This window comes from Ceratotherium simum, chromosome 38 (genome assembly GCF_057802395.1).
Source record: "Ceratotherium simum simum isolate JZ-2026a chromosome 38, ASM5780239v1, whole genome shotgun sequence".
NCBI lineage: Eukaryota > Metazoa > Chordata > Mammalia > Perissodactyla > Rhinocerotidae > Ceratotherium > Ceratotherium simum.
Window position 1 is genome coordinate 8,638,244 of NC_141937.1, and position 72,089 is coordinate 8,710,332.

The 72,089-nt window shown below is 41.4% G+C and overlaps 1 protein-coding gene across 1 annotated transcript; it reads left to right on the top strand.

Annotated features, from left to right (window-relative positions):
- The first annotated feature begins 274 nt into the window (after positions 1 to 274).
- On the top strand, positions 275 to 9,038 carry SOD2 (superoxide dismutase 2). Its single transcript, XM_014795386.2, has 5 exons — positions 275 to 413; positions 776 to 978; positions 4,149 to 4,265; positions 5,822 to 6,001; positions 8,679 to 9,038. Exons 1-5 carry the CDS (start codon positions 391 to 393, stop codon positions 8,822 to 8,824), a joined length of 669 nt encoding a protein of 222 aa, XP_014650872.1. The 5' UTR covers positions 275 to 390; the 3' UTR covers positions 8,825 to 9,038.
- The last annotated feature ends 63,051 nt before the right edge of the window (positions 9,039 to 72,089 follow it).

Consider the following 72,089-nt stretch of genomic DNA (forward strand, 5'->3'; position numbering starts at 1 on the left):
GGGCAGGACCCTCCCCCGGGCCCCGCAGGGCAGCGCTGCCGCGGGGCGGGGCTGCGGACCGTACCATCTCACCGGGGTGGGGGAGCGCGGCCTCCCCTTTGGCCACACGCCTGGATGCACGGCAGGTGGTGTCACGGGTCCCGTAGCCTGCTGGGGAAGGTCCTTAGATCCCCTCTTCTCGCGTCCCCGGGGCCCAGGGCATAGGCCGGGCGACGGGAAGGGCTGACGCCGGGACCCCGCGCCCCCGAGTTGGGAGCGGCGGCCGCAGGGGGCGGAGCCCGCGGGGCCGGTGGTGCCCTTGAAGAGCGGCCGGGACGCGCGTCTACTCCGGGCGGTCTGCGCGGCGCGGCGGCTCGTTCTTGGAGCGGTTCGTGGTCGGTGACGCTCACCATGTTGTGCCGGGCGGCGTGCAGGTGAGGCGCCGGGCCGGCGGAGCGGCGGGGACGCCGTCACGGCCCCAGGGGCGAAGGGGCTTGGGCAGCGGGCGGGCCGGGGCCTCCACCGTCTCCGCACTCCGTCCCCGCTCAGCGGCTCCCGGGCGGGGAACGCCCCGGACAGCCCGGCCTGAGGGCGGCTGTCCGCCGAGCGCGTCCAGGTGCGCCTGGGGCGCAGAAGGGCAGCGTTAATTTAGTGCTTCAAAGAACGTGGAAGAGCCAACGCTACAGAAATGTCCGGCTGAGCGGGTTCTTCCGCAGCCTAGTGTGCGTAAACAGGTGCGCGCGGTCAAGGGAACGGCCCGCGTGAGCGGCTCGGTCTGTGCATGCTCTCTTTCCAGCACGAGCAGGAAGCTGGTGCCAGCTCTGGGGTCTCTGGCTTCCCGGCAGAAGCACACCCTCCCCGACTTGCAGTATGATTATGGCGCCCTGGAGCCCTACATCAACGCCCAAATCATGCAGCTGCACCATAGCAAGCACCACGCGGCCTATGTGAACAACCTGAATGTCACCGAGGAGAAGTATCAGGAGGCGCTGGCCAAGGGTAGGTGCCTGGCTGCCGGGCTTTGAGAAACTGGCTAACGGGGAAACATGACAGGGGGCGTGTCTCCTTAAGGAAATACGTCTCTAGTCAGTAGAACCATTTCACGTGTTCTTGTTGACTTACCGGCTTCTATTTATTTACTTTTATTTAGAAGTCAGTATAATACAATGCGGAGATACTGTTTGTTTCTTTTTTTAAAGGGCTCAGTTGACAAAACCAGTAACTGTGGATTTTTTGTGTTTTGTGTCTGGGGGTGTGTATGGGAGTACCATGTTTTAATGTCTCTATACAAAATAGTATTACACTTTTCAACTATTAGTTAATCAGTGGTTTGCACTAGGAAAATTAATTAACAGTCGTGTTTCCAGACTACATGTATTGCTTTGTAAGCTACACAGTTTAAAAAAATGTATTTCTTAAAAAAATATTTTTATTGAGTTGCAGTCCTATGAAATTTGTTGCATAGATATTAAGACAGTGACATCTTGTTGACTGGGGGCATCTAGTGGAAAAATGTAGAATTTCAGCCTGATTGTGTATAAGGTAATTGGCTCAACAAAGGAAGTGGAAGTTACGACATTCTGGAAGATTTGCTTGTGCAATCAGAGGAACCTTGAGTACGGGAAAAGTTTTGATGATTTAGGAAATAAATCCGAGAAGGATGTGGTAATGAGAGGCTAGGGAATATGCCGGTTGTGAAAGTGTTTCCTACATGACAGCGTCTGACACCCATGAATTGTTGTTGTCAATATTTTAAAGACAGCTTAACTTGAGTCCTCTTGCACAATCGAATCTTTGCTTGTTTAATGAAAACCACTGAAAAAAAAAGCTTTACGTGATATTGTACTAAATTGCCTGTAAATTAATAAGCACCTGCAGAGCTTTCTTTTATTTAAAAAATTATATTTAAAAATTATTAAAGAGTTAAAGTTTCATGTTTGAGAATTTGGGAGAAAAGAGGTATATAAGTAAAATAACATCAGTCTCATCACTGGTAAGTAACATAAATACTTTTCAAACAAAAGTGTTTAACTTTCGTTGTATTTAACAGAGGAAAAAAACTGAAATGAAACCAAATAAAATGTTGAACTTCAGAAAAGTGTCTTCAAAGCAGATATTAAGCCCCCGAAATGTCTATTAAAATTTAAAAATTATTAAGTAAACTTTAAGAGGTTATTAAACTATTTCTCAGTAAGCATGTTTCTTTCCCATCAGAAAAATTTAGTTGCTGTTGATTTATTAGAAAGCAGTATAAAACCTATGTTTATTTTTAGGGTGACTCTCCAGGAAAAATTAATAAGGGAGACACTGATCTGTAACGAAATTATTTTGTAAACATAACAAAGTTGGCATCAGAAAAAACCCTCAAAGATTATCTGTGTATTCAGGTATCACTAGATCTTCTCCTTTCTGAATTGCTGGACAGCTAGAGGTTTGGCCTGGTTGCTTCAGAAAGCAACATTTCTTCCGTGTGTTCTCAGCGTAGGCCCTAAGAACAGAAGTAGAGAACTTTTTCTATCCTGTAAGCTCCGTAAAAGCAGACCTCTCAGTGGTTCTTGCTGTTCTTTACTTTGCCTCTTGTATCTTGTCAATAATAAGCACTCAATATTTATTGAATGAGGGAATTCCCATTTTTCCTAATAGTTCAGTTAATTTGTAGCTTCTTGAAGGCATAGAAAAAAATATTTTGCTTTCCTTGCTTGTTTAGTAAGGTAGAAAAAAATTTTTCAAACATAGCATTTTTTTTTGTTGTTGAGTATAGATACCAGGGAATTAATTTTTTGTGTGTAAAAACTACATTCAATATATTCAATTATCTAGTCAATCAACAGACATTCATTGAATGCCTCCTACGTATGGGGCAATGTATTGGGCCCTGGGGACACAGGAGTGCACAAAAGTCCTTGTCCTCCCTGGAGGTTTCACTGTAGTGGGAGACAGATGAACAAGTAAAAATGTAGTATGCCAGGGGTTGTAAGTCCTATCAAGAATAACAAAGTAGGGGAAGTGGTCTGGAAGGGATGGGGGGAAATTGCCCATTTTATATTGTGGTTAGAGGAGGCTTCACTGATGAGGTTGACATTTCAGTAGAGACTTGAAGGAGAAATGAGGGAATGAACCATGAGGCCAAATCCGGGAAGAATGTTCCAGCACAGGCCACAGTAGTAGTGGGGGCCCTAAGCTGGGAGCATGCTGAGCTTCTCATGTAAGTGCAGGGAGGCCACCATGGCTGGAGCTGGGCCAGTGAGGGGGTGCAGAGGGTCAGATGATGTGCATCTCTGCAGCCCATTGTAAGGACTTGGGGTTCACTCTGAGTGAGAAGAGCAGCCTCTGGAGGGGCTTGACTAGAGGAGGGCCATGATCAGTTTGGGGTCTAGAGGAGCCGTCTGGCCACTGTATTGAGAATAGACTGGGGGGGGCAGGTGTGGAAGCAGGAGACCAGTGAGAGACTGGCGCGATGCTGCTGCACCAGAGGGAGGAAGAGGGGATGTGTTTTCAAGGTCGAGCTGGCTTTGCTGGTGGATATGCTGGTGGGTTGGATGTGGGGTGTGAGAGGAAGGGAGTCAAAAATGACCAACTTATCAAAAATGTCCTGAGAAAAGAGCTGGCGGTTACTGAGATGGGGAAGGCTATAGGAGGAGTAAGTTGGGGGTGAACATCAGGAGTTCAATTCTGAATATATTGAGTTTCTTGTTAATGTAACATTGAAATATTTCCCAATGAGTAGTTGTCTATCTAGAGAATGGGAGTTGAAAATTTTCCATTTAGTCTGTATATGGAACTGTACATTTTAGCATTCTGTTATTTCCTTTGTTCTCTTCCTTATTTCATTTTTTAAATCTTTTCTATGCAAGAAAACTCGGAGTTCTTTGACGCTCAGGAGTGAATTTTCTACCAGCATTGCCACCCAGCTGGGCCTCTCACTAGTTGTTGAGCACATTGTTAATTGAACTGAAAATCCACTGGGACAATTAGTTTTGAGAAGGTCTTTTTTTAATAGAATCCTGAAATTGTGGAATTTTAGGACCAATGGGATGTTACAGATAAGCTGGTCCAATTACAGATAAGCCGGTCCAATTATCTAACATTTTACAAAGAAAAAAAATAGTGTATAAAATGGTTGAAAAAGTAAGAATTTAAAAAAACATGTTTGCATTTTAACATTTCAGGTGATGTTACAGCTCAGATAGCTCTTCAGCCCGCCCTGAAATTCAATGGTGGAGGCCATATCAATCATACCATTTTCTGGACAAACCTGAGCCCTAATGGTGGTGGAGAACCCAAAGGTTGGTATATATTGGTGCAAGCCTAGCTGCATGTTGTGCACGAGAGGAATGACTATTGATTTTCTTAAGTTGCCTTAATTCACCCTGAGGTCTCATAATGGCCTGTTTTTCATAGCAAGGAGTACAGCAAAGTTGTAACTTGCAAAGGGACATAGATAAGAATGGAGAACACATTCAGGGAGTTATGCCATCAGATTTTATACACACGTGCACGTAATATCACATATGGTGTCACCTTTTGGTTGACGTGTACTGTACATTAGAGAAAGCCTGGGAAACTTAGTTTTCAGAAAGGACGAGCTTTCCCTTACCATCTCTCGGGCCTGGGGAGATACTTAACCATTCTGTACCTCACCTTCTTCACCTCTATGATACGGGGGTAATAATAGGGCTGTTTTGAGAGTTAAATAAGTTATTATATGTAAAGTGCTTGGAATAGTGCCGTTTGCTATTATTTTACTACAGTTCCTGATAAAAAGTCAGTTGTCCAGAAAATTAGGTTTTCCAGGACAACTTCGGGTGATGAGGAGGTGTAGAGCCGAAGGTCTTGTTCACCGTCCTTGCTTACTTGACTTGCTGTGTGGTGTGCGGAGGCCCAGGCGGCGTTGATTATCCCCCTCAGCCCGGGGAAGATAGGGGGCATAAGTCTAGCTCGCCTCTCCTGGTTCTGGGCTTCTGGCATGTATGAAGTTTCTGTGTTTTGTTGGTTTTTAATCGAGTTGTAGAAGGCATCTTGTGCACTTGAAATGAGCAGTTTCATTTGGGGGTAAAGATGAACGAGGGAGTCAGTATGGGAAGCTGGGCAGTTTATTTTTTCTGAGTTAGGTCTTCAGACCGTGACTTAATACTTTTGAGGTTTTGTGAGTTATCAGAATCTCAGGATATACCCGTGTTCAGCCAGCAGGTTTTGGTACTCTCTGCCATTTTATGTTAATCTGTCCCACTTTATTCCATTATTTCTGCTTGTAATGGATGATTACTTTAAACCAGTTAGAATCAGAGAAGTAGTATTTTTGGCCTAGTTGGTTTAGTTGATGTGCTAATCTAGAATGATATTCTATATTGCTACAGAATAAAAGGGCTTATCTCTTAAAGTGTACCCTTAGTTCAGTAATAGAAATCACTCTTTTAAAAATGATATAATTGAGGTAGGAAAGATTTAGGCTGCCTTAGAGAAAAACCAAATAACAGCCATAACATTTTACTCCCAAATTGAGACAGAGTAGATAAGGCAGAAGTCAAAGTAAATTTTCGATTGAGGGAAAAAGAAAGCTAATGGAAAATATTATTTCTTTCCTGATAGAAATAGCCCAGTGAGGGAAGAAAACCCTGTTAACACACTTCAGTAACAAACATGTGAATTAAAATTGTGAGACCTTATGACACTATGTAGCACAGTGTTATGTAGGCACACTGGGTTATCTTATGTCTTCTATGTGACATTGTCTCGTATCTTGGGCCATATGACAATATTTTAATATATGTGATAAAATATTTTATTGTATGGTTGCAGTCTGTTCACTTGTGGGTATTCTTTGGATTTTTTTTTTTAATAGGGGAATTGCTGGAAGCCATCAAACGTGACTTTGGTTCCTTCGAAAAGTTCAAGGAGAAGTTGACCGCTGTATCTGCTGGCGTCCAAGGCTCAGGTTGGGGCTGGCTTGGTTTCAATAAGGAACAGGGACGCCTACAGATTGTTGCTTGTCCTAACCAGGATCCCCTGCAAGGAACAACAGGTGAGATTGGAAAATTGTTACACACTCGTTCGGGAGAGATGGTTCACTAGAAAGCATTTAACTTGAAGTGAGAAAAACTAGTGGTGTTTAAACCTATCCTGAGCATGTACTAATTGGAGCAGATCTTACAGATGATACTCAGTCTTGTGAAAGCAAAAAATGCTTTAATAGTCCTTGATATTTTGAAATCTTAAATCTTATCCAAAATAAGCACATGTAATTTTTTTTTTTTTTTTTTTTTTAGTGAGAAAGCTCAGCCCTGAGCTAACATCCATGCTAATCTTCCTCTTTTTGCTGAGGAAGACCGGTGCTGAGCTAACATCTATTGCTGGTCCTCCTCCTTTCCCCCCCACCCCGAAAGCCCCAGTAGATAGCTGTATGTCATAGTTGCACATCCTTCTAGTTCTGTATGTGGGACGCGGCCTCAGCATGGCCAGAGGAGTGGTGCGTCGGTGCACGCCTGGGATCCGAACCTGGGCCGTCAGTAGCGGAGCACAAACACTTAACCGCTAAGCCACGGGGCCGGCCCCTAATTTTAGAGATACATTAACAAAAAATGTTTTAAACAAACTCTGCTTTATCTGACAGAGTTCGTATCAACTTACATAATTATATGCACTAAAATGAGATAAACTGTAAGAGCGAAGAAAAGACATGTAAGCTGAGTCTGACTTCAGACCTTGGTCTCTTGCCCCCTCTGCTGGGCACTTGTGGTCAAATTGGAACTAGAGTTCAGGTTTCCAGACTTCTGCCTTTCCCGGGGTTTTTGGTATATGAAAATACTTGGCATAGAAGCTCCAGGCTGGGTTCACCAAATTCTTTTTTTTGTTGAGGAAGATTGGCCTTGAGCTAACATCTGTTACCAATCTTCCTCTTTTTGCTTGAGGAGGATTGTTGCTGAGCTAACATCTGTGCCAGTCTTCCTCTATTTTGTATGTGGGATGCCACCACAGCATGGCTTGATGAGAGGTGTGCAGGTCCACGCCTAGGATCTGAACCCAAGAACCCCAGGCCACGGAAGTGTAGCGTGTGAACTTAACCACTACACCACCAGGCCAGCCCCCACCAAATCCTTTTTCATGTTGAACCGGATTGAATTAGAAGATCTTTAGGAAATAGAGTCATGAGTCATCCAGTGGTTAGCTGGAACTCTGGTCTTCAATGTCACAAACCTCTAGTGACAACATCAAACAACAGTAGTTCTCAGCCACTTTTTCTGCCTCTACACATGTCAGAAGACTGGGTTACAGACCCACTTCCCTGGATCTGCTCAGATTTTGCCAGAATCTAAACAGCTTTCTTGGGAAAGTGAGATGCCACAGAATTTGTAAAAGCCACAAAAGATTTGTGAGCCCTGCCTGCTGTAGACAGTCAGGTGTGTCGGTGAAGGCACCTACCTGGAAAGGCTGTGATTTCTAGGTGAGGCCTAGCTATACCTCCTCCTCTCCCACTTGAAGAAAGCCCATTGGAATGAAGATAGTGCCAACTTATTTGTGGGAAAAATTGTTTATAAATTTCACTACTTTAGTTATTAATAATAAGTTATTAGTGGCATACCTCACAGCTGATCAAGACATACTGGTTGAGGCTTGTTTTCCTAGAGGAGAGCTATCATTTAGTTGAGAGTTTTTCTAAATGAACGTTTTGTAGATACAACTAATTCTTCATTTACACTGTTTAATTTTTTTTTTTATTGATGTTTTAATGGTTTCTAACATTGTGAAATTTTGGGTTGTACATTTTTGTTTGTCCATCACCACATATATGACTCCCTTCACCCCTTGTGCCCACCCCCCACCCCCACTGCCCTGGTAACCACAGTCCAGTTTTCTCTGTCCATGTGTTGGTTTATATTCCACATATGAGTGAGATCATACATACACTGTTTAATTTTTGAAAACTATTTTTTTCTACAGTCCTATTTAGTTTTCCTTGTTAATTTTTTTTCTTTCTGTTAGTGTTTCATAAGTGCATTGTATTCTCTAAGACTAACATTGGCCTTGGGGAGCAGAGCAGGTTTCTCATAAACCCCTCTGAGTGCTCAGGGCCTGGAAGGTCCTCGACCACCCCCACCAACGTAACACACCCTGTGAGACCCCCAGTGAGGAGGACTGAGAATTGGCTCTTGGATGAATCTGTTGGTGTTTTAAGAACAGCTAGTAAAATACTATAGTTAATTGATTTTCCCAAGTCTGTTTTAATTATTTTTACTACTCATCACATTTTCTTCCAAAGACTGAAGTTTAAAATCTTTTTATAGGAATACTTACTCTTGTGCCAATTTCCTATTTATATAAGAAACTGAAAAATGGATGAGAATGTTGTAAAGGGTAATTTCGTGTGCATAAAATAAAGTTTAAATTGAGAAGATAAATAAAAAAAATTAAAAAAAAAAAAAAAGGGCTGGCCCCGTGCCTTAGCGGTTAAGTGCGTGCGCTCTGCTGCTGGCGGCCTGGGTTCGGATCCTGGGCGTGCACCGACGCACCACTTCTCCGGCCACGCTGAGGCCGCGTCCCACATACAGCAACTAGAAGGATGTGCAACTATGACATAAAACTATCTACTGGGGCTTTGGGGGAAAAAATAAATAAATAAAAAAAATTAAAAAAAAATTGAGAAGATGCAGTGTTTTAGATTGAAATTCATGGTTTTTGCTTTTTTCCCTTCTTTCCGATAGGTCTTGTACCTCTGCTGGGGATTGATGTGTGGGAGCACGCTTATTACCTTCAGTATAAAAACGTCAGACCTGATTATCTGAAAGCTATTTGGAATGTAATCAACTGGGAGAATGTAACCGAGAGATACGTGGCTTGCAAAAAGTAAAACGTTATCATTACACTCAGCACATTAAGCAATTTACGACTATTTTTGTAGTAGTACGAAGTACCACAGTGTACCAGTAAGCTGCTCTAGGATAGCATTTCTGATTGTTGCTTATTCAAATATTTGATAAACGTAATGCTATGAATAATTTCTTGTTTTAAAATTTTGTTATTGGGCAACTGTTTGAAAATATTAAATGCTTTGTATGATTCGGTCTTTTCGTTGAACATTTTCTTTAGAGAGCTAAAATAGCTAAGAGGTTTTAATTGTCATCATAAAACCATCAAAAGTGTCCCATCCCTATACTGCGAGGGCCTCTAGGGAAGCATTTCTAATTCTGTTCTATTGCAGTTATAGAAAATCTAGTCTTTTGCCCCAGTTGTTTAACAACAAAATATTAAATTTATTTCTCAGGGGAAATAGTCAGTTTTCTATTGAAAATTGCTCTTTTTGTAGGTATTCCTCTATCTAGTAGTACTTCTGGCAGGTATCATCCAGTGGTCTTTAATTGTTTGTGGTCACATTTTGTCTTTTTAAAATGTGTAACTTGATTGCTAACTGAGAATGCTTTATTATGAGAAGGAAATAGTTGTGCATCTGAATTTTCCTGTAGGGAGAAATACAAAGACTTTATGTGAAATTTTGTCCTCAAAGAAATATGTATTGTACAGGTTCTCAGCATGGACAAGTTAGGGCCAAGCTGATAAAATCAATGATAGGGAGGAGGTCACGGATCGTTCTGGTTGGGCACTAGGTCAGGTGCTGCCTTCACCGGAAGAGACAAAGTCGTTTCTGGAGGAGGTCAGCAGCGTGCCTGCCTCAGGACGGAAGGAAGAATGCCTGCCTCATTTATTTCCAAAGACTTGTTTTTGAGTTATTCTGTCCTATTTGATGTTTTTCTTTTCTTTTAAAAAATGTACAGTGACTGTAGGAGCTTTATATTTAGTTTTTTCAATAAAGGGGAAACCAGACCCACAATACAGTGACTCAGCACGTCACGTTATGTTCCTGTTTCATTTTTGCAGATGGAGCTGTTTACAGGTGGAGGGATCCTTTCTGTGTTTGGCTTAACGTTGTCATGCATTTCCCAGGTTGCATCATCTTCCTCATTGTCTTTAATGGCTGTATACTATTTTATCAGTTAGACATTTCCTAATTTACTATTGTATTACTGAATATCTCATTTGTTTCTAATTGTTATTTACTACAAATAATGCTGTGGTCTGCAGCCCACATAGGTTTTCCCTTCTATTGGAATATTTTCTCCATATAGGTTTTTTTCTTAAACTTATTTAGTAACAGGATGTTTTCCCAAGTTTATTTTTCTATTTTTTCCCCCAACTTTATTTTTCTATTTTTTTCCTGGAAAAATGGAGTAATTTAGCAGTTTCAATATTGAAGACTGAAGTTTTTAAAAAAAATTAAATTCAAGGCACTTTTAGAATTCAATTAGGAAAGGATTTAGGTTTTCTGAGTTGTCAGACAGTGTTGATGAGACTAGTGATAACTCTGCATGTGTGTTTATGCTTGTGGATTGAAAACACTTCGGAGACTCTGATTGCCATCTGTGATGTCCCACAGTAAGGTGACTTACAAGGAGTAATGTGGTTACGGCTTACCTACATAAATAAGGCAGTGACCTCTGTTTACATAGACCATCTAGACAATAGGAACTTTTTGAGAGATGGGCTTTTGAATACGAGTAGTCTACTGGATCCTGGTGTGTACTGAACTGACAAAGATATACAGGGACTACTGAGTTATATAAAGCTTTTTGGCTCTTACTAAGCTTTAAGATTCCAAAAAAATTTAAGGTTGAAATTTCTATGGGGCCCTATTTTTGCTTTGACTTTATGTTGAGGGAATGAGGGAAAGCAGTGTCCTTCACTAAGGTTTTGGTTTTTCCTCCCTGTTGGATAGATTTTAAGACACTAAGATAATTTACAGAGTAAAGATTTTAATCGTTCAGTGGATAGTGAGAATTTAAGATTCTGTTAGCCCTGTTTTTCATAATAGAAAAGAAACAGAAAAGGTAAAATAGCCATTTCTTCCGAAAAGAATGAGTATTATTCATCTGAGAAGGGTTTTTGTGACCGAATCCGCAGTGCCTGCTCTCGTCATAGATGTGCTTCAAAAACCTTACTGTGGTTAGTGCTGCAGGAGACAGGACCCCAAACAAATGCTGTCTGGGAAATGGTATCTGTTGCTTCAATTGCTGTGTAATAATTAAACTTTGATGTTGAGAAATTACAACTTTATTGCGCACCTCAAATTCATGATCTTAAAATGAGATTTGAATTTCTGTTGAGTTCCTTTAGAGAAGTAACATCAAAATCACAAAATTAAGATTGATGTGTGTTGTGAGTCATATCTAAAACTAGATATAAATACAAATTTTACTTCCTGTTTTAATTTCAGGAGAAATTACTGTTTGGGAAAGCTATTATGTAACTTTTATAAATTACTGTCTCTGATTTTCAGTCGTACCCTATGATCCCAGCAAGCTAAGGTCCTGTCTTCCAAGATACGCATAGTACATATTAAAAATCCTATAATAGGTCCTGGATAGTTTTCATTTAATTATTCATTAAAGAAACATTTATTTTCCTATTGTAAGTGTGAAGCTTTTTGATTATTAATAAAAGAATCTGTCAACTATCAAAGGAGGTCTGTATTGTGCATGTGTGTCAAAACCAATAATCCTACAATGCTTCATCATTTTTACCATGAGAAAGGAATAATCAATGATAGGCAGTTGAAATTTTACTCTTAAAACCCAGAAAGCTTATGAACTCAATCTCCAGTCATAGCTGTAGTAACATCATCTGATACTATAATAGCATAGTATTTTATACACTAAATTATAACATGATAACATCTGAGAACATTAACCAAACAGAATATTGCCTTAACTCTTTGAGATAAAAGAAGTAATCACACTCTTATCACAAGATGTATTTTACATGAAGTTGTGGACTGGCGATATTTTTCACTCTGGTATTGGAAAGTGTGAGCTTACCTAGTGCAGCTTTCCCCAGACTGCTGTATGGTGTTCTAGGAAAGTGAAGGGAGGTCCACCTGCGTTTGGGTTTTACTGGTTTGCCACATGCTGGATGTGCCATCCACGTGGCTCTCATCATCTTCATTAAGCGAGTGGAGCGTGAAGGGGCATGAGGATCTCGAGTGTGCAGTTCTGTGGGCCAGGCCTAGAGATGGCGCATGTGCTTCTGCTCACATTTCATTGACAACAACAGTGCACTGAATTGCGAGGAAGGCTGGGAAATGTAGGTTAGTTATACTCCCATGCCCAGGCAGAAGGAGAAACAGGCTTTGTGAACAGCCAGTCTCGATACTGCTTTGGGACTTTGATTTATTTGACGTTTCTGTGCCTCAGTTTCCCCAGCTGGTGGTAATAGGTTGCTGTGAGTTTTAGATGCCTTAATAGGGCCGGCCCCGTGGCTTGGCGGTTAGGTGCGCGCGCTCCGCTGCTGGCGGCCCGGGTTCGGATCCTGGGTGCACACCCACGCACCGCTTCTCCAGCCATGCTGAGGCCGCGTCCCACATACAGCAGCTAGAAGGATGTGCAACTACGACATACAGCTATCTGCTGGGGCTTTGGGGAAAAATAAATAAATAAATAAAATTATAAAAAAATAAAATATTAGGAGAAATGTTTAAAAAAAAAAAAAACAATGTGTTTGTAGATGCCTTAATATATGTGAGGTGCTTAGGACAGTGTCTGGTATGTAGTAAGCACTATTAAGTGCACCCATAATACCCATTGTTGAACGTGTCTTCTCAGTTTTTACCTTGTCTGACTCAGCCCCCCTGCAAGGCAGGCAGAGCAAACCCAGGCTCAGGGACAGACTCATACAGTGCTGGCCCAGGCTCAGATGGCCTGTTCTCCGATCCTCTGCCTGCTTGGTGTTCTTTCCACAACAGTGAGCAATGTTCTGAAAGAATGCTTTTTATTTGTATCTTATAAGTCAGGATGGGGGGGAGCTTCCTCATTTAGGAAAAAGCTGTAATTTCTTGATTTAATAAAGCTATTCCACTGACGTTTTGATTTACTTGTGTCTATATATGTTTTCAAGGTATCCTTTCATTTCCTCCCCAGCACCCAAGTATGTAATTGTTTACCAAGCAATTTTTTCCAAAAAGCTGATTTTTATTTGGTTAAGCCTTTCTGTAAGAACGCCTGAGATAAGCCACAAGTGAAGGTACCCCTCCCTGCAAAGAGCAGATGGGAAGGGTGTGTGGCTTTGATTTCTATTTTTTTAAACTTAGACACCAAATTGTTAAGGAGTAAGATTCTTTACAGGGTCTTTGTAAGCAAATTGAGATTTTTTTTTTCGGTTTGAAAGGGAGATTTTTCAGACAAACTGGGATATTTTGGGGCAAGTTTTGGCCTATGCACACTAGTGTGTACTCTGATTAATTTTCTCACTCTGGGCCTTCTCAACCTTCTCTCCCATAGTGACACTCCTTCTCCAGGCCTTTCTCCGTCAGCTGTGTCTCCTTTTCCTTGATGCATCAACTTAGATCTCCTAGGAATGCTCTCTATGTTGCATATTTCCTTCCAGGACAAACTCCTTGGAAGAGTACAAGTCACAGTGCTGTCTGCCCTCCCATCTGCCTGTCCAGGTTCTGCTCCACGCCTCTGACGATCCAACGCCACGTCCAGCGTGTTCTGAACGCTGTGGTGAACGTTGGTAGTTGGGCTTGACGTGTTCTTCATGGACTCATCCCTCCAGCGATGCTCCGTCGTCTAGTGATGGCCGCTTGTCCCGAGATGGGCTCCTTGGAGCTCTTCTCTCGAATTTTTAAGACTAGAATTTTAAAAGACGGTTCCTCTCTTGATTGCTTAAAACTATTAAATGTCTTCCCTTTATTTAAACCAAATGGTTCTCAATCCTGGCTGCACATTTGGGTCACCTTCGAGGAACTTCCCACAAATAATGATGCCCAGGCTTCACCCACAGAAGACGCTGATTCCAGTGGTCCAGCATGGGTATATTTTTTAAAAGTTTACTGGGTGACGCTAATGTGCATCCAGGGTTGAGAACCATGAACAGAGCCCCACTGTGACAAAGAGGGACCAGCCTAGAGAAGCATGGACTAGAGTAGGTGCACGTTTATCACTTTGCCCCTGAGCAGGACTGCTGCAGGGCTGCTTGAGGTGGTGTCTGCTGCCCTTGCCTCTCAGCACCTGCGGCAGAGATGGCCTCTGCTCACTGAAGACCTAGGCTTCTCTCCCGTAGTGTGGGGTTGTTGCTGCGAACTGGCCGCTCAGGCAGGCACTGCCTTCCTTACATCTAGATGGGGCCACCTGGCTAGTTCTGTACTGTGACCAGAGTTGGTTAAGAAGCGGGTAAACCTTCTTAACCTTCCTGTGTCCCTTCTGCTGGCTTCTGGGCATGAGCACTGCTATTTTGGAAGCCACTTGTTGAACATGGCAGGGACGCAGAAGAAAACTGTATTCTTGAATCACTACTTCAAGGAGAACGGCGTGATCAAGAACACCAGTGAGCGGGGGCCGGCCCGGTGGCGAAAGCGGTTAAGTGCGCGTGCTCCGCTACGGTGGCCCAGGGTTTGCCAGTTCGGATCCCAGGCGCTCACAGACGCACCGCTTGTCGAGCTAGGCTGTGGCGGCATCCTATGTAAAGTAGAGGAAGATGGGCATGGATGTTAGCTCAGGGCCTTTTTTTTCCTCAGAAAAAAAAAAGAGGAGGATTGGCATAAGATGTTAGCTCAGGGCTGATCTTCCTCACCAAAAAAAGAAAAAAGAAGAACACCAGTGAGTGAATGTTCTCAGATTATGAGATTATGTGAGCAAAAAATAACATTTAATGTGTTAAGCCATAGAAATGTTGGGATTTGTTTGTTATAGCAACTAACATTGCTCTAATTACCTAGCGGCCTTTCTCTTCTGTCTGATATAGTGCCTGTTATTCCTTGGGGGAACAACTTCTTTTCACTCCATCAGGCTTGGTGAGGCTGTCTATTCCTGTGCTCTGCCCGCTCCCCTCCCCAGTCATGAACTAGATTAGTCAAGTTCTCCATTTTTTTTGAATGAGCCATAAGTTCAGGGATGGTCCCATGACTCAAATTAGGTCAATGAGCATCTTCCCTCAGCTTCAGCATATGGGCAATGGGGAAAGGAGTTTTCCTCTTCCTTTGGACTCGTGTTTGGGAGGGCCTGCAAGATGATGGCATCTCGTCTGCTGCAGCAGAACAAGCTGGCTGCAGAATTAAGACAGAGAGTGGTGGAAGGACGAGCTGAGTGACGGAGAGAGAGGCAGCCTGATGTCACTGTTCGAGTCTCTGAATCTGGTGGTGCCTGAAGCCAGTGCCGGGGTTTACTGCTTATGTGAGCCGAAAATTCTTGAACACCGTTGTGTTTAATTGTCATTTAGTTACTCATTCTGCTTAGGTGAGTTGAGTTGGATTGCTGTCCCTGGCTAACACTCTGCACCACTAGATGCCCACTTCAGCTCTACCCTCCAGACTTACAGAGCGTACTCCCATCTCACTGCTCCATTGGAGTGGCTAAGAGGCAGCTCAAAACTAACTTGCTCCAAAGTGAACTCTGGATTATGCCTACTCCCAAATCCACTCATTTCTGTCTTTTCCATCTCAGTAAACAGTAACACCTGATGGCTTGAACCCAGAACCTAAGTTACTCTTAAGTCTTCTCTTTCTCTCACTCTCTTTATCCAATTTATCAGCAACTTTTGTCATTTCCACTTCCAAAATACAACCTTCTCATCCCTATGCTGTCTCACCTGCATCTTCTCCAAAAGCCTCCCAAATGCCTTTTCAGCTTCCCATCTTGCCTCCCTATAACTTGATTCTTACATAGCAAGGAGAATAATCCTAGAAGTGCACATTCTTCTGCTTAAAACTCTCTACTGTCATTCCTTTGCTCTTAGTATAGAGTCCAAAATTCTTTACCAAGACCTGCAGGGCGTTGCATGGTCCGGCTCTTCCCTGCTTTTTCAATCTCATCTCACCTCACTCCCCCCACTTCTTACACTCCAGGGGGCCTGGACTCTGCATTTCCCAGACCACTGTTGGTTCTTTTGCACCTCTGGTCCTTTGCACCTTCTGTTCCCACTACCGGGGAAGTTATTCCTCTCTTTCTTCACGTGGCCATGCTTGCCCAGAGAAGCTTTCCTGATCATCCTATTTAAACCTATTTATTTCCTGCCTAGAAGAGTCCGTAATTATCTTGGCTATTTATTCCTTTGCTTGTTTATTACTTGCCTCTCTTCATTAGAATGTGAGCTTCAAGGAGACAGGAACCTTATTGTGCCATTCATAGCTGAATCTCCAGGTCCTGTGTCTAGCACATGGTTGGTGCTTAATAAATAACTCTCCTCTCCATGTGGCAGGCCCTGAGGGTGTCCTCACAATGCAGTTTAAAACTCCTTTGACTTCAAATTCTCTATGGTCCCTGTTGGTTCCAGAGTTTGTGATCCTCCTGAACTAAATGCAAATCAAATATAGTATTTTGATTAATATTCATTCAGGTTGGAGTGACACAGGGACATAGAGCCAGGTAATTTAGAGTTGTAGCTCTCTTCATGGAATGTTTTTCACCAGGAAGTCAACACTATGTCTTAGTCTGCTTGGGCTGCCATAAGAAAATACTGTAGACTTGGCTTAAACAACAGAAATTTGTGTCTCACAGTTCTGGAGGTTGGGAATCCAAGATCAAAGGGCCAGCTGGTTCATTTCCTGGCTTGCAGAGGGCCACTTCCTTGCTGTGTCCTCACATGGCAGAGAGAGAGATCTTTCTCTCTTCCTCTTCTTTTAAAACCACGGTCTTATCGAATTAGAGTCCTACTCTTATGACTTCACTTAACCTTAATTACCTCCCAAAGACGCTATCTGCAGATACAGTCACACTGGGGGTTAGGGCTTCAACATATGAATTTTGGGGGAACACAATTCAGTCCACAGCAGTTTCTAATCTCTTTAAGCTCTTTTTTTTTTGCAATACCTCAGGATTCCAGGTGAGTAATGGATCTCTGTATGAATCACAATATTACTGTAAACAGGTCAAGTCCTAATGATGCAAAAAATCTGGCAAAGGGAGTAAATTTACATCTTTACCCTTAAGACAACTGTATAAAACCTTCTCATATACTCAAACACCTGGTCTTTGTTTAAGGAATATCTGCACTTAGAGAATTTTAACATGGAGAATTTCCAGCCTTTTGAGGTTTTAAACTAAGCACAAGCTTTCCTTGTTTTTCTAGATTTTTTTTTTTTACTGAGTATGAGATTTCTTGCATGTTTCCTGGTTATAGAGGTAGGAAATAGATGAAATCAATACTTCAATTTTGTTTTAATTGAATACTTGTAAGGAGTTCCCTTTTCTTTCCCCAAAGATTAAGATTTAACCCAAACACATGAATTTGTAACACTTGAAATGTTGGAAAGAAGTGGACAATTATATGCCCAATTCTCTATTATTCTCTCTAGTTTGGCTATATTCAGCTGTTGTGATGGTTATTGGTGAAATAGAGATGGAATTTTTATAAATAGACTCTATTTTTAGAGCAGTTTTAGATTAACAGAGAAATTGAGCAGAAAGTAGAGACTTCCCATTTACCCCCTGCCTGCCCCACAGACCTCGCCGCTATCAACATCCCCCCTAGAGTGGGGCATATGTTATAATCAATGAACCTAAACTGACACATCATAACCACCCAAAGTCCACGGTTTCCATGAAAGTTTACTCTTGATGTTGTACATTCTACGTGTAGGCAAATGTACAATGACCTGCATCCACCATTGCAGTATCACACAGAGTAGTTTCACTGCCCTTAAAATCCTCTGTGCTCTGCCTGTTCATCCCTCCCCACAAATCTCTGGCAACCACTGATCTTTTTACTGTCTTGGAAGTTTTGCCATTTCCAGAATGTCATAGAGTTGGGATCATACAGTATGTTGTCCTTTCAGATTGTTTTCTTTCACTTAGTAATATGTTCCTCCACATCCTTTCATGGCTTGAGAGCTCCTCTATTTTAGCACTGAATAATATTCCATTGTCTGGATGGACTACAGTCTATCCGTTCACCTGCTGAAGGACATCTTGGTTGCTTTGGGCAATTATGAATAAAGCTGCTATAAACAATCATGTGCAGGTTTTTGTGTGGAAATACATTTTCAACTCCTTTGAGTAAATACCAAAGAGAATGATTGCTGGATCATGTGGTAAGAGTATGTTTAGTTTTGTAGAAATGGAGCTTTAACAAATTAACAAATAATTTTTTTTTTTTTTTGTGAGGAAGATCAGCCCTGAGCTAACATCCCTTGCCATTCTTCCACTTTTTGCTGAGGAAGATTAGCCCTGAGCTAACTTCTGTGCCCATCTTCCTTTATTTTGTGTGTGGGACGCCTCCACAGCATGGCTTGATGAGGGGTGTAGGTCTGCACCTGGGATCCGAACCCGCGAACCCAGGGCTGCCGAAATAGAGTGCGCGAACTTAACCACTATGCGGGCTGGCCCCTCAGATTTAATTCTTATGCAGCCCTCACAGTTAAGGACCTGTTGCCATTGTTCTCCAGCAGCCTTTAAAAGTCAGTCCCCATACAAAGCTCTAATCTTCCCCCAAGGAAACCTTCGAATTGTCTTTTGTTGCTGTTGTTGTTACCCTAAATATATTTGCTCTAAAACCAGTAGGTGGCAGTATTTCCACGCTTTTCTCCCTTCCATGCACTCTGCTGAAAACAGGATTTCTGTAAGAGCAGTGGATCAGGGCATTGGAACAGTATTCAAGGAGGACTCCAAGGTGCACATTACCTGCACTTTTTTTGTTTTGTTCATTTGAGAACCGATCATCTTTTAGTCTTCTTTTCATTTTAAACTTTTTAATTCTTTTTATTTTGAAACAATCTCAAATTTACATAAAAGTTGCAATCATAGAACAAGAACCTTAGCTTTTTCAGAATCTTTGAAGAGCAAGTTGTCGACGTGATGCCGCACCATCACTGAGAACTTTCTCTGCGTTTCCTGCGAGCAAGGACGTTCTCCTATATAGCCACTATACAGCCTTCAAAATCAGGAAATTAACAATTACACATTACTGTTCTCTAATCCTCAGATACCATTCAAGTTTCATCCGTTGTCCCAATGATGCCCTTTCTAGCAAAAGGATCCAGTTCAGAATCACCTTTGTCTTTAGTTATCATGTCTCCTAATATCCTTCAAACTGAGAATGTTCCACAATCTTTTCTTATCTTCCACGACCTTGATACTTTTGTGATTACAGGCGTTCTTTTGTAGAATGTCCCTCAATATGAAACCGACTGTTTCCTTATATTGGATTCGATTTATGCATCTCTGGCAGGAATATCTCGGAAGTGATATGTGTTCTTTTCACTGCATCCCATCAGGTGGCACGGTTTCAATTTGTGCCATTACTGGTTAATTGATGGTAACTTTGACCACTTGAGTACAGTAGTGCCTGCCATCCTTCTCCATCATAAAGATATTCTTCTCTCCTTTGTAACTAATAGGACTTTTGTGAGGAGATACTTTGAGATTATGTATATATCATGTTTATCATCAAATTTTCAAATTATTCGCTCATTCGTTTATATCTGTACGGACTGAAGAATTGCTGTTTTATTCAATGGGTTATTTATTTTGATGCTCGGATTGTTGCAGGCTTAGTCAGTGAGAACCACTTCAAGATGCCTCCTGTGTCCTTTTGACACGCCCCATCATTAATTTCTGGCTCAACATGTTCAAAGTTCATATTATACTTTCTCTGCCCCCAAATCGGTTATTTCTCCTAAGAGCCCCGGGTCTTTTTAGTGGAGAATGGTATTTAGAAACCAAGATCTAGGTGCCAGCTGAGCTCATTGCTATTGGGGTGTCATTGCTCCCAGAGTTTCTTGTTTTTTTTTTTTTTTTGGTGAAGAGGATTAGCCCTGAGCTAACATCTGTTGCCCATCCTCCTTTTTTTGCTGAGGAAGATTGGCCCTGGGCTAACATCTGTGCCCATCTTCCTCTATTTTATGTGGGACGCTGCCGCAGCATGGCTTGATAAGCAGTGTGTATGTCCATGCCTGGGATCCGAACCTGTGAACCCTGGGCCACTGAAGCAGAGCACACAAACTTAACCATTATGTCACTGGGCCAGCCCCTCCCAGGGTTTTTTGATGGACAGAGCTAAGGAATATGTGAATATGCATGTAAATATGTATATATTATATATACACACACACATATACATACACACGTACACACACACACATATATATATATCTGCATGTATAGATATACAGATATCAGACAATTACATTTATGTTTATTTCTGAAATAAATATATATACTGAAAACCATGAATTCACACCAAAGCTGACTACATAATTTTTGGGTCCCAGTGCAAAAGGAAAATGTTCAAAAAACAGGAAAAAAGTGCTGTTTAGGGTACTAAAATATAAAGCTATTTTGTATCTTTCACTGTCTCTCTCGACTTATCACGGTGTTTTTTTAATTTGCTATTTAATGTCATTCTGAGGAAAGAATAATTAAAAATTTAAATTCTTAGCATGAATTTTACCATTCATCTTTGTATCTTGCAACGTGAGCTTTCAATGCCAATATAAGAGCATTTAACTTGTATGTGGAATCACCAATAATGACACAATTCATGTTTTGAGTTGTGTATTTTGTTCTTGCCAGAACAGTGTTAACGCTGCACAAAACTAACTCAACTCTTTTTATCCTACCTCCTGCCATGTGCATATTCTACTGATACTCGCTGTAGATTTGGCTCACTGATGAGTAACGGAGGACTTAAAGGAAAAGGAACTATGAGTTCCCATATCTTTCCTTTTCCTTCTATGTCACCATTTTCAGCATATTGGGTTGAAGAATACAAGATAACATGAGTAAGAAAGACTCTGACAGGGTTCCTTGGTCTTTTGTGTTTCTTAGAAAGCCACTGTCTTCTTTATGTTGGAAGCAAGTTCTAGTGTCCACAAACGGAGAGTGGCTCTCAGAGCTGTCAGTGGTGTGTTACTCAGTGGTGGATGGAACACGCCTACCTTGTGCTGGCTTTCAGGCTTGTTGAGCTCCCACACATCACGGGTCCATGGAAATTCTGTGCTCATGGGGCATGGCGGATCTTACATGTGAATGGGACATCAGGGAATGACAGACGTGTATTGCGTGTGTCTGCTCTGCTTATTCTAGGCTCTATCCTCCTGTTGGACTTCATTTCCACAACACAAGTTCAAAATTATTAAGAATTTTGAGATGCTGGCAGCAGAGTGTGTCATGAAGCACAGGGTCTTTGGAGCTCAGGTGCCTGTGGATCTGCGTGGATCACGTCTCCAGGACGCTGGCCTGGGCTCTGGCATCTCACATCCACAACAAACCCTCTTAGAAGCTGCCTTCGAGGCTGCCGTGGATTTAGTTAGAAGGTCCTCACGTCACGGACCCAGTGCAAATGGTGATCCAGGGAAAAACACTCATTTCTTTGTTTGGTACATCTGCTACGTTTGGATAGAGTATTTAGCCTATATGCATAGCCTTGTAAAGACTCTGAAACAGGAAGCTTCTCCATTTGCCTGAGGTAAGTTTCTACGGAATGCCAATTTCAGTTCACTGTCATCAGTTCTCCTGTTTCTCAACCACCTAAAAGTAATTCCCTTTAGGCAAGAGCTCATGTTTCACGTTTTTTCCCCACATCCTTTGTTCTGACATATTTAGGTTACTGAGATGCCACAGTTGAGGAAAACTGTGCGCGGGTGTCAGCCATGATGTCGCGTGTTGATTTTATCTCCTCCACTTCCTGCCAAGAGGTTTCTTCCCACGAGAAGGTAATCAGATTTGTGTAGGTTATAATTCTCAATTTCTACTTCTTTAAATATTTTACTTGTTCCTTCCCTCTCTTTCTCTTCCTGGGAAAATCTACTTATTCTCTAAGATTCAGTGTGATGCTGCATCTTTTGACGCCCCAGGCCAAACTGCTCACTCCTCTGCATTCTGTCTGCTCCTGTCTCTGTCCTGGTACTTACTGGTTTATATGATAATAATTGGCTTCTTGGTCTGTTTTCTCTGCTAAGCTGCCAGTTTCTCCAGGGTGGGGATTGGGTCTTTATTCATTTTGTATCCCTAAAGCTTATCACAGGGCTGGACATCTGGCACATGGTCAATCTAAAAAGGGGATACTTAGGGCCTGCCTCGGTGGCTTAGTGGTTAAGTACGGCACGCTCCATTTCAGTGGCCTGGGCTCAGTTCCTGGGTGCAGACCTCTGCTATTTGTCTGTCAGTGGCTGTGCTCTGGTGGCGTCCCACATACAAAAAGAGGAAGATGTTAGCTCAGGGCGAATCTTCCTCAGCAGAAAATAAAATAAAATAAAATAAGATAAAATAAAATAAAATAAAATAAGCAAAAAGGGGGTACTTAGCTCTTTCCGTTAGATATTTTCCTCTCACATTTTAGTCTAGCACTTTGCTCAGTTTCGATGGCATGTGTTTTTAGTTGTGGAAAATGAAATAGAAAGCATTATCCCATATGCTGATGACATGTTTTATTATCAATAACTAGGAGTTGTCTTAATAGACGTTTAATTATTGTCAGAAAGCACAACATAGTCTCTCTGAAAAACCAAACTGTCATTTTAAAGGCTCATTGCTAACCACTCCACATATTTTAATTTATTCAAGCTTTTTGAAAGTTAAACTGTTAAACATTTCTGGCTCTTTACTAACTAAAATCTTCACTAAGGTTTTTTTTTTTAAAAAAATGGCTACAAATAGCATTTGGTAAGATTAATTTAAAAACTCTTGCCTGGTGAGCATTGTTGTGGGTAGCTGTAATGGCCTACAACTTGAACTTCAAGGGTCCATTTGTCTGTGTGGACCTAGAATTGTCCTCTAGGGAAGATGGTGACCCTGCCTCCTGCTGTCTCCTGAGCTGCCCTCCTGTGGAGTGAACGGCCTTCTGTTTGTGCACATTGTAGTTTATTCTACAAATCCCACCTCAACCCCGCTGAGGATGGAGGGGTATGGACCTGCCCATAATTTGCAATATATACTTCACACTTCAGATAGTTGTCAGGGTAAAATCCCAAACTCTCTGCTGACGAATAGTTATAAAAATCAAGAAACAATATTTACAGAAGTTGGTCTGAAGATAATGGCTTGGTACATCACATGGAAGTCCTTCCTACGTGATAAGTTTTGCTCTCACCATCATCATCTGCTTCCTCCTCCTTGTTATTGTTACTATAATTATTACTACGATAAAGGTGATGCAGTCCATCTGTTCTCTAGATCTTTCGAGATCCTCTAAAAATCATTCTTGGACTGGACGGACTGTTGGATTACTGCCCACGTGCACCACATTATTTCAGTTTTTGTAGACCTCCATTTACTGAACAGGGGAGCAGTGTAAGACAGTGGTCGAGAGCTTGGGCTTCGGAGACAGACATTCCTAATTGAATCGTGCTCTAATCCTGGCTCTTTCTCTTGCCACTCATGTACCCCTGGCAGATTCCCTGACCTCTCTAAGTCTCAGTTTCCCCATCTGTAACATAGGGTAAGAATACGCTTGACAGCATTGCAGCTAATCATGAAACAAATAATTCATGTGCAACATTTACCACAGCGCCTGGCCCATAGTAAGTACTCAGTATACATTTAAAAACTATTTAACATTTTTGACGTAATTATTAACTGCATTTTGATGTGCTATCGTTGGCCTGCATGGAGGTGACGGTATAAGATGGAGGTCCCTTGTGGTATTGTGGTGGGGATTTGCCAAGATGCTCATTCATTCATTTATTCAACAGGTATTTGTTGACTGACTATTATTGACAGGCACAATTTTAGTCGCTGGTGGTAGAACAATGAGCAAAACGTTAAATATCTCCTGCCCTCAAGGACCTTATATTCTAGTTGCCGGTGGGTGGGGGGAGGCAATAAGCATAAAAAATAAGTAAATTATTTAATATGTTAGAAGGTGAGAGTGCTATGGAAATAGAGTCAGAGCAAGATAGTGGGGAAGAGGGTGCATTTTAAGAATGTGGTCATGGTGGGCCTCACTGAGAAAGTGTCCTTTGAGTGAGTGAACACTTGAAGGAAGCAGGGGTGTGGGGCACAGATATCTAGGGGAAGGGCACCCCACTAAAGCCTTAGTGTGGGGATGAGTTCCTGGTGTTCCGGGAATAGCCAGGAGGACAAGGCGGCTGAGAGAAAGGGGGCTAGCGGTGGGCAAGGAGGCTGGGGTGGGCGTGGGGGAGCAGTTCACTTAGGAGGACAGTGGCTTTTGCTCTGAATGAGATGGGAACCATTGGAGGGTGCGGGTGAAGGATATGTTGTTCAACTCGTACCACGCAGATTCTTCCTCCCTCCCTCCCTCTCTCTCTCTGTCTCTCTTTTTTTCTTTCTCTTCCTCCTTCTTCTACTCTCTCTTCCTTCCTTCCTTCCTTCCTTTTCTTTTTCTTTCATCTCTCTTTTTTTCTTCCTTCTCCTTCCTCTTCTCCTTCATCTTCTTCTTTCTCTTCCTCTCTTCCTCCTCATCCTCCTTCTGGTAGATCAACAGGAAATTTTTCCCTCAAATCACAATATCAGGTCAGCTATGTCTCTGAGCAGCGGGTTGTTTTTCAGATATGATTACGAAAAGTGTGACTTGTGTGACTTCCAGGGTTGTGTTCTTTGTGTTGACAGTCAGAAAGCTAGTCTACATCAACTTTCAGATCAGAGCAAGGGCTCCTTTTTGGCAATAGAATGTTGGGTTGACAAAACCTGACTTGGCTGTCTGTACAACTTCCTCAGCAGTAGGTGACTTCAGAGAACACGCCATGGCTGGTTATTACTCTTTTGGTTGCATGATTGTTTGGTTAGTAGCAGTTTTCTCTACTAGACCATAAGCTCCATGAAGGCAGAGGCTGTTTTAAAATCCACACTGTATCCCCAGAACCCACTACACTGCCCTGTACACTTAATAATATTGGTTGAATGAATGAATACATTGAATCAGTGTGATAACTTCTGTTTTCTTTACTGCCATAATGCTAGAGCCACACATTATGAAACCTGTGTTCAGAGAGCCGTAGGAAATTATATTATTGGACAAAAATCTATCTATTTAAGAATGCATTGCAAGACTGCATTTTATGCCTGCAAGATGTGGGCCATGGGGCCCAGCTCTTATCATGATTTAGTAACTGTCTGAAATGTTCCCTCTCTGCCAATTTGTTGAAAAGTCAGACAAAAATATTTCAGAGGAATGGTAAGATTTGATAAGAAAACCCATTTGTTTTGTGTGTATAAATGAAAAAGTTCAGGAACCTCAATTAAGTGTTTTTTTAAGTGATTTTTTATTATATTTAATATGAATATGTAAAAACACAAACATATATAAAAATCTCTTTTTTTATAGCTCTTATATAACTATAAAACCAAATAAATGTATCACTTAATACAAACACAATTATGAAACCAATACAATTTAAATGAATAGCGTCAGGGAAACTAAATCGTGCCTCCCCCTGTGGACATTGCACTGCCTGCTCCCCTCTCCTGTGTTTTCCTTGGCAGGCTTCCACGCTGTTGCATGAGGTGATGCAATTCTCCTAACACTCTCCTTTATTCAAAATATTGCAAAATATATATTCCTTCTGTCATCTGCAGTGCAATTTACCTTTTACCTTTACTGGGTTAAAAATGCCTCATTCTATTAAATTCATTTCTGTTTAGCTCACCAAACTTAAAGTGGTATTACCTGATGACCATGTAATCAATCAGTGCAACCACAAATGAAATCATCTCGCCATCTTCCAACATAAGGCAGACAGACATCCAAATAGGCCAGAAAGCGCTTACATTAAAATTGTTTGCATTACTACTAAAATGAAAACAAAAAATTGATAATTTACTGCTTTGTAGAAAAACTTGAGAGTATCCAAAAATATATCAGAGAACTGTAGCTTAAAAACATTAGGCTAAATAGTAACTTACTGCCTATTTATTCAGACCCAAATATGTAATCAATTTAGTAATTTTTTCTCTGTGTGTGTGCGTGGGGTGTGTGTGTGTGTGTGTGTGTGTGTGTGTGTGAGACAGAGAAAGAAGGGGAGAGAGAGAGGAGAGAGGAGTTATTCTTTAAATATAATTGTTTGTTTAAGCTGGTCCTTAAATTTTGATGAGTTCATAACCTCTTATCGAGATCTTTAAGGAGAATCGGGCAGAATGTTTGCCTCTGGTTATTTTCAAGATTTTTAATGTTAAGTTGAAATGCTTGAGATGAAAAGTACTGTGTAGTTCTGGTAAATAAGTACAAGAATTTGAGAATGCATGTCTTGGGCAAATGCCAAGACTATTGCTTTTTATTTTCCACTTAAGGCAAACATTTTAAAATCTTATTTGAAGATGATATTTACCATTTTGTTATAGTCTAGACTCTTCACTAGATAGTTCATCTAAAACTTACTGGTGTTTATTTAGATTATAAAAAACAGATTAATTATCTGTTTTTAGTCTTCTGTAATTGTCTGAGGCAGACCAATTAAAATGTCAAGTTACTTTTTCTTGACTTTACACAAACGTTTTCTGAAGTGTTCTATGAATTCTTCAAAAATACAGTATATACTTTCCTATTGCCAAAGAATGCGTGTGCCTTAAATTTGAGTTTTTGAACTCTAGCATCTATGAAAATTTGAAATACATTTATGTTTCAAAATCAAATTGTGAAATTAATGTGGAATTTACCTCTTGAAAATGTACGAGAGCCTCAGTATTTAGATGACCACGGTAACAACAAGTGTAGGGATTTCCAATTCAATTTCATGTTTTATGTCTTAGTTCTAGTTCTAGAGCAATTCTAGTCATTTACACATAAAATATGTTAGCTCTTAATGAGCAAAATACACAAATGTGAAAATTTAATTTTGACTTTGTAAACAGCAAAACTGTATTACAGTTAGACCATAGAATAAAAATTTTAACATGCGAAGTTCTATTTCATATTCTAAATCCATGACTATTTGGAGACACCCATTATTATTTATTTTTAGTTTTCAACAAGGTGTCTGGCATTATGTGGGCCCCACTGTAGTGTCGCATAGCTCATGGACATATTCGCTCATGTGAGATGTTTGCCATTGTGACAGCTCAGTGTCACACCTATGTACCATGAGTTTTGTTCACTATTTGTATTAAGATCCTACTGGTAATAGGATGGCTTTTAAAATCCCATCCTAAAACTTTACCCCAAAGCATTTAAGTTTTTCTGCCACAGAGAGAGAGTACTAAAGTAATTTTGTTAAAGTGTCATTATTCATGACGTAAAACACTGACTTGCTCCGCCCGGTTAAGATTACGCTAAGTAGGCTGTATTTATGTGTGTGTACTTGCAGTTATACAAAGTTTACTGTGTATAGTATCACTATTTAATTTGTTGACATTTGTAGAGTACACAAATCATATGTTAGAAGTTTCAATTTCCATTTTATGTTTTTCAAGGTATTTATGTGGATGTATAGACAAACACGCACACTCAGATGAACATTTAGTGACATGTGTTGAACCATGAAGCTGAAGGTTGGTCCAAATTGAGGGTGGATCAGTTAGGATGTTTTAGTTGCAAAGAAAAAGAATCCCAACTCACACTGGCTTAACTAATGAGAACACTGAATGGCTCATATAACAGAAGTCCAATGATATGGTGGACTTCAGGGCTAATTGATCCAGTGGCTCAGCGTGGTCTTCAAGGATCCAGGTATTTTCTGTCTGTCTGCTCTGACATCCACAATATCAGCTTCATGCAAATGCTGTTTTCTGAGTAGTTGTGGTTTGGCTGCTTCATGCTTCTCTATTCACATCCAGCAGGAGAGAGGTCTTGTGTCCTATGGTTTTTTGAAGAGAGAAAAACCCAGAAACACAAACTTCTTGCATTCCATTGGTTTGAACTGAGCCACATTCCTGTTTCTGAACCAGTGTTTTCACTGATGGGCTTAGGCCTAGCTTCCTAAACCAATCTCTGGTAAGAGGTCTACCCTCCTGGTGTAGACCAGTTAGAGTCCATCCCTGGAGCTGACACCAATCCTTCAAAGCCAACTATTGCAACATCAGAGGGGAGTCAACCATAATATTCATCACAGGATGGAGAGTGAAGGGAGAAAAGATAGGTGAGCCATGAATACTATTCCTTAGCAAAAGGTCCAAACCCAATCCAATATCCAGGTTTTCTCCTGAAAAGGAGAGGCAAGGATTGGGCAGAGATGTTGAATGCCTGATTGCATTGGGCAGGATTTCAGAGACAAGAATCCAATTATTTTGGCTGGGAGAACCAGAGTGCTGGGAGAGGAATTTTGTCCTGGAAGGTGCTGGGGAAAGATGGTAGTGGGGCACAGGACATCTTAGATGGGAAGAGTAGATCTCAATCTCAGGAAGCTGAGGAGACCAAGGATGAGCCAGGAAACTGACCTAACAGGGCGCAGATGGGATGTGATATTAGAGCTCTTCATATCTTCCTGCCTTTCTCTAGAATGGGCTTCAGAGTGGGGCTGAAGATATTGGTGGGGGTTACATAGCCCCAGTTACAAAAGTTAGAAGGCAGGCCAAAGTGTGACACTGTGCAGGAAATATGTGGTAGAGGCGGGGGATTATTCTGACCCGAATCTGCGATTGGATTGAGAGGCAATGAAGAAATTCAGCTCATGGGATAGGCTGAATCGATGACAATATGCAGCAGGGTGTTAAAATGAGACTCTTTTAATTTTAGTGTCAGCGGAGGCCGTGAGCCAGGAATGAAACACAGGTGCCAAGTACCTCTATGTTTTGAAGTGAGGTGTAGACCCTCTGTGTGGGACTTGCAGAGTGAATGGCTTCAGATAAGCTGCATTAGTACATCACCTACCACCAGCCTAGAAGAGAATTGACATGCGAGAGATGACAATGTGGAGGATTTTTCAAGAGAGACTGGTGGGAGTACTGTGGCATGTCCCCTCCTCATGCAGGCAGGGATGGGGTGATGCCCCTCACCTCAAACAAGGTCATAGAGGAGGAATATTAGTTTACTGAACTGCTGTAACAAAACACCACAGACTGGGTGGCTTAAAGCAACAGATAGTTGTTGTTTGACAGTTCTGGAGGCTAGAAGTCTAAAATCGGTGTTGGCAGGGCCATGCTCTTTCTGAAGACTCTAAGGGAGGATCCTTCCTTGCCTCTTGCAGCTTCTGGTGGTGGCCAGCAATCCTTGACAGTTCCTTGTCTTGTGGCAGCTCACACCAATCTTCCATCTTCTGCCTGTGTGTCTGTGTCTCTGCTTGTCTTATTAGGACACTAGTCAGATTGGATTTAGGGCCTACCCTACTACAATGTGACCTCTTCTTAACTTGATTACATCTGCAAAGACACTACTTCCAAATAAGGTCACATTCACAGGTACTCAGTGTCAGGACTTCAACATATCTTTTTGGGGGACACAATTCAATCCACAAGAGGGGGCTCCAAGAGAACCCTTGGAGAACTAGATAAGTGTCCTCTGAAGATTTGGGGGCACATGATTAAGTGTCTAATTCTTTATAAGAGAAGTCTAAAGGAGAGAGAATGTGGCTGTTGCTCCCTCAAGTTGGAGAACAGAGTGAGGGATTTGGCTGTTCCTCAATCAACAGCAGGACAAAGGTGTGTGATTCCAGGAACAGAAGTGGATCATGCTAAAAAAAAAGCCTGTGGTCTTCTTAAAAGAGATCCCTCCTCAGATGACTCCTGGAGGAGTGCTGTTACCCCCAAGAGGGGATCGCCCACCAAAAAGGGCTGGAAAATGCAGCCAGGACTGTGCCTTTGCCCAACCCAGGCCCCAAGCTGGCCCATAAATATTTCTGTGTATGACCATCTGTATCTGTATTAAGCCAAACACGAGTTCTTACTGATGTCTCCAATTCTAATTCATTAGCACATGAGTCGTTCTAGCCTCCTTGCTTACTTGTAAATTCCCTCTCCAGCAGGGAATCCTGCTCTCACCATCCACCATCCGTTTACTTAGTTAAGCCTAGTATACATGAAGAGCGGCATTGAAATTGTCAACCTGCACCCCAACGGGAAACAATTTTATCGAATAGAGTACCGTGCTGATGTGCGGCTGCTTTTACCTTTAATCTTACAGACTCCTCTCATTTCCAGAATTGTTTAGGTCAGCATCTTTTCCCCTCCCCCCTCAGTGAGACCGTTTCATACATTTGTCATACAGATAGATTCTTTCGTTACAGTCTACATTCCTTATGGGACCCTCAACTTCCTAAATGATTTTCACAAATTTGCATTAAGGTTCAATCTCTGTGCTGTAAAGTTTTTTGGGTTTTGACAAAAGCATGATGTCAGACAGCCACCACTATAGTATCACACAGAATAGTTTCATCACCCTAAAAAACGCCTGCTCTTCTCCTAGTCAATTCACACCCCTCCCCACCCCGAACTCCTGGCAACCTGGTCTTTTAACTGTCTCTATATATTTGCCTTTTCCAGAATGTCATATAATTGGAATCATATAATATGTAGCTTTTTCAGACTGGTTTCTTGCACTTTGCAATATGCATTTAAGGTTTCTCCACATCTTTTTGTGGCTTAATATCTCATTTCTTTTAATTGCTGAATAGTATTCTATTGTATGGATGTGCTGAAGTTTGTTTCTCCATTCACTATTGAAGGACATCTTGGTTGCATAAAGCATCTGTAAACAATCATGTGCAGGCTTTTGTCTAAACACAAGTTTTTAAATCAATTGGGGAAACACCTAAGAGTGCAATTGCTGGGTCGTATGGTAAGTCTATGTTTAGCTTTGTAAGAAACTGCCAGACTGTCTTCCAAAGTGGCTGTACCACGTTGCATTCCCACCAGCAATGATTGAGAGTTCCTGTTGCTCCGCATCCTCACCAGCATTTGGTGATGTCAGTGTTTTGGATTTCAGCCATTCTAATAAGTGTGTAGTGGTATCTCATTGTTGTTTTAATTTTCAGTTCTCTAATGACAAATGACATAGAGCATCTTTTCATATGCTTGTTTGCCATCTATATTTCTACTTTGGTGAAGTGTCTGTTCAGATCTTTTGCACATTTTTTAATTGAATTGTTTGTTTTCTTATTGTTGAGTTTTAAATGTTCCTCAAACATATTGGATTCAAGTCCTTTATCAGATATATGTTTTACAAATATTTTCTCCCAGTCCGTGGTTTATCTTTTCATTCTCCTAACAGTGTCTTTCCAAGAGCAGAAGTTTAAAAAATTTTAATGAAGTTCAACTTATCAATTTTTATTTCTTAGATTGTGCTTTTTGGCGTTGTAACTAAAGAGTCATTGCCAAATCCAAGATCACGTAGACTTTGTTCTATATTTTCTTCTAGAAGTCTTGTAGCTTTGCATTTTACATTTAGGTCTGTGATCCATTTTGAGCCAATTTTTGTTAAGAATTTAATTTTAAATAGTTACTTGTTACATTTGTACCATGGTCTGACTAATTTGGGTTAATCTGTGATCTTTTCCTCCACCACTTGGGTCCCTCAACAGTGCATGACACACATATAGTTTGTTATTATCACTGCTCACTCTAAAGCTGTTGCATTTTCCTTCTAGATCTGCTTCAAATTGTGTTCTTTCTCACTACCTCAGTTGGGGTGAATGCTCTTTCCACATGGTTGCACTTATTAAATTAAAATTGATTCCCTTAGTCAATATCTCGTTAATTGGAATCTTATAGAGGCACGCAACTCTAGAATTAGAGAATGTTGGGAAGAGGATCATCTGCCTTTTTTTCGCTGAGGAAGGTTTGCCCTGAGCTAATATCTGCGCCAATCTTCCTCTATTTTGCACGTGGGTTGCCGCCACAGCGTGGCTGCTGACGAGTGGTGGAGGTCCGCACCTGGGAACTGAACCTGGGCTGCCAAAGTGGAGCACGCCAAACTTAACTGCTAGGCCATGGGGCCTGCCCCTCATCTGCTTTTATTTTTTTATTTTTTATTTTTTTGTGAGGAAGATCAGCCCTGAGCTAACATCCATGCCAATCCTCCTCTTTTTGCTGAGGAAGACTGGCCCTGAGCTAACATCTATTGCCAATCCTCCTCCTTTTTCTCCCCAAAGCCCCAGTAGATAGTTGTATGTCATAGTTGCACATCCTTCTAGTCGCTGTATGTGGGGCACCGCCTCAGCATGGCCGGATGAGCGGTGCATCGGTGCGCGCCTGGGGATCTGAATCCGGGCCGCCAGTAGCGGAGCGCACGCACTTAACTGCTAAGCCACGGGGCCGGCCCCTCATCTGCTTTTAAATGGACATGTTCAGGTAAAATTAAAATGGACATGTGCAGGTCAGAGGTTCTGTCTGCACTGATATTTTTCTTTCCTGATACAGTGTTCTGCCCACCTCCCTTCTTAACCTGGGAATCTGCATCCTCTTGGCCCCTAACTTCAGGTTGATCTCTGCCATAGACTCTTGGAAAGTTCTGTCTCTAATGAGGAAGATGCAGGACGCCGTAGGTCAGAAGTGCATGAGTTCATTATCTAGGTATTCTTGCTGCTAGTTCTATTGCAATCTTTTTTTTTTTTTGTGAGGAAGATCAGCCCTGAGCTAACATCCATGCCAATCCTCCTCTTTTTGCTGAGGAAAGCTGGCACTGAGCTAACAACCGTGCCGATCTTTCTCCACTTTATGTGGGACGCCGCCACAGCATGGCCTGACAAGCGTTGCATCAGTGCGTGCCCGGGATCCGAACCCAGGCCGCCAGCAGCGGAGTGCGCGCACTTAACCGCTAGGCCGCAGGGCTGGCCCCCTATTGCAATCTTAAGGTTGGATTGTCCATCTGAACTCTGATGATTTCTTGCACGGTTGCTGCTTAAATACTAGACATCTTAGATTCAAATGAGACCTTCGGCTAGTGGTAGCCGTGTCTTCTCTTCTAATTCTTGGTTCATCTTTCAGTTCAAACCTGCATCTGCCTTTATGACTTCTGGAAGTATTAAAATCAGATAGTATGCTTATGCCCAGACCCTTGACCTTCATCCTTCCCATGGGTCTGTATGGATTCTGCTTTTGGTTCTCTCCTTTTCAGCCCATCCTGCTCCCTCTAAGCCTGACGGGCCCTCTCTCTCTCTCTGCAGCCTCCAGCAGAGCCCTCCTTAACTCCCGCAGCCCCTCCGTGTGGGCACAGCCTGAGGTGTCACTTCTCTCCAGGAGCCACACACGTCTTTTCTATATGCGTGTAACACCAGACGCCGACTTGGCCCCTGTCTGCCTCTCCCAGCCCGTTCTCTGCCTTCCTTGCTCACTCTAAGTTTCCATGTCCTCACTCCACACTCCAGCACGCTGAACTCTGGTGCAGTTTCCCAAAACTAGCCATCATGCTCCATCTGTCCTCCCGGTCTTTGCACAGATGTCCAACTATCTAAACTAGGTCATGTTTGTTCCTCAAGACCCGGTCAAGCATCAGCTCTTTCTGGAAGTTACTCTGCACCCCCAGCTTTCCCCATGTCCTGTGCTTCAGCACTACTACTCCTGCTCACAGAGTCCTCTCCTTATGTTTGTTGATTGATTAACTGAACTAATAAATAGATGAATGAATAAATTTACTAATTTATCAATTTGCCAACTTAAAGAGTTATGATGTTTTGCTTCACAAAGTATTCAAAGATTACGAGATTCCCTTGTGAACTGAATCTTTCTCTCCTGCACACTAGAAAGCAGCATGTGGGAGCAGAAGGAAACCGATGAAGAGTGGAGGTTAGTGAGGGCGGAGGGAGCATGGGAAGTGGACAGGGGCGGGGGTCAGGGGAACAGGGTCAGTGCTCTGTCCAGGGCAGCCTGGCAGGGAGGGTGCTTTGGGACTGGTGTGAGGAACCCATCATTTCTGTGCTATTGATGAGATGGTTCTACCCTCCCTGGGCAGGTAGACTCCTCTTGTGACAGAAGAGAGACTTTACTGCAGAAACAGCTGATATACACATTCTCAATGGGGGTGAGAGCACAAAAACTGGTTCTTGGGAAGCAAAAAATCTTAGATCGTTGCAATGGTTTATGGCCCTCCAAAGGGCCTCAGTCCATGAACAGATATACAGTATATCCATGGTATTTAAATTTTATGGGAGAGGGTGATTAGGAAAAAAGGGCTAAAAAGGCTTCTTGGGAGAAGGGGGGTAATGATAAGAAGGTTGAGAAAAGCTAGGTTGATAGACGATCTCAAAGCTGAAGAAGTGGGATTCTGGCCAGAGACAGCCTGGGAAATGGTAAAGTTCCTGCCCGGCCCAAAGGTGCCCCGTGGAGGGGTCAGCGGGGCTGACATCAGCTACTCTGAGGTCCAGCCCTGAGCCTTGTCCACTCACAGGAGGACGCTTTTCAAGTGTGCACATGGCAACCTATGCACTCCTGGAGGCCCTCGTTCTGGCAGTCCTGCCAGCTCCTGCTTGGGTCTGAGACGGCAGTGTGGGAAGATTCAGACTGAAATGAGAGTTGAATCATGGGCAGGTCAGCCTGGCAGGGATCTGGTTCACAGAGCACACTGCCCCACTGCTGGAATAAATCGTTCCAAGGACGTGTGAGTCCTTCTATGGCTGGAGAAATATTGGTCCTGCTCCCCCAGGTGGAAAGTGCCCTGGAATGGGTGCCGGCATGGGAGTGAAGCAACACCCTTCGAGACGCCAAGCGTCCCTGCGTTTTTGTGATATCGGGGTGCTCTAGAGGTTCTCGGCTAAAAGGCACGGCCAGCGGAAACTCTGATGCATGCGTTATTCTATTTACTGAGAATAGGTTATGTTATCCTAAATTGAAACCCTTTTGTTTGTCTTCTGGAACCATCTAATCCTGAGGTCCCAAAGGAAAACTTAAGAGAGAAAAAGAACTGCAGAAAAGTGGGACACTTGCCAACTTATTTTTTCCCCAGACTATTGACTTTGCATTGGGCTGTGGTAATGAATTAGTAATGCACCTGTTTATACTCTTTTATTGGTAGAAAATCAATCGATAAATACTGGCCTCAATAAATAAATGTCAAATAAACACTTAAAGACAAAGCGTTTGTTGGTGATGGGGACACGCGGACTTTCATAATTTCGTGTTGTAAATTATAGGATGATGAAAGTGTTGACGTCCCTTTTCTTGAAATAGTGGGCTGTCTGGGGCTGGTTAGCTTCGGGGGCCATGGCAGGGCACGGGCGAGGCCGGGGCTGTGGGCTCTACGTCTGCACGGCCTGTGGGCCCTGCTCCATCCCACAACCACGTCAAGCCACACCAAGGGCCATCTGGTGACGAGCGTGCGTATGCTGGCACCGGCCCATCTCCCTGGCTAGGGAACATCAACAACTTTCAGCCATAAGGAGGGTGGGTCAGTGAGGTAATTTTCGCATGAGACCAGCATGCTTGATACCACAGACCGACAAAGCCGTCTTTGCTGTTTTCTACAAGTGGAAAAAGTTAGATCGTTTATTTTCTTGTGGGAAGGCTGTTTAGTTCCGCCGGTGACGATGAAAACTCTCTCCCCTAGTCTCGCCCCATCAGATGTGATGTCCAGGCCGTTGTTAATATTTTGTGCTAGGACTTCTGATCATCTGCCCAGGGCTGAGCACCAAGGTGGCTGCAGTCACAAACATGGAATGAAGCAAGCCTAGTCACTCATTCACATGGAATGAAGCAGGCCTCCAGAGGGGCAGTGTGGCGGGAAAAGATGGATGCCTGGGTCAAGATTCCAAACAGCAACATAGATAAGGAAATAGCAGAAGTGAAAGCAATAACAAAATGGCCTTTTCGTTTTCATCTTCTCCTGTGTAACCCCGTTCTGGCCCCATCTCCTTAGCATGGTGGGAAGATGAATTACCTGTAATTTGGAACTCATGAAGACAGTCTAGATCTTTCTGGGAACACAGCTGGTGCAAAGCCACTGGACTGTCATTACCCACCCCCCTACCTCTGCCAAGTAAAATTGCTGGGGTGGAAGGTAAACATATTTTCAATTTTACCAAATAGTGCCAACTTGCTCTCCAATGCAGTTTTCAAAATTTACCCTCAGGATTGTGTGAGGATTCTTATTTCTCTATATCCTTTCCAACTCTTGATATTTTTGTATCAGTCTTAAATTTTTGCTAGTCTCATCGGTGAAAAGTGCTATCTCCTAATTACCAGTGGACTTGAGCTTTTTAATTTTTTCCATTTGTTTACTGGCTGTTAATATTGCTTCCTCTGAGGATTGCCTATGCATGTTTTTATTGGCTGCTTGCCTTTTTCTTATTGATTTGTAAGGTTTTTTTTTTTTGGTGAGGAAGATTGTCCCTGAGCTAACATCTGTGCCAATCTTCCTCTGTTTTTTTTTTTGTATGTAGGATGCCACCACAGCATGGCTTGACGAGTGGTGTAGTCCTGAGCCCAGGATCCGAACCTGTGAACCCCAGGCCACCGAAGAAGAACATGCCAAACTTAATTGCTATGCCACCTGGCTGGCCCCAATTTTTAAAAAGTATATATTTTGATACTAATCCTTAGTTTGTTTTATGTAGGACAAAGACCTTTCCTAGTCTGTGACCTCTCTTTTAATTCTGTTTATGGTATCTTTTGAAAAATTGAAGTTTTACATTTGATGGAGTCAAACATTAATATTCTCCCTTATTGTTTATGCTTTTTGTGTCTTATTTAAGAGATCTTTACCTACCCTGAAGTCATAAATATATTCCCATATACTTTTCACTAATAATTTTAAGTCATTTTTCTTCTTTCCAGGTTTGAGTCTTTGATCAATCTGGTATTGATTTTGGGGATATGCATCTAATTTAACTTTTCCGTACAGAAAGTCAACTGCCCTAATATTATTTACTGGATGGTTCATCAGTTCTCCCCTGGTTGGTAATGCCATCTATATCATATACCAAGTTTCCAAATGTATATATACAGGTCAATTTCTGGGCTTTCTATTCTGATTCTCTTCTGAGCGCTCTATACTGATTTTTTTAATCTATTCTTGCACCAACACCAAACTATTTTTAAACAGGTTTTATTGAGGTATAATTAACATACAACACACTGCATGTATTTAGTTTTTAATTTTATAAGTTTTGACTTATACATCCATGAAATCATCACCATAATCAAGACGATGACCACAGCACCCCCCACAAAGTTTCACTGTGATCCTCGGCAATCCCTTCTCTTTGCCTCTGTTTGACTTTTCAACTACTGATCTGCTTTCCATCACTATAGATTAGTTTGCAATTTCTAGAACTTTCTATCAATGGAATCATACAGTATGTACTTTGGTGTACTTTATTTCTCTTAGGATAATTATCTTGAGATTCCTCCATGTTGTTGCGCGTATCAAGAGTTCATTTCTTTTAATTACTGAGCAGTGTTCCGTTGTATGGATCTGCCACAATTTGATCCATTCACTGATGGCCATGTGGGTTGTTTCCAAGTTTTAGTTATTATAAATAAAGATGCTATCAACATTGGTGTACCGATTTTGCATGGGCATATGTTTTCATTTCTCTTAGGTAAATACATGCCTAGGAGTGGAATGTCTGAGTCCTATGGTACATGTATGTCTACCTTTTAAAGAAACTTCCCACAAGCAGTTGCTCCACATATCACCTACACTTGGTGTGATCGATCATTTTAACTTAGTATGTAGTGGCATCTCATTTTGGTTCTATTTAGCATTTACCTAGTGACTCAAGATGTTGAGTATCTTTTCATATGCTTATTTGCCATTTGTATACCTTCTTTAGCAAAATATCTGTTCAAAACTTCCCCAAGTGTTTTTTATTGTTTTCTTTTCTTTTTTTTCTTTTTCAATTATTTTACTGAGGTCATAATGGTTTATAACACTGTGTAATTTCAGGTGTACATTATTATTTTTTGGTTTCTGTATAGACTGCATCATGCGCACCGCCATAGTCTAATTTTTTTTTTTTTTTTTAGTTTTTGCTTTCTTCTTTTTGAGGAAGATTGGCCCCAAGCTAACATCTGTTGCCAATCTTCCTCCTTTTTTCCATTTTTCTCCCCAAAGCCCCAGTAGATAGTTGTATGTCATAGTTGTACATCCTTCAAGTTGCTCTACGTGGGATGCTGCCTCAGCATGGCTTGATGATTGGTGTGTAGGTCTGTGCCCAGGATCCGAACGGGCAAACTCCAGGCCCCTGAAGTGGAGCATGAGAACTTAACTGCTACACCACCGGGCTGGCCCCAACTGTAGTCTAATTTTTATCTGTCACCATATATATGTGCACCTTTACCCCTTTTGCCCATCCCCAATCCCCTTCCCCTCTGGTAACCACTAATCTGTTCTCTTTATCCATGTGTTTGTTTATCTTCCACATGTGAGTGAAGTCATTCGGTGTTTGTCTTTCTCTGTCTGGCTTATTTTGCTTAACATAATACCCTCCAGGTCCATCCATGTTGTTGCAAATGGGATGATTTTCTATTTTTTACGGTTGAGTAGTATTCCATTGTGCGCGCGCGTGTGTGTGTGTTTGTGTGTGTGTGTGTATGTATATATTCCACATCTTCTTTATCCGATCATCTGTTGAAGGGCACTTGGGTTGCCTCCACGTCTTGGCTATTGTGAATAATGCTGCAAAGAACAGGGGGGTGCATAAATCTCTTTGAATGGTTGATTTCAAGTTCCTTGGATAAATAATTGGGTTGTTTTCTTATTACTGAGTGTTAAGAGTCCTATAGATAATCTGGATAGATATCCTTTATCAGATATGTGATTTTGAAATATTTTCCCCAGTTTGTGATTTCTCTAGCTTTTCCAGTTTTCTTGACTTGAATATTTCTTATTAATTTTTGCTTTTTTGTTTTCTAAAATATGCTTCCTGTTTTAGCTGCATCCAGTAAGTATTGATATGTAGTGCTTTTGTTGTTTGTTCTAAATATTTTGTAACTTTCATGTGAGTTCTTCCTGAATGAATTTTTTTAGAAATTCGCCTTTTAATTTCCAAAGATATTTTTATTTTTTCAATTAAGAAAACTATTATTTGTTCTAATTTTATTGCATTGTGATCACAGAACCTGGTTTTCATGACACAAATACTTTGGAGTTGTGTTGAGAATTGCTTTGTTTTCATAAAATGTTATGTATTATCTGTTTACTGGGATGTATATCAAGCTATTTGATTGCACTGTTTGAATCATTTGTGCTCTTATTATGGTTGACACAACAGTTTCTGATGGAGGTGTGTTAAAAGAGCCTCATTGTGATTGTGGATTTGTCAATTTCTCTTTTTTTTTTTTAATTTTTATTTATTTATTTTTTTCCCCCAAAGCCCCAGTAGATAGTTGTATGTCATAGTTGCACAGCCTTCTAGTTGCTGTATGTGGGACGTAGCCTCAGCATGGCCGGAGAAGCAGTGCGTCGGTGCGCGCCCGGGATCCGAACCAGGGCCGCCAGCAGCAGAGTGCAAGCACTTAACTGCTAAGCCATGGGGCCGGCCCCTCAACTTCTCCTTTTAATTTGGGTAAATTTTGGTGTATGTATTTCAAGGATGTTTTGTTAGGTGAGGCAAATTCATGATTTTTATATCTGATTGGTTATTTTTTCCTTTTATTAGTAAGTCATCTCCCTCTTTATCTTCATCAATATTTTTTTCTTTACTTCTATTTGACTACATTAATACAGCTAAACTGGCTTTATTTTCAACTTTTTAACATCAATTTTTTAAATGAAAGACTAGATATTCTAAAAATAAATAAATAAATCTGGGACTTTCTGTCTTTTAATTGGTGAATCAAAATACATTTATATTTACTTTAGTTACTATACATTTGGACTTTTTTCTATCATTTTGTTTTGTATCCACTATGCTTTTCTTCTGTTTTTTTTTTTTTTTACTGCATTCTGTTGAACTAAAAGAGCTTTTTTTCTTTCTTTTTTTTTTAACAGTTTCTCTTTTATTCCTTTACTGATTTGAGAATTATACCATCTATTTCTATTGTTTTATGTATATATTTCTAATTTTAATTTTTCTAACAATGTCTAAGTTAATAAGTATCTTTTTCAAGTACTCTTGAGCAAGACAGTGACCTTAGGATGCTTTAACTTCCCTTCGAATTCACTTCTCATCTTCCACTGTTATCTATTATTTTAGTCCCACCTTGTATTTCAAGATGAGTTGTTATCTTTATTTTTGAGATAGGTTCTCCTTTAGATTCTTCAAGTCTTTTGCTGGTATTTGTTTAAACTCCTCATTGCTTCAAGCACTCTTCTCCCTTCTGGGAGAAATTTTCCTCTTGCTGCAGGAACAGCAGTAATTACTCACCGTGGGCCAGGCCCTGCTCTCAGTGTGGTCCCATATTGGCTCTTTTATTTTTATTTTTTAATTTTTCTTTGAGGTCACATTGGCTTATAACGTTATATAAATTTGAGGTGTACATCATTATGTTTCGACGTCTGTATCGCCTGCACACTGGCTCTTTTCATCCTCACAGCAGCTCCAGGCCCTAGGTACTGGCCAAAGAGTGTCCCTCCTGCGCCCCGGCTTCCTCGTTTACAACGTTGACAATGTCTGGACCATTTCCTGCACTCACTCTGTCTCTGTGCCGGCTCCTTCTTTATCTTTCTCCTAGTACTTTCTTTATCGTGCTTTTGAGCTTGGCTATGTAATAGCGAATAAATAGCATCACCCAGGTTTCTGTGTGTTCGAAGCAGGAAGGGTGAAGGGAGGGGTCTCCAGCAGAAGCCCAGACGTTATTCTCAGAGAGAGCTTTGGCCAAGCAGTCAGACACCGGGGGCTTTGTAGTGTGCAGAGAAAGTTCCATGAAGGGCTGCATTTCCTGTGGCTTTGTTCTGTCTTCCTCATGTGAATACATGAGCTCAATCGTTACGGAAACGAGTAAGCGTATAATGGAATTTAAGACTGAATCAGTGATTCTCACATCGATTCATGCAGTTTTCCTCCTATAATTTTAAGGAATAAGTATCATATTTAATCAGAGGATATCAGTTCTGGTCCTCATCACCCACAAATGGAGTGTGATGATTCAGCTTAATAGTAAGTGCTTCAAAAAACAGAATTCAACTGAATAAACTTTAAAGATCTTATTGGCTTTATTCAGCAATTCATGAATTAGGCAGCATCCAATCTAGCAGAAAGATTTTATAGGCAGAAGGGAGCAGGAACAAGGAAGTGGTACTAGGAAAAAGAGCAGATCGGTTATTGCAAGGTTACTTTCTTTTAGGGGATGACAGCAGTCTATCAGGCAGATCACCTAACTAATGCTGATCAGTTGATTCCTGAGGACTAGTTTAAGCTTCCATTTCTAAGAGACCCAAAAGTGTAATTAAGTCTTGTTTTGGAGAAGGGGGGCTTAGCATAAGTGACTCTATTTTGGGCCTGTTGTCTTTAACAGTGCTTATGAATACTATTACGAAATACAGGAGATGTAGATCCTGGAATACGCTTGTATCCCAGTGCCACCTCGAGGAAGGAATTTGAATCGAGAGCCAGGGTATGTATGTTTATGTCCATCTTAGCCACGGACACACCACTTTTGCCTTTTGCGTGTATTTCTTCATCTGTAACATAGGGCCACCCATGACATTTCTGTGTCACCATAGAGTTACGTAAAAGTTTCTCATGACTGATGTCACCAGCTAGTAAGAATTTTAAGAAAGGCTTAGCTAACACTTATGCTAACACTTTTAATTAAAAGATTGTAAATAGGCTAAATGCAAACCGACTGATTAAGAATGAACACTGTTTTTACTTTACAACACAGAAAGCCATTGAAAAATAAAAACAGCTGGCCAACTTAGTGGCTGAACTGCCTCTGATGTCAGAATATATCCCATTCTGTACTTGAGACAGTCTGGCTCAAAGCTATTTACCATGTCTTCCTTGTCTTGGAGCTCCCCTTCCTGGTAAGTGCATTGTTTATCTTCTATACTTGAGATATGAATAGTCTCACCATTTAGAATAATGACCAGTTATTGAGCATTGGCTTTGAACCAGGAAAATACACTATTATGCACTAAAGGTTTTTGTCCTCTTTTTCCTTCCCACAACCACCTCCCTGCCTCTCCAGCCCCCAACCCCGCCCCACTCACTGGCTCCAAAATCATATGTTGAAGCGCTAACCCTCAATGTGATGGTATTTGCAGGTAGGGCCCTTGAGAGGTAATTAGGCTTAGATGAGGTCATGAGAGTGGGGCCCCCAGTGATGGGGTTAGTGCCCTTATCAGAGGAAGAAGAGACCATAGCTGGCTCCAGCTCCCCGTCCCCACCCTCCACCATGTGAGCACACAGCGAGAAGGTGGCTGTCTGCAAACCAGGAACAGGGTCCTCACCAATAACTGAGTCTACCAGCACCTTGATCTGGGGTTTTCCAGCCTCCAGAGCTGTGGGAAATAGATGTCTGTGTCTACCCAGTCTATGCATTTTGTTATAGCAGCCAGAACTAAGACACATGTGCAAAGTGACAGTAACTATTTCAGCACTGCAGCTTGGATCGGAGTATTGAAGACCCTGCCTCCTAGTCCTTTATTTTTAATATCAGACTTCATTAATTGTCAAAACATGTTAAGAACTTACTTGGGAGAGGGAGTAAGATGGCGGCGTAGGCAGACTCTGAACTCACCTCCTCCCGTGGACACAGCCAATTTACAACTACTCGTGGAAAAATTACCCCTGAGACAGAACTGAAAACTGGATAAGAGGAACTCCTGCAACAAAGGACAATCCTAACTGGGGTAGAAGAGGCAGAGACTCCCTTCCGGAGAGGAAAAACGCCGCCTTCACAAGCCGCCAGCTTCACGGCCGCCGGGAGCAGCTCACAGGTACGCAGCCTCCCTGGAGGCGCGGGGCCCTGAGCCGGGGAGCCCCCGCTGTGGGCATTTTGTGGACCCAGCACAATCGAGACCAGCGGCATAATATCTGACTTTGCCTGCTGCTAAAGCATTGGGGAGCACCCCCAGAAAACCCGGTTCACAAAGAAACTAAAACTGGCTCTTAAAGGGCCCGCGCACAAACTCACCCGTTCCAGAAAGCATCCTAAAATCACCAGAAAGAAAGGTGCACAGTGCTTTGGTGACAAGAGACTCACCTAATAGGCCCTGAGTGCATCTTGGTGAGGGGTGAGACCTCTCCAGAGACTGGGACATTGTCGGCGGCCATTGTTGTGGCCTGGTGTGGGCGTGCTGACACAGACGCCATTGGAGTTCTCCCTGAGGCCTGCTAGCCCAGGGTCTGCCCCACCTGCTAGAGCACCGATTTAATCCAGCTCAGCCAGGGCAGGCAGCCCACCCTAGAGACTGGCCCCACCCAACAACAAGCCCTCAGGCAACGTGTGGGCCTGCATAGATTGGTGACTGGATTCTCTGCAGCCTGGCAACTGAGCCGACTTGAGTGGGGCAGGGTGTGCACAAGGAGCGGGTGGAGAGTGAGGGGCTCCCGCCGTGGAGACACTGGGTCCGCTTGGGGAGGTCGGGGCGCTCACACGGGGCAGGACTGTGTTGACTGTGTGTGTGGACCTGTGGGCAACAGGGCTTGTCAGCTGCAGAAGACTTGTGCTTCTCAAAGACCCACATAGGAGGTTTGCCCCACCTTCCAAAGCCTGAAACAATTGGGTGCTCCTGTGCCTGAGGCCAGCCCCACCCAGCTGCAATCCTCAGAGAGCTGACAAGAGACCTAATAGGCTAGAGGCTTACAGCAATTGTAAGGCCCTGAGCCTAACAACCTGCCACGCTGGGGGACTACTCAGTTAAAAGAAATACTGCAACACAGATGTGGTATTAGAACTTACAGCCAACTGTGCTGGGGCTCCCCACACCTGATAAAGAGACTGAAGGGCCCACAACAACCACAAACAGCTGAGCATCACAACAGCTGGCCAGGAGCATAACTCAGCCTCCCTGGGCGCCTATAGGGAGAGCTAACAGGCCACAATAGAAGGACACATGTAGCCCACATAGGGGCCACCCCTGGAACATTGAGAACTGAGGGAAGCACACTGGAAGCCTCCTAAGGCATCACTTACATAAGGTCACCTATCCAAGAGCAGGAGACGTAGCTGACCTACCTAAGATGTAGACACAAGCACAGGGAAAGAGGCAAAATGAGGAGGCAAAAGAATACATTCCAAGTAAGGGAACAGGACAAAACCCCAGAAAAGGAACTAAGTGAAACAGAAATGAGCAACCTACCCGACAGAGAGTTCAAACTAAGAGTGTTAAGGATGCTCACTGATCTGGGGAGAAGAATAGATGAACTCAGTGAGAATGTCAACAAAGAAATGGAAGATATAAAAAAGAACCAATCAGAAATGAAGAATACAATACTGGAAATGAAAAATTCATTAGAGGGACTCAAAAGCAGAGTAGAGGATACAGAAGAACGGATCTGTGAGCTGGAAGAAAGACTAGAAGAAATTACCCAAGGTGAACAGGTAAAAGAGAGAAGAATTAAAAAGAGTGAGGACAGTCTAAGGGACCTCTGGGACAACATCAAGCACACTAACATCCGTGTTATAGGTGTCCCGGAAGGAGAAGAGTGAGACAAGGGGGCAGAGAATCTATTTCAAGAAATAATAGATGAAAACGTCCCTAACCTAAGGAAGGAAACAGACATCCAGGTACAGGAAGCACAGAGAGCCCCAAACAAGATAAACCCAAAGAGGCCCACACCAAGACACATCATAATCAAAATGTCCAGAATTAAAGATAAAGAGAAAATCCTAAAAGCCGCAAGAGAATGTCAAGTTACATACAAAGGAAACCCCATAAGGCTATCAGCTGACTTCTCAGCAGAAACCTTACAGGCTAGAAGAGAATGGCACGATATATTTAAAGTGCTAAAAGGAAAAAACTTACAGCCAAGAATACTCTACCCAGCAAGGTTATCATTCAAAATGGAAGGAGAGATCAAAATTTTCCCAGATAAGCAAAAATTAAAGGAGTTTGTCACCAAGAAACCAGTGCTACAAGAAATGTTAAAGGGACTGATTTAAGGGGAAAAGAGAAGACCACAAATAGGAAAAATTATCTATTTCCATGATTAGAACGTAATGGATACAAATGCACAAAAAAGAGGTTAGATATGATATCAAAAACATAAACGGAGGGAAGAGGGGAGTTAAAGAGTACAGCTTTCAGACAGAGGTCAAACTAAAGTGACCATCAATTCTGTATAGAAGAAGTAAGGAACAGAGAAGGACTACTAAAACACTGAGAAAAAAAAAAAGTTAAAAAAAGGCAGTAAGTACATACTTATCAATAGCTACTTTAAACGTCAATGGACTACATGCTCCAATTAAAAGGCATAGGGTGGCAGACTGGATAAAAAAACAAGACCCATATATATGCTGCATACAAGAGACACACTTCAGACCTAAAGACACTCACAAACTGAAAGTGAAGGGATGGAAAAAGATACTCCACGCAAATGGCAATGAAAAGAAAGTTGGGGTAGCAGTACTCATATCAGACAAAATAGACTTTAAAACAAAAACTGTAAAAAGAGACAAAGAAGGGCATTACATAATGATCAAGGGAACAATCCAACAAGAGGATATAACACTTGTAAATATCTACGCACCCAATGTAGGTTCACCTAAATATATAAAGCAATTATTAACAGACATAAAAACAGAAATAGACAGTAACACAATAATAGTAGGGGACTTTAACACTCCACTTACACCAACGGATAGATCATCCAAACAGAAGATCAATAAGGAAACATTGGCCTTAAACGACACACTAGAACAGATGGACCTAGTAGATATATACAGAGCATTCCATCCAAAAACCGAAGAATACACGTTCTTTTCAAATGCACATGGAACATTCTCCAGGATTGATCACATATTAGGCCACAAAACAAGTCTCCATAAATTTAAGAAGATTGAAATAATACCAAGCATCTTTTCTGACCACAACGGTATGAAACTAGAAATCAACTATAGGAAGAAAATCAGAAAAGCCACAAATACATGGAGATTAAACAAAATGCTACTGAACAACGACTGGGTTAACGAAGAAATCAAAGAAGAAATAAAAAAATACCTGGAGACAAATGAAAATGAAAATATGACATGCCAGAATTTATGGGATACAGCAAAAGCGGTTCTAAGAGGGAAGTTTATAGCAATACAGGCCTATCTCAACAAACAAGAAAAATCTCAAATAAACAATCTAACAATGCACCTAAAGGAACTGGAAAAAGAAGAACAAACAAAGCACAAAATCAACAGAAGAAGGAAATAATAAAAATCAGAGCAGAAATAAATGAAATAGAGACCAAAAAAACAATAGAAAAAATTAATAAAACCAAGAGCTGGTTCTTTGAAAAGATCAACAAAATTGACAAACCTTTAGCTAGACTCACCAAGAAAAAAAGAGAGAAGGCACAAATAAGTAAAATCAGAAATGAAAGAGGAGAGGTTACAACAGACACCTCAGAAATACAAAAGATTATAAGAGAATACTATGAAAAGCTATATGCCAACCAATTCAACAATCTGGAAGAAATGGATAAATTCTTACAATCATACAAGCTTCCAAAACTGGATCAAGAAGAAGTAGAGAATTTGAATAGACCAATCACCAGTAAGGAGATCGAAACAGTAATCAAAAACCTCCCCCAAAATAAAAGTCCAGGACCAGACGGCTTCCCTGGTGAATTCTACCAAACATTCAAAGAAGACTTAATACCTATCCTTCTCAAACTCTTCCAAAAAATTGAGGAGGGGGGGAAGCTCCCTAACTCATTCTATGAAGCTGACATTACCCTGATACCAAAACCAGACAAGGACAACACAAAAAAAAGAAAATTACAGGCCAATATCACTGATGAACATCGATGCGAAAATCCTCAACAAAATACTAGCAAATCGCATACAACAATACGTTAAAAAGATTATACAGCATGATCAAGTGGGATTTATTCCAGGTATGCAGGGATGGTTTAACATTCGCAAATCAATCAACGTAATACACCACATTAATAAAATGAAGAACAAAAATCGCATGATCATCTCAATAGATGCAGAGAAAGCATTTGACAAGATCCAGCATCCATTTATGATAAAAACTCTGAATAAAATGGGTATAGAAGGAAAGTACCTCAACACAATAAAGACCATATATGAGAAACCCACAGCTAATATCATCCTCAATGGTGAAAAACTGAAAGCTATCCCTCTAAGAACAGGAACCAGACAAGGATGCCCACTGTCACCACTCCTATTTAACATAGTACTGGAAGTCCTAGCCAGAGCAATCAGGCAAGAGAAAGAAATAAAAGGGCTCCAAATTGGAAAGGAAGAAGTGAAACTGTCACTATTTGCAGATGACATGATTTTATATATAGAAAACCCTAAAGAATCCACCAGAAAACTTTTAGAAGTAATAAACGAATATGGTAAAGTTGCAGGATACAAAATCAACATACAAAAATCAGTTGCATTTCTGTACACTAACAACGAAGTAGCAGAAAGAGAAATTAAGAATACCATCCCATTTACAATTGCAACAAAAAGAATAAAATACCTAGGAATAAACTTAACCAAAGAGGTGAAAGATCTGTACACCGAAAACTATAAAACATTTCTGAAAGAAATTGAAGAAGACACAAAGAAATGGAAAGATATTCCGTGCTCTTGGATTGGCAGAATTAACATAGTTAAGATGTCCATACTTCCTAAAGCCATCTATGGATTCAATGCAATCCCTATCAAAGTTCCAACAACATTTTTCACAGAAATAGAACAAAGAATCCTAAAATTTATATGGAACAACAAAAGACCTCGAATAGGTAAAGGAATCCTGAGAAAAAAGAACAAAGCTGGAGGTATCACACTCCCTGATTTCAAAATATACTACAAAGCTATAGTAACCAAAACAGCATGGTACTGGCACAAAAACAGACACACAGATCAATGGAATAGAATCAAAAGCCCAGAAATAAACCCACACATCTATGGACAGCTAATCTTTGACAAAGGAGCCAAGAACATACAATGGGGAAAAGAAAGTCTCTTCAACAAATGGTGTTGGGAAAACTGGATAGCCACATGCAAAAAAATGAAGGTGGACCCTTACCTTACACCATACACAAAAATTAACTCCAAATGGATTAAAGACTTGAATGTAAGACCTGAAACTATGAAACTTCTAGAAGAAAACATAGGCAGTACGCTGTTTGACATCGGTCTTAGCAACATCTTTTCAAACACCACGTCTGACCGGGCAAGAGAAACAATAGAAAAAATAAACAAATGGGACTACATCAAACTAAAAAGCTTCTGCACAGCAAAGGAAACCATCAACAAAACAAAAAGACAACCTAACAATTGGGAGAAGATATTTGCAAACCATAAATCTGATAAGGGCATAATCTCCAAAATATATAAAGAACTCATGCATCTCAACAACAAAAAAACTAACAACCCAATTAAAAAATGGGCAAAAGACCTGAACAGACATTTCTCCAAAGAAGATATACAGATGGCCAACAGACACATGAAAAGATGTTCAAAATCACTAACAATCAGGGAAATGCAAATCAAAACTACAATGAGATATCACCTCACGCCCGTCAGAATGGCTATAATTAACAAGACAGGAAACAACATGTGTTGGAGAGGATGTGGAGAGAAGGGAACTCTCATACACTGCTGGTGGGAGTGCAAACTGGTGCAGCCACTATGGAAAACAGTATGGAGATTCCTCAAAAAATCAAGGATAGAACTACCATATGATCCAGCTATTCCACTGCTGGGTATTTATCCAAAGAACTTGAAAACACCAATGCGTAAAGATACATGCACCCCTGTGTTCATTGCAGCGTTATTCACAATAGCCAAGATATGGAAGCAACCTAAGTGCCCATCAAGGGACGAATGGATAAAGAAGATGTGGTATATATACACAATGGAATACTACTCAGCCACAAGAAACGATGAAATCCAGCCATTTGTGACAACATAGATGGACATTGAGGGTATAATGCAAAGTGAAATAAGTCAGAGGGAGAAGGTCAAATACCGTATGATTTCCTTCATTAAGTAGTAGATAATAACAACAATAAACAAACATATAGGGACAGAGGTTGGATTGGTGGTTACCAGAGGGGAAGGGGGGAGGGAGGAGGGTGAAAGGGATAATACTGTACATGTGTGTGGTGATGGGTTGTAATTAGTATTTTGGTGGTGAACATGATGTAATCTATGCAGAAATAGAAGTACAATGATGTACACCTGAAATTTTTACAATGTTATAAACCAATGTTACTGCAATAAACAAAAAATTAAAAAAAAAAAAAAGAACTTACTTGGGTCCAGCACAGAGCCAGGAGGTAGGAATACAGAGATGAACATTATATTGTCTCTGCCTTTGTAAGGCTCATTGTCCAGCCAAAGGATAGACGTGGTAACCCATAATCGTGCTATGGTGTGATAAGGGGGATGATGGAAGGATGTGCAAAGGGCTGTGGGAACATGAAAGGAAGGAGTTAATTTGTAGGGTGGGAAAATGGAGAGGAAGCCAGGGACAGCTTCACAGAGGAGCAGACATTTGAACTTATCCTTGAGGGATGACTCGGCATTCATGATACCTAAAAACTGACTTCTGGATAAACTTGGTAGGTTGATCTTTGCTTTCTCCGGAATCTCCATTCAAACAACCATGAAGCGATTTACAAAAAAATTTTAAATTGTAAATGTTAAAGAAAACAGAAGTAAAGATGAACTTAATATATTCTGGAAGCCAAAAAACATCTGGATGAGTGACAACTGACCTAGCAGAGCAGATACACCCAAAACCTAAGCAGGCGGAGAAGGAAGGACAGGATGCTGCTGCTCTGTGCAGCACGACCCCAGAACGGCTCAGGATCTAGAGCCGCAGGAGCCTCTGAAGATGTGGGTGGGGCCAGGGTGGAAGGACTGGTGGAAAGGCTGCAGGAGAATTAGGTGGGTCCCTCCCCGACCCACGCTCTCAGGCAGCTACGCTTCCTCTCCTCTACCCCAGCAGAAGACTGTGTGGTTACTCTGTGAAGATATCAAACCACCCATGTTCTGGACTCAAGGACACCGGGCACAGTTAAGGCTGGAGGCTCCATGCTGGATAGTGAGACATTCTAGATTCTTCTCCACTTATGTTTAGGATGCTGGCAGCCAAGCTTATTTACCACAAGCAGGAGTTTGGAGGAGTTCTCTCTGGGGAAACTGAGCAACCCAAAAGAAAGACGTTCAGATACTGACAACTGTGTGTGTCCCATGAAAACCACACCCCAGTTTCCTTGCAGTGAAGCCCCCTATCCACAAGCCTTGGCCATGCACATAAAAATTCCAACCACTTTATTTGAGATTTACTCTTAAATGTGAATGAGCAAGCAAAGTTAACAAGACTTAAGGAAGAGTTTCCAACATTAAAGACAGAGTAATAAGAAACAAATGACAAAGACACAAACAAATAGGAAAAAAGAACTTGGAGGAAATAGAGACACTATGCAAAGTAGCAGAAAATTCCCCCTGCCCCCCAAACCCCAGTAACTGATACCTTTGTAAAGAATAAAGAGGATATAGGCAGAAGTTCCTGTAGAAGATATTCCTTTTCAAATAAAAGGCAAAGCCTTACTAGGAAAGATATCTTTATCTTCCACATTTTTTTCCTGGAATGTGAACACGATGTCTGGAGGTACAGCAGCCATATTATGATCATGTGGATGAATGTCACCAATGAGTATGGTGGAACAGCAAGGTGGAAGGAGTCTGGTTTTTGAAGACCTTGTTGAGACTCATGCCTGCCTTGGAATGTCTATGTGTGGGCTTTTTTTTGTGTGAAATAATTAAACTCCTTACTTGTTTAAGTCACTGTAGAAAGGTTTTCTGTTATTTGCAAATGAACATAATCCTAATCCATTTAACAAACATTTTTTAGAAATATGGATAAGACACAGTTAAAAGAGTTAAAAGTAATGAAGACTTGGGGGTGGGGAAAGATGGGGTAGGGGACTGCTGTTCTTCTTTATTGCAAGCTTTATAGACTATTTTGCTTTTAAAATTACATACATGTATAACTTTCAGAAAAATAAAAATTCCTTAAAAATGAAAGAAAAGTGGGGGGGTGAGTAGGGCCTTCTGGGCTGATAAACACAGGTGTGAATAGGAGGCCACAGGAGGTTGGTGACATGGTGGGGGAAAGTTGTGAACAGTTTTGTGTGCCAAGCTATAGAATTTGGACCCAAAAATCTCCTAAATGTTAATGAGTTCAAAAGTAGCCAGTGGCCTGGAAAAACTAATGTATCTGAGTCATTTCTGTACAAGGGAACCACTTGTTCTCTTCAAAGAGCAGAGGTACAACCAGTCCAATTTAATCAGTCAATCCAAAGGGGATGACTGGTCCTATTTTGATTATGTTTATGATTATTTTGGTATGATCTTTTTCTCTTGTTTCAGAAAAGAGATAAATAGGAACCTGATGATAATTAAACATGGACAAAACAATGTGAAATTTCATTGTTGAGTTTGAATGCTTCAGAACAAATGCATCAGATCTGTTATGGGCTCAGCAGTATTAGCTGTGTGACACTGGGGGAGTTACTTAACTTCTCTGTGCTTCAGTTCCTTCATCTGTAAGATGTTATAGAATACCTACGTCTTAGGATTGCTGAGGATTTGATGAGTTACTAAATGTAAAGTGCTTAGAACAGTGCCTGGAATATGGTATGTGCTGTTTAAGAGTTTGCTGTTATTATTGGGCATTACCTGGGTGGTAAGCGGTAAGGATACCTGAAAAAAAAAAAAAACCTATAGAGGATCCAAATAATATGGCAAATAATATTTTAGTATGTAGAAGAGAAATGAAAAAATATTACCTATCTTGACAAGTAGGAGAAAACATCTGAAAGCTATCAAAGGAGAGTTAATAAAGAACAATCGGGTAAATTATCTGTGAACAGTGTCCAATCAATTATGCCATTATAAAAGCTACCTTTGGACCGAGGCTCAGGGAGAGAGAGGAGGGAGAGAGAGAAAGTAAGAAGGGAAGTGGGATTAGAGCAGGCTGTAATGTAGAAATCACATTGGTTCTTCTGGAACATGTGTCAGTGGTCTGATCTAAACACCATGAAAGGCAAAGCCACACTTGGACACAGTAACAGACCGGCTGACTAGCAGAACATGCTTCATTATTCCGTTTCCTTTGGCTCTTGCTGGGCCCCAGCTAAAAAAGCCTGCTCAGACTTTCTTTCTGTTACATTTCCAAAAATCACATGTTGCAGAAAGTTGAGAGGAGTGCAGCCATCTTGACCTGGAGTTTGGAAAAAAAAGAGGAATACAGAAAGCTGATGATAAGCACCCAACCAGCCTGATGCTGAATTTACAACCTGTGGCTCGTGTTTGGGAGAGAGAGGCTTCGAGTATTCTAACTAGTCCAGAACAGCGGAGTGAGAAATCGCAGTGTAGAACTGCCAGCAGGAGGACTAGATATTGGACACCAGGAATAACCTAACCACAGGAACGAGTTGGTCATTGGGCCAGTGGCCAACGGAGGCTGGGAATGATGCCGGGAAGATTATGGCTTCAGACAAGGCCTCTCGGGCTGGCTTTAGCAGGAACATGAGCTCAAAGTTGCCCTGAGAAAGTACTGTGGTCAGACAAGTCCAGTGAGCATCTGTCTGTCCTCAGTGTTTCTCTGGGTCAAGACTTCATTTACTGACCCCCAAGGACTGTAGAGGATCATAACCTTGTAATGATTAAAACCACACTCAGGAGCGTCTCATTCCAGGCACAGCATGACCATCTTAAGCTGATTGCTGGTGATAATTCCACTCCTGATGGTTTTCCCGAGCGTGCAATGGAAACCTGTCTTGCTTTTTATCTGTATTCATTCCATTTCATGAGAAAACCATTGAGAGGTGGCTTCCAGTACCATTAACACACGATCAATGCAAACTGGGAGGGAACAGGAAGAGCTGGTGTCAGGCTGGAAACAGAATTAACATTGACCTGGGAAAGGGGCGTGTCACACTGGCCAGTGCCTGTCCTGAAGTCAGATCAGATGTCACCTTCTCAGAGATGTCTCTCTTGACCCCTCCTGCCACCCACAGAGATGATGCCTCCATCAGGAGGTCTCACAACCATCTGTTTTCTTATTTATTCATCATCTGCCTTCCTCATTGAATGTAAGATCCCTGAGCTGAGTGATAGTCCTGTGTTTTTAAAAGCCGTATTACCCAGTACCTAGAAGTGTGCCTGGCATTTAATGTGTTTTTTTGAATGAACAAAAGGCAGCTCTCTAAGGTAGGATTTTGAACGGTTAATCACCTGCATCCCTTTTGTTAGGAAAGATGTCTCCCTGAATCTCTGTGAAGTAAGGGTGCAAGTGGGAAAGGTGAAGAATATATGTATATAGGATTATTATTTAGAATTTTCTAGTTTTGGTACATTTCATCGAGATATCTGGGAAAGCCTGGCTTTTTGCTTTGGGTGATGGAAGATGTATCTAAAAGAGCAACAGCATGGGATGAGATAAAAAACTGATTAGAACAAAATGTTAACATTAGAGACACGAGCGTTCTCTCCCACAATTTGTGACTCATTGGGTGATTAGATGTACCAGTTCACCTGAGACAGTCTGGGCTTACTCCTGCTGTCCTGGCATAATTCTGAAAGCGCACCTTTCTATCTTCCAAAGTTTCCTCATTTGGGTGATAAATTATATGGTCATCCTGTCTGTAAGGTTCTATCCACCCCCTTTCAATGCCCACTCATACCAGGGCCACCATGTATATTGAGGTGAGGATGGAATATGTGTGAGAAGGGGTAGGAAGTGATTGTAATTTTGGGGTTCATAAATTTTGTAGGAAAATCTTAGATATTTCTTGACGCTCATAATATGATGCTCCTAAGGTTCTTCAGCCAAATGGTCTTTGTGTTTCTTAATTTTCATTACCCGAGGGTGATTGGGGCCGTACCTATGGGGGCGAAGGGTCTTGGTGTTATTGTGTTCAGGCTACGCCATGCTACCTGATCTCAAGACAGTATGGCTGTGTTGCAATGTCTTCCCAGGATTTTTATAAAAACTTGGCCAATTTTATTCACAGCCCCGCTTTCTCTAGGGCTCAGGAAAAGCTGCTCTTCGGGAGCTCTTTGGGAGATAATCAGAGAGACTGGCTATACTCATAATTATGCCTCCCTTTAACCTTAATGAATTTTTCTTGGACCAAGCTTCTGAAAATTGATTCCTTTCTTCTTGAAGGAGTCTTTTTCCAGGAGGCTCTGTGTCCTTAAAACCAGAGACCCCTGAAGAATGCTCAAACCATGCCAAGATATGTCAGAATCCTTGGTGTCCATAGACTGGGGGCCCACAAAGTCTGGTAACACAGGCAGCCATCTGACATATTTGACCACTTTTAAGTGACCAATGATTAATGCCCGCACTTGAAGGGCTAGGGAAGGTCACTGAGTGGTTCAACAGGAGAGCATGTCACCCCATTATGCCAGAGTGGTTAGATGATTAGTTTCCCAAACCAGAGTGAATGATGTGACCGAGGGGAGAGGGCCACATGCTTGCTAGATCTGAATTTGACTACATCATCTGGGATTTGCTAAAAGCACAGGTTTAGTCAATGAAAATCAGAGACACAGATCATCTGAGGCAATGCATCACGGGTGAAGGTACAGGGGCTCGAGGAAATGTTGCCCTAATGCACCGTGTCCATTGCAAACGGCCTGTGCATTGATGAAGAGAGAAGACATTAACATAACATGTGATGTCATCTCACAGATCATGTATTGTGCTGTAATATCCATAGTTCATCTCCTATGTCAACTTGCCTATTTCCAGACTTGACGGCCACCCAGTAGCTCAGTGTTAGATTCTCTGGTTTGTCCACTTTCCACAGTCTTTATCACCATTTTAAATGTTTTCATAGAACTCTACTGGGTTGATGTGCCATAATTTAACTATTCTTCAACTTTTGTATATTCAGATTGTTTCAATTTTTTTCTATTGTAAGTAACTGTAGAAGCTGGAAGTATCACGCATGCACTTTTTTTTTCGTATTTTAGGTTAGTTACTTAAGATGAATGTTCACAAAGGGGAGAAAGATTAAGGACTGTTTGAAGAGCAGCAGGAGGCAGAGGCTCTGAGGAGTGGTGACTTGATGTCTAAGTCGTTTCCTTGTCTATACAATGCTCTTCATGGTCTTCTGTCATCTGTTTATAAGATGCCCCCAAAGATCTTGGGACTGTATAGTGGTAAACTCCCCATGGCAGGCTGGTGAAGGACTTGACAATCTGATGATAAATTACTTTGTGGACCTTAAATAGAAAATATTGCACCCCAAATCTGGTCGGTGGGGAGGAAACAGAGTGAAGAAAGACCCTCCATTGATACACAATATTGCTATTTTTGCACAACAGAATATCAAATTTTTGAATTTCCATGTTATATATTTTGTTTCAACTTATACATTTATTGTTTTCTTTCCTCTGTCATCTTCTCAAAACATGTTAATGGCCTGTTGGGGGGAATATTTCCTTGGGTAAATAGGCAGAAGAAGGGGCCGGCCCCATAGGGTAGTGGTTAAGTTTGCGCACTCTGTTTCGGTGGCCCGGGGCTTGCTGGTTCTGATACCAGGCATGGACCTACACGTCCTTCATCAAGCCATTCTGTGGCGGTGTCCTATATACAAAATAGAGGAAGATGGGCACAGATGTTAGCTCAGGGCTAATCTCCTTCAGCAAAAAGAGGAAGATTGGTAATGGATGCTAGCTCATGGTCAATCTTTCTCATCAAAAAAAAAAAAAAGGCAGAAGAAAATAGTGCAAATGAAAAAGAAATTTCGCTGTACATCTTACCTTGTTTTATTGAATGACTTTAAAGAAGAGTTTACTGTTTTTTTCTTTATTAGGAATTAAAATCAAAGACTTTTGATGGGGGCTTATTTTTTTTAAAAAGCAATTTTCTTTGAGGAAAAAAGGGGGTTTCCCCATTAGATGCTTGAGATAGATGTGATGAAGTTTAGGAAAAATGTACTTGACAGTTGCTTGACCTTTCTTCTGGGTGGTTTATTTAGAGATGTCTGCATTTAAATTGCTTAAAGATCTCCTTTCTATTAGATTTCTGACTTTCATGTGGGATATGGAACATTGTAGAACGATGAGATGTTGCAGCTTCTGATTGCTGGAATCATCCACGTTTGTACAAGCATTGGAAAATGCTGAGAATGATCTTGCAGAGTTTTAAAGTTTTGAGTGGCTAGGCACGAGAAGTAAGGTCAGAGGGAACAGGGAGTGAGTGCCACCGTGTGTCAGGGACCGAGCTGTGTGCTTTACAAACGTCAACCTATTCAATTCTCACAATCACCCTAGGAGGTAGGTAGTATTTTCCCCCCGTTTTACTCAGCATCAGTAGAAGAATTTCAACAAAGAAACTTGATTTTCTAGTTAAATGTTTGATCCACTGTGTTGTATTCCCCTTGCAGAAGTTGACTGCTCTTGAAGGCTTCTCTGGAGTCAGAAGCTGCTGGTCAACACCACTCTTCCAGGGTTGCATTCTTTTTTATTTTTCTTTTGCGGATTTACCAGGGTTGCATGCTAAGGAAAGAAGAAAATCATTGTCAAGGAGAATGATTATTAGTCCTGGTTTTAGCAAAGTCCAATAACAAGTAAATCCCAGAGCAGGAACGTGTTTCAAATCTGAATGTTAACAGCTGTGCTCTCACTTCTTTGCTGAGGATGATTCTACAACGCTAACCCTCTTCTCTGTGTTTAGAAAGAACTCTACCTTCACCTTAATGGTCTGGCCACACCAGCCAGCTGTCTATTCCAAATTTACACCCAATTTCTTTCTCTATATATTTATTTCTCTACGAGGAGAGATCTATACAAAGCTACAGTTTTATTTATTTTATTTTATTATTATTATTTTTTTCCTGAGGAAGACTGACCCTGAGCTGACATCCGTGCCCATCTTCCTCTACTTTACATGGGACGCCGCCACGGCATGGCTCGACAAGCAGTAGGTTGGTGCACGCCCGGGATCCAAACTGGCGATCCCTGGGCCGCCGCAGCAGAGCGCGGCGCACACTTAACCACTTGCGCCGCCGGGCCGGCCCCCAAAGTTTTAAAACAGCAAATTGCTAACTTCGTAATCCTCCTCCAACATCTTATGCTTTTGGAACATATATATATTTTAGTAATGTTTTTTAAGAAGTTTCCCTACCCCTGTCCAAAAAGAAACCCCACAAACCAATTTTTTCTTTATTTTCTTCCTTCCTTTTTTTTTTTTTTACAGTACTTCAAGGGAAAATAATCCCTAATGTCTGTGCTAGAAGACTGAGGGATGGCTGGATATTTTGATATTCCCTTCTGGTCTCTGAGTCCTGAGTCACTGAATTTGTTTGTTTGTTTGTTTAAGTCAGCACCTATGGGCAAGGGTGCTCTGTCCAAACTAAACCAGTCTCCATGGTTTAAAATGCCAACCAACCAATGACCCGACAAATCCACTCCTTAAAAAATGAACACACCAACCCCAAACCCCTCAACTCCAACCAAAAACCTTTCCAAATAATTCAGGTCCTCATTTGGGATCAAAGCCAGACAACACTCTTTCCTAATTTTTCTTGCTCTAAGTAGAGGGCACAGCTCTGAACATGCCAAATGGAAATGCAGATATGAGCAACTTTTAAAAACTTCTTATCCTTTAAATACTTATTGTTTTCCAGTTCTTTATTATCACAAAATTCTTCTTATTAGAAAGTTCATCCTGGAAAGAGCATACAGAAGGAGTGAGAATTTGGGAAGTCAGTGCTTTCCTGCCTCCCTGCTCCTTCAGAAAGCGTCTAGTAGTGGAGTGGTGGACGTTAGGCTGTAGGCACTTGAGGGTCCTAGTTTGAATCTATGAGGAACGGAGACGTGGCCCTCCAAATCTATCACTGGAGTTGGACAGGCCCTACTGAAGCCTCTCTGGTGGGGGTGAGGGTGGCAATCCTTGGAGGTGGAGATGCCAGAATTTTATAGAGGAAGGGCCTGGGATGGCCATCAAGCTAGAAGGGTGTGCACCTGGGGGCTTGTCTTACAGATACTTTTGCATAGTACTTCACATGAGATTGAGATGATATATTTTATACTCATCAAAGGATGTGGAAGAGGGCTGCTGGTGGTGATTGAGGGGTAGGGTGGAGGAAGGAATGCCAATCCTTTCAGCCCCTTCTTGGAACCCCCACCCACGAGGAGCCTCCTGGGATAGAATTTGAATTGTGACCACACTGGAGTTGGGACATGTTGGCAAACTGATGACGGGAGAGGCTGAGGCAACTGTGTTTGCCTGAGTCTGCAGAAGGGGCAGGCAGGGTTGGGAAGTCTCCATCACTGGAGGGGAGAGGCACTTCCAGGTTTCATCATGCATGCTGTGATTTGTCTCCCCAGTTAAATGTCCAGGTCCTGGAAGTTGTTTTACTAACAGTCTCTGTAAGTCATGGAGAACCATGGAATCTCTCCAGTAATCTCGCCCACATGCAACTCAAGTGGATGGTGAGGTGTCCTGCTTCATTTTGCCTCAGAACAGCTTGGGCACCATGAAAGCCCAAATGCAACTGGTTCAGGGCACCACAGAAAATGGTAGTGCTGGAGGAAACACCAAGACTGAGAGTGGGGTGGGGATACCTATTGGGTTGTGGGTGTGGAGCAGGGCTGGAGGAACATGAGGTCTCCAACTGGCAAGTGTAGGCTAGAACCAGTGTGGTTTTGAATTCTTACAATGGATGTGACATCATTTATACCCATAGATGGGTGAAGCTTTGAGGAATCTAGAGTTTTACTTGTGTTCTAACCACATCCACTGCTACACTCTATGTCTACATGCACTTTTTAGTCTAGGTGGATGAGCATCTCCTGCCTCTTATCCTGCTGCATGTGTGTGCGTGCAGGTTATTGATTAGATGGGCTTTTGACTAGCTTCCATAATGCTCACCAAGGTTGGTTCCCTTCCTAGTTTAGCAAAGATTCTACGTTCCCTCCTCCCCACCATTTCATATACTCTGCCCAGGCAATTGTCCTGGCCTTTCTGGGCTTTGGGGGGGACACTCCACTGGATACACCATGCTGAATGTTATGCAAAGGTGCTATTCCAATCACGTGCCATGAGCAGTTCTCTTTAACCAAAGAAAGCTAGCTGATAACAAAATCACCAAGTATAGAAACTCGTGGAGAAAACAGGGCAGATTTGACATGTAACTATACTTATTTTCAAATGTGATCAGATAAATCAAACTCAGTTTGCCCAAATGTTTTAGATTTTCAATTTCAGTCAATTCAGTAAGTATTTTTGTGAGCCTCCTGCGTGTCAGGCTATCATCTTATTCTTCAGAAAGGTATAGAAATTCTTTATTCTTTATTCCTAAGTACTTACCATTGTTGATACTTTCATAATGGAATGTCTTTTTTCATTATATTGTATATATTTTTTGCTGGTATATGGGAAAATTGTTTAAATATTTTTTTCACTTCTGATCACTTCATTGAAAAACTTTATTAATTCTATTTTTTATCTGAATTTTTACTCTTCATGGTATAAGATTGTGTTGTTTGCAAATAATGATTTTTTCGTGTTATTTATAATATTTATTTCTCTCAACGAAATTCATAGGCATTTTGTAACTCATTGACTTTTAGTTTCAAATTATAAAAATTGCCAAAATTTACTTTATTTCTGTTAGAACTAATTTGATACATTTGGGTCAGTAGGTGTATAACATATAATAATAAAGTGTGTTCTTTGTGGATGGCTGCAGTGGTTCAACATAAGTCAATTTTATTTCTTGCCAGAGAAACATATATTCCAGTATGTGAGCTAATTTTGGAAGTTACGTTCATATATGCAACTGTACCAAAAAAGAGGTTTAATAAAAATTTCACTGAAAATTTGATTAGGTGATATATGAACTTTGGTAGTCTTTGCCTTTTAGTCCTCAAATGTTCTTTGCAGAAAGTTTAATCTTCACATTGGAGATTTGTTAAATATATTGTGTTCTTGGGCATCAGATAACAAGGCTGGACTCAGGGGAAAAGGTGAGAGAGAGACTGGGTCCTGGAAAAGAAAAGAAAACAGCAGTCTCTGCTTTAGGTCTTTCTGGGAAGGTGTGGACTGTGGTCCATAGAGATGACATCCACCAGAGATGGAACCCTGGCCTTAGAAATAGGTAACAGGATGGAAGGCAACTGACTATTATTTAATGACTAATGAGTTCCCAAACATTGTGACTATGAGGGCTTAGTTGTAACATAAAACATTTTTAGGACTCTTTATATGTGTGCCAATTATTTCTTTATTACCTCTCAGCACTAAATCCACCCTTCATTGCCAGTGCCATGAAGCTGGACCTTGTAAGCGTCTCCCCTTCGCAACTGGCGTGTTGTTAAGTTCTGTCAGTAGAGGGTGCTAGACCAACAGTAAAGGAGGATGGGTATCACTTCCTGATTCTCTTGTGATTCTGTTTTCTTTTTTTTTTTTATCCTATTCTGGTGGCCAGTAGCATGAGTGGGGGACATCCAGTGTTCATCTACATTGAGTTTCAGTGGCGTCCCTGCAGGTGGATTCCCAGTGGGTCTAACAGGCATCCTACCCTAGTGGTTGGCTTCTCAGCCTTGAGCCCCCTACACCCTGGTAGGGTGTTTCCTGCTTGTTAGTCCCAGCTTTGGTTCCTAGCCCATAGCTTGGTCCACTAGCACCCCAAAGGGAGGCTTCCAGCTTGCCTGTCCCAGCTCACGTTACCCTGCCTTCCAACCTTTGCCTACCCACTGAGACCAGCTCTTGTTCAGGTCAGCCTAGAGCATTTCTCCATCAGCTGGTTGGCTGCACCACACTTTTTCCAATGAGATCTGAATCCCAGCCTTGGGCAAGGGGGGCACGTGGTGCTCTTCTTTTCAAGTTTGTTCTTTCACTTGGCATTCTCCTTCATTCCTTGGGTATTCTTTAGACTTCTCTTTATTCCTCTGTTATAGTTAATCATCTGTTATAGCTACCAATTCTTTACATTAAAGTTTCCTGGTTAAAATTATTGTGTGATTTCTGTCTCCTAATTAGACCTTGATTGATACAAGATGATAGTAAGAGAATTGATAGACATATTGAAGGTATTATTGAACATGCTGAAATACTGGATGTAATATGGAATAGAATATATGTTTGTTCACTTTTGTATTTTACTTCCTTCTTATTTGAAGTCTAGAGTAGAGGGAGTTCTGTGGTCCGGTTCTGACAGGTGCCAGCTCTCAGAAGCTGTGAGTTGCACCAGCAGGACTGGATCTCAAGCACCTGATACCCAGACTCACTGAAGTGACACATTTGATGGGGAGAATGGATGAGAATTGATGATGTCACACTTGCACCACATGTGGGTGAGGGGAACCTGGAGAAAAGCTTGAATTTCCTGCCTGTCCAGAGGGATGGGAACTCACAACTGGAATTAAGTTGACTGAAAGAAAATAAAGAAATATGACATTTCCAGTTAATCTGCTTTATGGAAGTTATATTTTTTATGTCATATCATTGGAAAAAATATAAACATAAAGGCTGATATGAATTTAGTAGTGCTTCTATAAACTTGTATTTTATTATTCATAAAGATTTACAAACATTTGAAAAAGTGGCACATATGTCACTTTATATTTCTATATATATATACATATAGAAATATATATATACATATAGAAATATATATATATAGAAATATATATATACATATAGAAATATATATATATATGATTTAGTCTATAGACATGAGGATTTCCTGCCCAAAGGTAATAACTCCACGGCCCCACTGGGATCAGAGGCTCACAGGTCTGGAGCTATTGTTATAGTCTAAGAATGGAAATAATGCTGATAGTCAAATGCTCCTTAATACGTAATATTGAGATCATATCATCTTTTGAAAACTCTTAACAAAAGATGCAGAAATCTGCCTTTCATTGCAAAGTCTCCATCCCTACCATGTAATTTTCTTTGTCTGTATTTTGAAAGGATAAGCAGTCATTGTTTGTTTGTTTGCACTGAAACATTATTCCTGAGAGAAGATGCTACTCTAGATGGGGTGCACTGGCTCTGCCTGGGCAGATAAAGGGTCTCATTGAATGAGCAGTTGGCTGCTCGCCGCTGGCTGGCATGATGCAGGAGAACAAAACGACCTGGAGCTCATTCCTCTACCGGCCATCCATTCTCTGCATCCTCATTCTTATTTCCCTGATTTTTTCTCTGGAACCAGGGGAAGCCTCTGATGTGCTCTCAGTCATGTTTTTCCTCTACTTTTCAAATTTGAAAAATAGGATGCTCAAATTTATGAAGAAGTGAACTAATATTTAACCTTTTCTGGCATCCAATATATGTGCTTATTTGGTTTCATAGTACTGTGATTTACCACCATTAAATTAATCCAGAGAATTGAAACATCGTTAGGAAAAAGAGGTTGAAGAAAGCAAATGCAACATTAACTATAGAAGCACTTCATTTAACAAAATCTGGAAATAAAGCATATTTTCCTAAGTTTTATGTGATAAAATAAAGTGATAACACACTGGTTTCTTTACTTTCGTTTCCTCTGCTCTGTTTTCCCTTTTACCATTAACAACACTTGCCTGTGTCACCTTTGTGACCTAATGCTTGAGTGCCTGAGAGCCCAGGGCCCATGAGAGGTGGCCCTTCTCACTCTTACCAATTTTCAACTTCTTTTCTTCAGTCCCCTCCAGCCCCTGAGACTCAGCCCTTCACCTCGTGAGCCTAGTGTTTGGCTGAACCGGAGAAGGAACCTAATTATGGTATTGGAAAGACTTTCTTGACAAAATTCAGTTTCTGGATCCGGGAAATAAGGATTCAGCGCTTCTTTTATGTGACTTGTGGGGCAATTAGGCAGCTCTTTTGGGTCCAGTATGGATGTCTGGAAATTATATATCAACTCCCAACTTCACTCTAGAGTCTGAAGTCTTCTGGCTTCCCCACTGGGGGACATGGCAATTAAATAAATGATCATTGAATGAAAGACAAAGGGAGGAACACAAGTGATTTCATAAAATGGGAGAATAGGGGAAAAATGGAATTTTTACATTTTGGTATCTTTTCTCCCTTGGACTTGCACCAAAACCTTAGTCCTTAGTGCCAAAGTTTTGATAATTCTATGTAATGACTTCAGAGAGTCACACTCCATGGCTGTTCTCTAGTTGAATGCAGATATCTACTCTGCACTCCCAGTATTGGGTGCTGGGATGTTCGTGTCCACTCCTGGAGGGAGAAACTGTGATCATAGAGGGTGGATTTAACAGGAGTCAAGGATGTAATCTTTCCTCACTCATCTTTTATGATAATGAGAACATCAATGACCTTAAACACAAGTTGAAACTGGTGACTGGCTGAGATTTGGGGAAGGGACCCACATGGTGCCTTCTTTTGCCTGTAGCCTTTGCCTTCCAGCCACTGTCACCCTGGTAGGGGTCACCCTCTGGGCCTCAGTTTATCCTGTGCTCTTATATAGTAGCTCCTTCTCTCAACCCACCTCATGTACATGTTATTACTTCTTCTTGGTGTATGGGAAAGACCTGCTAAAGTTGATCTGAAAATATTTACAGAATTAAGTGGGGTTGGGTCAGATTGAAAATGTTCCAAGGAAACCTATATGTTTGGCAAAAAGGAAAACAAAGTGAGAAATATTGATTTTGTTTCCAATGAAAACCACATAGAGTTTTCTGAGTTATGGAATAGTTTTAGGAACTGGCTCCCAGCATGAGTTCTTGGCTGTGTTCCTGAGCCACCCAGAGCCGTCTCCCAGCCTAGCCCACACATGTCTAGTGACCTCTTGGGCTTCAGTTTCACCACCTGTGAGAAGCAGTTGTGAAGCTCAGGGCTCACGATGCACAAATGGTGAGGCAGGGGAAGTGTGCGCCTGCCCAGCCCCCCAGGCTCCTCCTTCCATCTTTGTTTTCCTTCTTGCTGTCCACACTGCCCATAGGGACCCAGGGCGTTTTGACTGACACTCCAGGACAGTCCTGATTTTAAATATTCAGTGTAAATCTTCCCCAAAGCATAGTTGAACTTGTTGGTTTGTGAGTTCTAGTTTTAGACTTGTGAAACATGCTTATAGGACTTACAGTGGGGTCCCCTGGCTCAGTGGGCCCCTGGGGTCCCCTGAGATGTCCCATTCCCCTAGGTCCCTGAGCTCAGCTTTTTGATTAACCCAATGAACTAAGGTGCTAGTGGTCAAGAATGGCTTATTGGGTCAACTTACAGGAGGATTCACATTTATAACAGGTAAGTCAATTTCTCAGCTCAGGGGTAACCAAGTATTTTCGTGTTTTCAATTTTGGGTTACATACACAATCAGAAATCTACATGTTTGTGAACTTAGTTAACATTTTCTTTGTTAGAATGATGATTTGAGGGCATTTGAGCATTAGATGTGATGTGAACATGAGTCAAATGTGTAGAGTCTTTGGTCGTATCCTTTTTCTGGAAGCCAGTAACCCTTCCAAAAGTTTCATGATTGAAGTTTAGTGATTAAAATGTGAAAAGCTCAAGGGGCTGGCCCAGTGGCATAGTGGTTAAGTTCGTGTGCTCCACTTCGGCAACCTGGGGTTTGTTGGTTCGGATCCTGGGTGCGGATCTACACACTGCTCATCAAGCCATGCTGCGGTGGCATCTCACATACAAAAAATAGAGGAAGATTGGCACAGATGTTAGCTCAGGGACAATCATCCTCAAGCAAAAAAAGAGGAGGGTTGGCAACAGATGTTAGCTCAGGGCCAATCTTCCTCACCAAAAGAAAATGTGAAAAGCTCAAAATGACATGATTAATTGAAGATTCACTATGAACTTGCCAGTGTGAGCCAGTAGCAGTCACTCAGTAGTGGCAGCCTTCATGTCTGTCTGGATTCCCGTTACTAAATTCAGGAAGCAAATAGCTCTGCATAGTGATGGATGGTTATATTAGATCATGTGTACTACTTATTAAAAAAACCTGTTTTTTGGCGATGAGGTGGTATTTAGGTTGCCCAAATGTTATCTATCCTTAAGCAGTGGTTTTCAAACTTTTTATCCATCAGATTTTTCTTTAGATGAAACATCACTCTAAATAGGCTAATATTAAAACAGGTAAAACAGAGCCGTCCTAGTTGAAGCCTGTGTTGGGAGCTGAGCCCTCACGCTTGGATTTTCCTGCTCCAAGCAGCCCATGAGCACCTCTGTGGAAGTGCCAGCCTCTTAAGGAACGGTTGGGGAGCCACTTATTGAATGGAATGACTCTACCTGGTTGGAATGGAATCTACTTGGTTCATGCGAACTTGATTCCTACTACGCTATTCAAGAATCCTTTGAGTCTACTGTTGGCCCCTGGAATCCTCCTGCCTATAATACATCCAAAGAAATGCTACATTTGGCCATAAAATAATACTGTGCCATTTTTGACTCAGGAAAGATTCTCTCTCAACTCAGGTGGGTGTTAAAAGCAAACCATCTTCTAAGCCAACACATGGAGAAAAACAAAGCTTTCCCCTGATTGATTTTTCTGTTTCAAATGGAGAAGGAAACCCAGAAAATGGTAGAAAGGGAGGCTGGTTCCTCCGAGATGTTACATTCAGCACAAATGAAACAACTGAATCTCATGTTCTGATTTATTCACTGGTCTATGAGCTCGAGGGGTGGATAATACATATTTTCCTCTTTTCGTAAAAAGTCTGGGCTGGGCCAGATGACACTTGGAAGCTGACCTCAGAAGACTCTATTTGGAAGGCTGGTTTGTATCAGACGATGGAAGCTGTGGGGATGGTCACCAGGCCAATTGTTCACTGTGCCAAGCTGAGTCTCCATAGCTTCAAATTCACTCCAGCATAATTGAAAACATGTGCTAAAATCTGTGTTTGCTTAAGGTTCAAAATTTCCTTGTGATGTACTTTCCATACCATTTTGATTTAAAAGCAGAGAATGACAATGCTGTGGCCAAAAACTGGTATGTCAGTATATAAGTTGTTTTTTAAAACAAATATTTAAGAATAAAAATCCTGAAGAATGAACAGAAGACTGAATCACAGTTCTGAGAATTGAGGCAGGTGAGGACCCTAAAGGAAAAGGCTTAAAGCAGTATTTCTCAATTCCAAATTTTGAGTCTTGTCATTACAGTTTATAATTTAGTACAATTCTGTTATACCCTTGCTTCCTTAACAATGATTCTTACATTTGGACCTTATGTTTGTGACATCTACAAAGAGGAAAAAAAGTGTCTGCCCCTATTTATCCTGTACAAGCTCCCACTTGTGACAGAGGTAGCAACATCAAATGCCATCGGGGACCAAGCAGTTAAATTACGTGAGTGAAGCCAGCAGGTGCAGACTGTGGCCCCCTGTCACAAGTGCTCATTTAAAGGGGGTCGCCATTGAGAAAGGCAAATCCAGTGTTGCCACAGCTTCTGATTTTTCAAGATAGGCTGGAAACTAATATTTTAATGTAAAAACATCCTGACTTTTAAAGTTTTGGAAATTAAAGATGCAACTACAGTGCGTGGTCCAATAAATAACTCTGAAGGCCAGACCAGGCCTGGGGCTACCTGTTTGCAATCTCCGGTCTGCAGAGTGTGATGTTAGACTGAAAACTGGTTGGCAGCTGAGTCTTACAAAAGGCCTTACAAAAGGATGGGGCAAGTACTCTGTTGGGATAGAGAGAAGGGGAGAGTATGCTTCGTTCCATTTCTATTTACCCTGGTCTAGGTGGGGACAGTGAGAGCGGGAGCCCACTTCGAGATAAAGTCAAAGAAGGTGACATATAGGGAAAAATTCAGTTTTTCCACTGTGTGTTTCTTTCCTGTGAGTCTCCTTTACTACTCACACAGCACAATTTAATTCTGACACTTCTGGTCACCATATGTGTGGTTTTTCCCCATACCAAGCAATTCTCTGTGACACTAGCCGGGTGTCCTACAGTTTCACTCAATTCTAACACTGTCTACCTGGAGATCATGTCAGATGCTATAGGCTAAGGGCTCAGTCCTACAAGGCTGCCCCCCACTTCAGATGCCAAAGCAAGTAGTAGATTCCCCAGATTACCCATAAATTCTGTCGGATTTGGGCTATGAGTTGGAGGTTCCCATGACCCCCCTCAGGTTCCATTAATTTGTTAGAGTGGGTGATGGAACTCTGGGAAACGCTTACTTATGTTCACCAGTTTATTAAAGGATAAGATGAGGGACACAGATGAACAGCCACGTGAAGAGATACATAGGGTGAGGTCTGGGAGGGTCCTGAGAGCAGGAGCTTCTTTCCACGAGGAGCTGGAGTGCATCACCTTCCTGATGTGGCTGTGTTCACCAAACTGGAAACTCCCCAAACCCTGTACTATTGGGATTTTATGGACGCTTCCTCAAGTAGGCGTGAGTGATCATTAACTCCATTTCTAACCCCTCTCCCCTCTCTAGAGAAGAGGGTGGGGTGGGGCTGAAAATTTCAAGCTTCTAATCACGGCTTGGTCTTTCTGGCTACCAGTCTCTATCCATGAACCATCCAAGAGCTCACCTAGAGCCACCTCAGTAGAGCAAAAAATGCTCCTCGTGCTCTTATCATTTAGGAATTTATGAGGGTTTTAGGAGTCTTATGTCAAGGTCGCGGTCAAAGACAATATTAGGACAAGAGATGCTCCCAGTGTTCTTATCTCTCAGGAAATTACAAGGATTTTAGGAGCTCTGTGTTAGGAACTGGAGGAAGAGACCAATATATATATTTTCTATTATCTTACAGGTAGCAATTGAACATGGGTAGAAGTAGGTAAGGCAGAAAGTGAGTTTCAGTGAGAAGAGGAAGATCTAGAGCTCTGGCCACCAGAGCACTTGTGTCACCACTGCCGATGAATGGCTGGGAGGGGCCTAGGAGAAGGGTTGGTCAATGGCAGCATCTGAGGAGTATTTATTTCGGGATGGTACTTTTAGCTTCCTCAAGATTGAAAGACAAATGCCTATTGTTTTTAACTCATTGTCTTCAGGGGCACCTTGGGCCCTTTCTCTTCCTCACCAGCCTCCCTACCTTACTAAACTCCACTCCTTTCTCAAGTTGGATCTGACCCAGTTACTCATTTAGACTTGGCTCCACTCACAGTTGAATTTCTCTCGTGATCGTCAGCCAGCTTCAAATTAGAGGGGCCCCACCCTATTCCCAGCCCTGCCCTCGGATACTGCCCAGTTAGGCACTCCACCGTTATTGCTTGGAAGAGGGAGACCTAACAGGGAACCGAGAGGGGTTTGCCCAGCTGCAGATGAGGACCCAGAAGCAAATAGGATAGAGAGTGGGGTGGGGTTCATAGGTCAAATGTTCTAACTGTGGCAGGGAAAGCCCTGTCTACTTGTAGAATGATACCAGACCCACCAGGCCAACAGACACAGAGCTTCATGTGGCTGGGAAGAGCCTGAGGCGTCTTCCTGTTTTCACAGTATCTCATGTAGCTGAGGCCAGGGATGGGCAATGCCAATTTGTCTCTTAGGATTGGCATCTAAGAAAGGAAAAATAAAGGAGTCCAGAGGACAGGACTTCTAATTCTGGCCAAGTTGGAGTAAAAGGGACCAGATTTACTCTCTCACTTGAAACAAGCCAACAAAAAACAAACAAAAAGAAACCAGACAAAATACATGAAACAATGGTTTTCAAGCCATTAGACATCAGACAATGAAGTACAATGATCCCTGAGATATGGAAAACAAATGAGGTGAGTCCTATGACTGGTTCAGCTTGCTGTCTTGAGGGAGCTTCCAGGCTGCAGCACAAAGAGGGGAAACCAAGTGGAGTCCAGTGGTTGAGGAGACAGAATCGAGCATGGGAGACCAAAGTGGCTAGAGTTCACACGATTGAGTTCTGGAGAGGAGAGAGCTACACAGAGAGATAACTTTGGAGATTTGCAGAGGGTACCTCTTGAGTATTCATCAGAGTGCTTATCAGCACATACATGCAGAAAGACCAGGGAAGAACTAGGATCAGAGGGAACAGTCCCCACTGTCCACATAGAGCCAGGAATAATGCCTGGTCCCACCAGCCAGACTGAAAACCTCATAATTCATGGGGGATAGGGTAGAGCACACTGAAGAGTGTGGTCACAATAGTGGGGATTAATTAGTTTCAGACTAAACATTGTCTTGATCCTGCCTAACAAAGCTTAAAAGCAAGACTCAAAAAGATCAAACTGATTCTAAGAAACTTAACTGCACCCCAGAACAAAGTTCAAGAATATTTATGGGTATACAAAAATATCTAACACCCAACAAACCAAAATATCTGACACCTGGTAAAGAATTACCAGGCATGCAAAAAACAAACAAACAAACAAACAAACAGGGAAACACAACTCATACTGAGGAGAAAAGCCAATCAATTGAAACCAACCCAGAACTGACAAAGACTAGAATTAGCAGACAAAGACATTAAAAGTTTATTATAACTGTATCCTCTATGTTTGAAAGTTAAGTAGAGACATGGAAGTTATAAAAGACCTCAACAGAGCTTCTAGGGATAAAAGCTACAATGTCTCAGATCAAAAATACACTGGATGGGATTGACAGCAGATTAGACATTATACAGAAGAAAAGTTTAGTGAAAAGGTTGGAGACAGAGAAATAGAAACCATGCAAAATTAAACAAGGATAGAAAAAAGAATAATACTAACAGGAACAAAAATAAAAATATAATAATAAAACAGAGTACCAGTGATCTGTGGGACAACTTTAAGCAGTATGATGCATATGCAATTGGAGTCCCCAGAGGAGGAGGGTTGAAAAAATGTTTGATGAAATAATGACTGAAAGTTTTCCAAATATGATGCAAACTATACATCCACAGATCCAAGAAGTTCAATGAACCCCAAGGAGAAGAAACTTGAGAAAAAACTACACAAAGGCACAAATCAGATTACTCAAAATCAGTGATAAAGAGACAATGTTAAAAGCAGCCAGTGGGAGAAAAATATACATTTGTACAGAGGAACATAGATAAGGATGATAGCAGATATCCTAGAATTCTATACTTAGCAAAAATATCTTTCAAAAATGAAGATGAAATAAAGACTTTTTCAGAAAAGCTGAAAGAATTCACCAGAGACCTACATTACAAGAAATTTTAAAGAAAGTCTTCCAGGTGAAGGAAAATGATATCAGATAGAAATACAATCTAATCAAGGGAATGAAGAGCACTAGAAACGATACCTATGTGGATAAACATAAAAACATTTTTCTTACTATTTAAATCTCCTTGAAACATAATTAAACAAATAAACAAACAAAAGCAAACAATGTGGTGTGGAGTGTAAAACATATGTAAAAGTAAAACGTATGACCAAAACAGCGCAAAGGCCAGCGGGGGAGAAATGAGTAGTATTGTGAAGTTCTTACACTATATGTGAAGTACTCTAATATCACTTGAAGTTAGACTGTGATAAGTTACAGATGTATACTATAAACCCTAAGAAATCATTAAAATAACAAAACAGTTATAGCTAAAAAGCCAAAAAAGGATGAAAATGAAATCATGAAAAATTACTCCAAATTACTCCAAAACAACAGGGGATAAAAAGGAACAAAGAGCAGGTGGGACAAATAGAAAATAAAGAACAAGGTGATATCCTTAAACCTAACCATATCAATAATCACATTAAATGTAAATGGTGTAAACATCTTGCTATGGGTTGATTTGTATCCCCCTAAAAAGGATATGTTCGAGTCTAACCCCTAATTCCTTAGAATGTGAGCTTTTTGTGAGATAGGGTCTTTATAGAGGTAACCAAATTAAAATAAGGTCATCAGGGTGGGCTCTAATCCAATATGATTAGTGTCCTTATAAAAAGAGGAAATTGGGATACAGAGATGGACATGCACAGAGAGAAGATGATGTGAAGAGTCACGGGGAGAAGATGGCCATCTACAAGTCAAGGAGAGAGGCCTGGAACAGATCCTTCCCTCACAGTCCTCAGAAAGAACCAACCTTGCCTGACACCTTGATTTTGGACTTCTTGCCTCCAGAATTGAGAGATGGTAAATTTCTGTTGTTTAAGTCACCTAATTTGTGTACCTTGTTAGAGCAGCCTTGGCAATCTAATACATACATCAATTAAATGAAAGAGATTGTTGGATTGGATAAAAAGTGAGACCCAATTTTATGCTGTTTGCAAGAAACACACTTTAAATATAAAGATACAAGTAGATAAACTAAAACTGTGGAAAAAGATATACCAACACTAATCAAAAGAAAGCTCAGACAAAGTAGATTCCAGAACAAAGTAAATTAACAGAAATAAAGATCAGTTCATAATGATAAAGGGGTGACTTCATCAAGAGGCCATAACAATCATAAACATTTGCGCACCTAACAACAGAGGTTCAAAATATATAATGCAAACACCGATAGAACTACAAGGGGAAATAACCAAGCCACAATCACGTCAGAGATTTCAACATCCCTCTCTCAATAGTGAATAGAATAAGTAGACAGAAAACTTAGCAAGGACATAGAAGAGGGTCTGAACACTAATAACCAACTTGACCTAATCGACATTTAGAGAACACTCCAGTTAACAATGGCAGTATACTCATTCTTTTCAAGAGCACATAGAACATTTACTAAGATAGACGGTATATTGGGCTATAAAAGAAGTCTCAATACATTGAAAAGAATTCTAGTTATACAACACATATTATCTGATCATAATGGAATTAAATTAGATATTAACAACAGAAAGATCTCTGGAAAATTCCCATATCTTTGACAATTAAACAACACACTTCTGAAAAACTCATGGATCAAAGAAGAACACAAAAGATAAATTAGAAAGTGTTTTGAAATGAATTAAAATGAAAATACAGGGGCCAGCCCAGTGGTGTAGTGGTTAAGTTCGCATGCTTTGCTTTGGTGGCCCATGGTTCACAGGTTCGTATCCCAGGCACAGACCTGCACACCGTTCATTAGCCGTGCTGTGGCAGCATCCCACATACAAAATAGAGGAAGACTGGCACAGATGTTAGCTCAGTGACAATCTTCCTCACCAAAAAAATTTTAAAAATGTAAAAAAAGAAAATGCAACATATAAAAATTTGTGACATGCCACTAAATTAGTACTTAGTGGGAAATTTAGGGCCCTAACTGCCTATATTAGAAAAGAAGAAAGGTCTCAAATCAATGTTTTCAGCTTCTTAAGCAGGAAATAAACAATAAGAAAAGAGCAAATTAAACTCAAAGTAAGCAGAAGAAAGGAAATAATAAAGAAATTAATGAAAAATAAACTTGAAAAACAATACAGAATATTAATAAGCCAAAGGCTGCTTCTTT

Coding starts and splice junctions, on each gene's coding strand:
- SOD2 (XM_014795386.2), top strand. CDS start 391: ATGTTGTGCCGGGCGGCGTGCAG. Junction 414..775: donor TTGTGCCGGGCGGCGTGCAG/GTGAGGCGCCGG, acceptor CTCTCTTTCCAG/CACGAGCAGGAAGCTGGTGC. Junction 4,266..5,821: donor TGGTGGTGGAGAACCCAAAG/GTTGGTATATAT, acceptor TTTTTTTAATAG/GGGAATTGCTGGAAGCCATC.